This window comes from Anomaloglossus baeobatrachus, chromosome 1 (assembly GCF_048569485.1).
Source record: "Anomaloglossus baeobatrachus isolate aAnoBae1 chromosome 1, aAnoBae1.hap1, whole genome shotgun sequence".
Lineage (NCBI taxonomy): Eukaryota > Metazoa > Chordata > Amphibia > Anura > Aromobatidae > Anomaloglossus > Anomaloglossus baeobatrachus.
Genome location: NC_134353.1, coordinates 870601944 through 870674032, shown reverse-complemented (window position 1 = coordinate 870674032; position 72089 = coordinate 870601944).

Below are 72089 nucleotides of genomic sequence, written 5' to 3'. Positions count from 1 at the left end.
TGGTTATCATCCAAAAATACTAAACTAAATATTCCATCAGTGAAGTTGGGTCCTAACTACCTGTCTGTTCTGCCCTGCAACAATCTCTACTAGCTCACGGGGATCAAGGACCCCTTCTGTCAGTGACTCTCCTGCTTTTGTCTCGGACGAGTCCCGCTCCAGCAGCAGTCGAACCGCTCGATTTCAGGTGTCACTACTTGTGGTTCGAGGGTCTCCGGACCCAGGGGCTCGGGGTCACGCTGAAATATGATGGGGGTTATTTACAGAGGAGTTTAGATAGTTTGTGACGCCACTCGTGGTGTGCGGTAATAGGGAGTACTGCCACTGCCATTGGGAGTACCCGGGGTGATGGAGTGGGGCAGCTAGATGATGTTACCCTCCACGGGTAGGGAAAGGCCCCGGGACCCTGGATGGTGGGATGGATTGCAGGAGGAGCGCAGGCTCGCTGGTTGCAGGGGTTAATCAGGTACTCACTCAGAAGGAAAGCAGATGCTGACAACATGGTAAACCAAGTGTCTGGGTGCCGCTTCCCTCTTGGGGAGCTCGTCCGGGTCCCATCCCCTGCAGCACTGCCTGGTGATCTGTGGCCTGCCTCCATGCACAGTGTTTTAGAGTGTCCAGATGGCCCGTAAGCTTGGAGCTTTCCGGGCCCCGCTCCCTACTGTGAGTAGCAGAGGAGCTTGCTCTACTGAGCTCATGCTTGGGATTTCAGTGGGCTGCTTTGCTTTGAAAGCCCTATCCCTCTCGTTGCGCTAGTGCCCCTGATCTCTGAGTTTCGTGGGAACAGTCCATATAGGCCCTGTCCTCCGCAGGTTAATTGCTGGGCTGCTTGAAGATTCTCCCCAAAAGAATAGAGGAGCTGTGGATAAAAAGTGCAATAGGGTCTTAACCCAATATACACGGGGTTAAACACAAGTAGATTTTACTCATCAAATGGAGTTGTGAAAGTCATGAAATCCAGGCCACGGCAGCAATACCCCACAGGCTGATAACAGAGAGTAGTAGTAGAGAAGGGCTTTTCACACCGCGCCAATGACCACTGATGAAAATTGTAAGATTAATGTCACTTTACTTCATGCTCAGGTCTACGCGTTTCAGGAGTCTCTGCTCCCTTCCTCAGGACAAACAGGCACAAGGAACATCAAATCTACCAAAGTAGAAACAAACAAGACATATATACCACTGGCATGACATCATGGATCCACCTGGAGGTATTCGATTTGCCTGCCGAATACCTCCATTCTTCAGCGGAACGGAGCTGCTGAGTTTTTGCCTGGCACCCGCCTCTGGGGCTAATATAATTTAAATACAAATCCTTCCCTTTCTGTGTTGGGTATTAGGATTTCTGGGCCCGTTACCACTCACATAGATGGTGGTGTGGTGTGTTCCCCTCACACTATGTTCACACGACCTGACTAGTCCAGGGGTGTCACATTCCCCCTTGGTTAAACGTAGCTTGTCCCCGAGCTACAGGGCACCCAGAGGTTTATTTTGTTAACTAGAAAAGAGAAAGATAACAAGTTTAATCAACAATTTCATTTCCCTCACAGGGGAGGCACATTACTTAAACGTTATGTGCTGCCCCCACGTCAGTAGCAGCCGGGCTGCTCGGATCCGGATCCGCAGTGTGGATCGAGGGGTTCTCCGGACCCGGGGGTCACGCGAACACTCCAAATGAAAGGGGACGTATTTGTATGGGATTTGCCGTAGTCAGTCTGTAACGCCACCCACGGTGTGTGGTGAATTGTGGCACCACCGCTGCTGTTGTTTGGCACCCAGGGGCGATGGGATGGCAGCTTGTTATTAACCCCTCCGTGGGTAGGGATGGTTGCCCCGGGGCCGGTGACTTGGTGCAGGGGACGGTGATGGCAAGGGCCAGCGAGCCTGGTCAGACCAGGGAGTCCCAGTTTACTCATGATTAAATAAATCAGACAAGTCCAATGGTTAACCAAGGTGCTGGTGGCCGGCCGCCATGGCTGGGTGTACTCTGGTCTCTCACCCGGGGTGATGGTCTGTGTCACTTTCCTCTGCACTGTGTTGTGATATGGTGGACTTTCCGGTGTGGAACACGGGAGTCCGCTCCCGATACTTCGGTTGGGAGCCGTGCCCGCTGACGCTGACCCGTGGGATCTACTGGGCCCTGGCAGATGCCCTATCCCTCTCTGTGGGTGGTTGTCTGCTTTTGGGACTTTGGTTGGGACAGGACCTGTAATCCTGCCCTCAATTGGTTAATTAGCTAGGCCATTGGTTCCGGTCGTGGCTTCAGGGTCAAAGTACCCCCTGTGCACGGTTTCCAGGTCGGGTCTCCGGTGTCGGTACCAGCAGGCTCGAACCCTGCCCCGGTCCATCTCGGATCTCCGGTTGTTGTCTTCCCGTCTCCTGTCAGACACGGACCACTGTCTGCCACCTAGCCAATACACCGGGCTCCACCCCCGGCGCTTCTGCTTAGACTGCACTTTCTCCTCCTGCTCCTCTCCTCTCAGCTCCACTGAACTGTACTTAGACTTAAGGGGTCTTTACATGTTGCGATATCGTTAATGAATTATCGTCAGGGTCACGGTGTTTGTGACGCACATCCGGCGTCATTAACGATATCGCAGTGTGTGACAAGTACGAGCGACCTTAAACGATCGCAAAAGCGGTCAAAATCGTTTGCCGTGGAGAGATCGTCCTAAAACTAAAAATCGTTCTCAGCTTATTAGCGATGTTGTTCGTCGTTCCTGCGGCACCACACATCACTGTGTGTGACACCGTAGGAGCGACGAACATCTCCTTACCTGCCTCCACCGGCAATGCGGAAGGAAGGAGGTGAGCGGGATGTTACGTCCCGCTCATCTCCACCCCTCCGCTTCTATTGGATGACTGCTGTGTGACGTCGCTATGACGCCGAACGAAACGCCCCCTTAGAAAGGAGGCGGATCGCCGGCCAAAGTGATGTCGCAGGGTCTCCGTGCACAGTGTTTTAGAGTATCCAGATGGCCAGTAAGCTTGAAGCTTTCTGGGCCCCGCTCCCTACTATGAGTAGCAGAGGAGCTTGCTCAGGAGCTCACGCTTGGGATTTCAGTGAGCTGCTTTGCATGGAAAACCCTATCCCCCTCGTTGCGCTAGTGCCCCGATCTCTGAGCTTCGTGGGAACAGTCCATATAGGCCCTGTTCTCCGCAGGTTAATTGCCAGGTTGCTTGATGCTTCTCCCCGATCTACGGTCCATGTACCCCGACGTGCCTTCGGCCCCAACCTGGCTATTGAACTGCTGCTGATGGCTATCCTCCAAGACTAGCCAAGCACCCAGTCCCAATCTCCGACGTCCGGGTCCAGACCACCGTCCAGACCACCGTCTGCGACCTAATCTGCTTCTCCCCTGGGAGCTCCAACTCCCAGCTTCCCCGAGCTCCTCTCTGCTCGAGGGCTACCACTGAACTCTTTGCTCCACTGGAGCCGACTCCCTTGTCACCTCCCACCTCCCTGCCTGACCCCTAGGTGGGCGGCCCTATTCCAGCTTAGCAGCCCACTGGTGTGCCTGACAGGGTGTGGTGCAGGGTGTGACTAGGATTTGTAGATGCTGGTGGAGGCAGTGCTGCAAGTTGGGAACCCAGAAACATGGGGGTTGAGTCCTTCACAGGGTGATGAAGAGAATGCAGTACCCTGTGACGACCTGACTAGTCCAGGGGTGTCACACTTTCTGTGTCGTCACATTGACAGTGCAGCTCCTTTTCTTTCTCTTTGCTGTATCAATGGGGCATCACTGCCAACATCATGCTGATTCACGTCTGGTTCCCCCCCGCCTAACTGTGGGGAGCTGGATGACAATCAGCATGACGTCAGCACTCACACTACATCGACAGAGCAACCAGGATGAGAAAAAGCTGCTCTTTCTACGTGAGATCAAAGGAAAGAGAAGAATTGCCCCCTTAGCCGGGAGAGATTGTCGCATGGCAGAACAGGCAGATAGTTAGCAATTACATAACGGTAAGTTATGTAATACGAGATAGGCCCTTTAAAGTTTATTTATTTTTGGGTCTGCAAACCCTCTTAAGCAAAAGGTTTTTCACAAAAATCTAAACCATAATACTCGTCTTGCTTTCATCATCCTAAGACCCTGTGCGTACACTGCGTTTTTTGCCGCGATTTGCCACCGTTTTTGCTGCAGAAAAGGTGCGATTTTTGTTCATAAGCTTTCTGCAGTCCTTCCCCAGCAAAATCTATGGGAAAACCAAAATGCTCTGCGCACACTGCGTTTTTTTTTCCCTGTAGGTTTTTCTGCAGAATTTTTACAGCTTTTAGGCAGCAAAAAAGAAGTAGCATGGCACTTCTTTTCCGCAGCTACCTGTGTTTTTGCCATAGATAATGGTAAAATACAGTAGGGACCAACCCGCTGCAAAACCGCGGCAAACCGCGGGTGCATTTTTACCGCGGTTTTGCCGCTGAATTCTACCAGAGGGTGTGGATTTTTCTTAAGAAAAAGTTATTTCCCAGTGCACACAGGACCTTATACAGTAACAAAAAGGAGACAGTTGCAATCTGTAATGCTAAGATTTGTGGAACAATGAATACATGCACTACAGCTATGAAAAAAAAAACATGTAAAAATTGACTTACTTTGCACTCAAAATTGGCCAGTTTATGTGAGCTCAACAGCAAGCGGCAAGCCAATCTCATTTTGTTGGGTCCCTATCAGACTAATGCATCTCTTTGGGTTAAAAAACCTGCAAATTATTGGTGGACAGGAACCTGCAAATGGAGAATTAAAATTGCATGAGTCTGAAGAGCAGGAGTTCTCAATCAGAAGGCATGACCCTGTAATTTAAGAAAAAGACTGCTGGCACATCCTATCTTTCTAATGTGAACAGGTGCAAACTGAAAATGAAACACAGTAACAAAAATTAGACAGTTGCACTCTGTAGTGCTAAGATATGTGGAACAGTGAATATGGGAATAAAGACATGCATTACTGCTATGAAAAATCATAAAACTGAGATACTTAGCACACAAAACTGGTCAGTTTTATCTGAGCCCAACAGCCAGCAACAAGGCGACCTCAGTTTTGTTGGGTCTCTATCAAACTAATGCCACTCTTTGGGTTAAAAAAACCCTACAATTTATGGGCGGAAAGAAACCTGCAAATGGAAAATTAAAATTGCCTAAGGCTGAAGAGCAGAAGATATGAAGACAATGGGTAAGACAGATGCAGCTCTGTAAACCCCCATTATCCCACTTAGGTAAGAAGCCACTTTTGGCAGAGTTTGATTTGCATTCCGTATCATTATTATCCATATATTTTGTTTTTTAAAACTTGTTTTATTAAAGGATGTGCATAATACAAAAATACTTTGTTTCAGATAGAAAAGCATAGGATCATAACATTAAATTAACAATACCATCTGAGAGGATACATATCAGAACATATATATCTTAATATTCTCATACCAAGCAAAACTAGTCTGTTACAAACTCTACGAACAATACCACGGGTTCTGGTCAACCCAAGGGGAACATAAATAAAAACCCAGAAAGAAAACCCAAACAAAATACAGATCAGTATGGATCCCAAAAGACACTATCTATTGATAACCACAAGGGATTTATGGCGGAAATGCAATTACCATATCAGGGGCATGCCAGGTCTCTCATCTGTGACTTGAAGCCCGATATGTTCCCGTCGGTCAGTGGCGAGTTCATCCACCCTACCCATACCCTATCAAACTTCTGCGGGTAACCTCTATTTTTGTAAATAAAGTTCTCCAAGGACGACGTTGTATTAACAAGCCGTATCCAGTGGGACTTGCTAGGGGGGCGTCTGTCCATCCATCTCAAGACTATCCCCTTTCACACCTAGAATTATGTCTTTTTCAAAAAAATATTATTGTACCATGACCATTCCTCAGCATCGAGGATTCCAAATATGCACAGTAAAGGATGAAGAGGGACCTTGAGATCCAGAATCTCTGTTAAGAAGACCACCACCTCCCTCCAGTACTGTTGATATCATCTATATATTTAGTGATGTTTACGAAATTATTCACCACGCTATATGAATTTGTAGATATACGGAAGATACACTTAAAACCCAAATATTCATGTAATATCATTCATTACGGAAGAATACAAGAGGTGCGGCTTTATCTTCTGCATCATGCAGGTAATTAATGTTAGTCACCGGCATTGTATCATCCCTCTGCAATACAAAAGATTAAGGCTTGGGCACTGTCAGTTAATCTCAAGCATCAAAGGTTATAGGGGTGCTTCACACATAGCGAGATCGCTACCGAAATCGCTGCTACGGCACGGTTTTGGTGACGCAACAGTGACCTCATTAGCGATCTCGCTGTGTGTGACACTGAGCAGCGATCTGGCCCCTGCTGCGAGATCGCTGCTCGTTACACACAGCCCTGGTTCGTTTTCTTCAAAGGCGCTCTCCCGCTGTGACACACAGATCGCTGTGTGTGACAGCGAGAGAGCGACGAAATGAAGCGAGCAGGGAGCAGGAGCCGGCATCTGGCAGCTGCGGAAAGCTGTAACCAGGGTAAACATCGGGTAACCAAGGTGGTTACCCGATATTTACCTTAGTTACCAGCCTCCGCAGCTCTCACGCTGCCTGTGCTGCTGGCTCCGGCTATCTGCACATGTAGCTGCAGTACACATCGGGTTAATTAACCCGATGTGTACTGTAGCTAGGAGAGCAAGGAGCCAGCGCTAAGCAGTGTGCGCGGCTCCCTGCTCTCTGCACATGTAGCTGCAGTACACATCGGGTTAATTAACCCGATGTGTACTGTAGCTAGGAGAGCAAGGAGCCAGCGCTAAGCAGTGTGCGCGGCTCCCTGCTCTCGCGGTTATGATCGCTGCTTCGGCTGCTGTGTTTGACAGCTAAGCAGCGATCATAACAGCGACTTACAAGGTCGCTGTTACGTCACAGAAAATGGTGACGTAACAGCGACCTCGTTGTCACTGTCGCTTAGTGTGAACCAGCCCTTACCTAACCTGCAAGTCAATATTAATATTTTACATTTAACACTTAATTGTCCTGTCTTAAAATGTATCATAGCTAAACTAGTCCATTTCATATATACCTTGACATTTAAGGAGTTGTCTCATTAACACAACTTCTGCCCCTGTTATGGGTTATGAACATCATTGAGACTCTAATCTATTCCCTTTAATAGAGAGCCATGCAATCAACATCTTTCGCTTTGGTGATTTGGCCAATTCAACTTATACTACATTACCTTGGCTATAAATAAAAAACACAATTTTGCAATGAAAAATACATAATTTTATATAAATATATGTTATGAGTGCAAAAACATAAAAAACTGAATGTTTATATTTTTGAAAAATTATTTATATAAATCCTTAAGACACTTGCCGGTAATGATATCGCATGAGGGTCTGTGAGGCTTTTGCATCTATTTCTAATAACTGAAAGTGGTTGGTAATCCTCTCGGATAAGTGCTCTTGATTATACATAATTTTTTTTTTGTATATTAAAAAAAAGAAAATCATCTTGGGTTTTTAAATCATAGATACTATATTTTTTGTTATTGTTTGATTCTCCAGAATATAGTCATTAAATGCCTATGTTTTGTGCATACATTTTTGAAAACCAAAAATTACTTTATAAATGACTCTATATGAATTGCCAACACAGTTTATATTTTAACAAAAAAATAAAGAAAAAAAAACATAATAAAAAAATAACTAAGGCGTCGAATGCTTTACAACCAGTTTGTCATATACTGTACAACAATGTAAAATCATGAATACTTTTGCCTGGTACTGTAGTTATGCCATCCAGGGAAATGCCACGTAAGTTATGAGTGTTTTGGAGATAGGTTCCATAAAAGTGTGAACATTAAATAATTTACTAATCTTAGATGGTAGTACATGCTGCATATAACATGAGATGTAATTTGAAGCTTCGCAGCCAACACAACAGATGTTTCTGAGCACAACTCCCTGTCATCACAAGCTGACATACAATGAATTTATTCTGTATAAATGAAGCATCTAGTCAAATGGCTTCTCTGATCACATCATTGTGCAATTAGCATTGTATCTTACTGTGCCTTTCCTCTGCCTACATAGAGCTCTGACGTTCATTTATGAGGCAGTGGATACCGTAGATAGGGTCATAACAGTCAGCGTTGATTGCAACTTCGGGAACCCCTATTGCTAATGCATGGAAACTAATACATTTTGTTATAGCTTACATATTTGTGTCCGTGACTGTTGTACTGCTTGTATAGTTAGAAAAAAGTATTTACAAAAGTTTAAAAAAGATCTGCTTATGTATGCTACTAAATGCTGGTTCACACTAAACCTTAAGCGGGCTTTACACGCTACGACATCGCTAGCAATTGCTAGCGATATCGAGCGTGTAAGCACCCGCCCCCATCGTGTGCGCGATATCATGTGATCGCTGCCGTAGTGAACATTATCGCTACGGTAGCGTCACACGCACTTACCTGGTCGGCGGGGTCGCTGTGACTGCCGAACAATCCCTCCCTCAAGGGGGAGGGACGTTCGGCATCACAGCAACGTCACCGCGACATCACTAACATCACGTAACATCCCGCCCACCTCCTTCCTTCCGCATTGCGGCCGGCGGCAGGTAAGGAGAGGTTCCTCGCTCCTCTGGTGTCACACACAGCGATGTGTGCTGCCGCAGGAGCGACGAACAACATCGATAATCAACCGTTACCGATTTTTGGTTTTGGGACTACCTCTCCATGGTGAACAATTTTCACCATTTTTGAGGTCGCTTAAGGTCGCTGGTAAGTGTCACACGCTGCGATATCGTTAATGACGCCGGATGTGCGTCACTAACAATGTAACCCTGACAATAAAACATTAACGATATCGTAGCGTGTAAAGCTCCCTTTAATCTATTACCGCGATCAGCGTAGGGTGACTTAATTGAACCCAATTTGCCCAAAAGGCAATTAAAGGTACCGTAACTAAAGATCATTAAAAATTAACTTTTATTGTTATCCAAATTAAGTGACCAAATTTAAAAATGGCATATTGGATGAAGGATTAGATCATCTCAAAGGAAGTGAATCATTCAGCCGCGGACCGAAGCTCACTATAAGGCCTCTTTCACACATCAGTGATTCTGGTACGTGTGTGACAGTTTTTATACATACCAGAATCACAGACATACACAGACCCATTAAAATCAATGGATCTGCGTACACATCAGTGATTTTTCACTGACCATATTGCAGTGTAGCATACACACGTGTCCGTGTTCCGCATGGAGACAAGTCCATTTTTTTCTGGCATCACTGAGGTCCCACGGACCACACTATGGTGTTATCCATGAAACACGTACCAGAAAAAAAAATGTATCTTTGCAATAAAAAGCTTTTTATAGTCATCTTCTTCAGCGATGCTGTGTCCGGCCACTGCTACCTGCTGCTTCCAAGCTAATTACTCTCATGAATATGCACTGCACAATCGACCTGGAAGTAGCTGCAGACTGGAGACAGTGGCAGCCAGAGACAGCAGAGCCGTAGATTCAGCACCACGAAGAACAGAAGTCTGGACAAGCGACTTTTGAATACCTGATCTCCCTGTGTTATGACAGATCAAGGATAGCACATAAGGATCACACGTGTGCCGTGATTCATGGAGGGACATATGCATTTTTAACATGTCAGTGAAAAATATGTGTTTTTCACGGACATGTGAAACAGGCCTAAAGTAGACTAGTATCCTATTATAGCATATATTATATATCAATTTCACCCTACACTGCCTATGTAAAACCATTCAGCTGCTAGCCTCCCCAACCTGTCTCACCATGACTGGCTTCATCAGGGGGCTCAGCCCCCTGATGAAGCCAGTCATGGTGAAACACGTTGGGGAGGCTAGTAGCTGAATGGTTTTAAATAGGCAGTGTAGTGAGAAATTGATATATAATATATGCTATAATAGGATACTAGTCTACTTTATAGTGAGCTTCGGTCAGCAGCTAAATGGATCATCTCCTTTGAGATGATCCAATCTTTCATCCAATATGCCATTTTTAAATTTGGTCAATTTATTTGGATAATAATAAAGGTTAATTGTTAATGATCTTTAGTTAGGGTACCTTTAGTTGCTTTTTGGGCAAATTGTATTCTACTATATGCTGGGACTGTTAGAGAGGTATTCTAGATATGCAGTCACAAATTGCTAGTGGCTCTTGGTGCACTCGGGACCTGACAGGCTCCCTTTAACTGTGTTTTTATCTTTTAGGTGTCTATCTAAATGAACAGCTAGTGACATATGTACCTCCAGGGACCACGCACAAGGATTGAAAGCTATTATGTCCCTAATTTGACCTGTAAGTCCTCTTGCAGAAAAGACTCTGCAGGGCAGAGTCATTCCAGGTGTCTCTGTAGGGAGGTAGCCAGATTCCTGCCCCTGAAGGCACATGCCTATCACTGTATGTAATGTATAAAGTAGAAGTGTAAATGTAACATACAGGATGTTCAGACAATGTCGCCACCTAGTGGCTGGTGTAGATAGAATTTGTAATAATAGGTGATAAGGATAAGCAGGAATTAAATTGTGGATCAGCCACTTGAGGGTGGATATAGTCTTTAGGAATAGAGGGGGAAATTTCATTTTAGTTTAGTGGAGAATAGTTTTGTGAAAAGGGACAAGTCTGTAGAATACTGATGGCCACAGCTGGCAGGTGATTGTGGCAAGTACTTAATATCAAGTGGACAGAGAGAAGAGAGTTTCCGCGCAAGATTCAAAAAGTGAGGACATAAAGAGAATTAGCTCCTTCCCACCTTAATGTACTTCAGGCCCTGGACTCTAGAAAGACTCTTCTGTCATTGGGCTGTCTTCAATAACGTGAGTCCTCAGGAGATATTCAGCTTATACTTGGGAGTAGAGATGAGCGAACCGGTCCCGGTTCGGCTCGAGGTCGGTTCGCCGAACAGGGCTCCCGTTCGAGTTCGGTTTGTCGAACGTTCGACGAACCGAACTCGAACTGCATAGGAAACAATGGCAGGCAATCACAAACACATAAAAACACCTAGAAAACACCCTCAAAGGTGTCCAAAAGGTGATAAACAACTCACAACACAACACAAACACTTGGGAAAGTGACAAGGACATATACTCATGCGAAAACAAAAGAGCTGGACAAGGAAAAAGAGGAGGAGACACCGATATATGAGTATATCCAAGGAAACATCGATGCCATTACTGTGCAACTTGAGCCCTGCTCATTTTAAGCTTCCAATCTGGATAAATTGCCTGAGCTCGACACGTACGCCTTGGGGATCTTGTCGTGTCCTGCAGCCAGCGTTCTCTCGGAACCTGTCTTCAGTGCTGCTGGGGGTCTGCTGGCAGATAAGCACACGTGTCTGTCCACTGACAATGTGGACATGTCTCTCAGAGGACTTTTCTTCCCCTGGATCAGCCAGGGGAGGTGAAAGGCACGCGTATTTTTGAGAGTGCTTCATGCAAAGCATCTTTTTATTTTTCAAAAGGGGGGTCAACTGATGCCAGTCAAGTGGGGTGTGTGTGGCCCAGTTAGTGGAAACGAGGGAGACTGTGGTTGGAGTCCCCTCGCTGTGTTTCTAAAAGAACCAAGATGAACAAGTCATGGCTCTCAGAGGACTTTCTTCCCCTGGGTCAGCCAGGGGACGGGAAAGGCACGCGTATTTTTGAGAGTGCTTCATGCAAAGCATCTTTTTCATCTTGAAAATTGGGTTAACTGATGCCAGTCAAGTGGGGTGTGTGTGGCCCAGTTAGTGGAAACGTGGCAGACTGTGGTTGGAGTCCCCTCGCTGTGTTTCTAAAAGAACCAAGATGAACAAGTCATGGCTCTCAGAGGACTTTTCTTCCCCTGGGTCAGCCAGGGGACGGGAAAGGCACGCGTATTTTTGAGAGTGCTTCATGCAAAGCATCTTTTTCATCTTGAAAATTGGGTCAACTGATGCCAGTCAAGTGGGGTGTGTGTGGCCCAGTTAGTGGAAACGAGGGAGACTGTGGTTGGAGTCCCCTCGCTGTGTTTCTAAAAGAACCAAGATGAACAAGTCATGGCCTCAGAGGACTTTTCTTCCCCTGGGTCAGCCAGGGGACGGGAAAGGCACGCGTATTTTTGAGAGTGCTTCATGCAAAGCATCTTTTTCATCTTGAAAATTGGGTCAACTGATGCCAGTCAAGTGGGGTGTGTGTGGCCCAGTTAGTGGAAACGAGGGAGACTGTGGTTGGAGTCCCCTCGCTGTGTTTCTAAAAGAACCAAGATGAACAAGTCATGGCTCTCAGAGGACTTTTTTTCCCCTGGGTCAGCCAGGGGACGGGAAAGGCACGCGTATTTTTGAGAGTGCTTCATGCAAAGCATCTTTTTCTTTTTCAAAAGGGGGGTCAACTGATGCCAGTCAAGTGGGGTGTGTGTGGCCCAGTTAGTGGAAACGAGGGAGACTGTGGTTGGAGTCCCCTCGCTGTGTTTCTAAAAGAACCAAGATGAACAAGTCATGGCTCTCAGAGGACTTTTCTTCCCCTGGGTCAGCCAGGGGACGGGAAAGGCACGCGTATTTTTGATAGTGCTTCATGCAAAGCATCTTTGTAAGCTTGAAAATGGGAGTCAGCTGATGCCAGTCAAGTGGGGTGTGTGTGGCCCAATTAGTGGCAACGAGGGAGACTGTGGTTGGAGTCCCCTTACTGTGTTTTACATGCTTTTAGAAGGGCATGACATGGCTTAGAGGTTGACTTTCAGCATCTGGAAACTGTTGGCTACCAAAATGCTGCCTTTCCAACCTTTTTAACCGAGGATTTTCGAGACCTTATGCCCATCGCAGTGCCCCAAGAGCCGATGCCCAGGCGCCACTCCTTCTCCAACAAAGGCGTGCACGCGCTACACCAGCATGTCGCACTAAACATCACTGATTCCTTGAGAAACTCTGTGTGACAGGGTGCATTTCACCACAGATAATTGGCCCAGTAAGCATGGACAGGGGCGTTACATGTCGCTGACTGGGCAATGGGTTACTGTGGGGAGAGATGGAGAAGGGTCTGCTGTACAAGTCTTGCCGTCCCCATGAGTTGTGTAAATCCTTCTTCTGTATGTAGAAGTTAATACACTGCTTCTGCCTCTTCAACCTCGTGTGGGTCCTCCACCTTGGCGCAAACCCTGTGTGGTCAGGCCACCCTTCCTTGTAACTGCGCAAGGAAATACCACACACCTCCTTACTATGCTGGCAGCAGAGCTCAATGCCATCAGGCGGTCAAAGGTTTACTTTGAAATGTATGGGAAATGTGAGTCACACCGCTGAGAAGTTGTGGATGGTTAGCTCTGGAGACCGAGTTTCATCAATGGTTGTCTCCACTCAACCAGCAGCCAGGGAAGGCCGGGTGTGACAATGATGCAAACATGGGTGCGGCCCTTCGCTGTGACAATGTGACACACGTGCCTTGTGTGGTTCACATGTTGAACCTGGTTGTCCAGCAATTTTTAAAGCACTATCCTGGCCCACATGGCCTTCTGCAGAGAGCACGGTGTAACGCCTTCCTTGATCCACACACTCAGATGGGCTGTAAATGATAGGCTAGAGGGAAGCCACTCACCAAGCAGGATCCCTAGAACCCTGAAACCCTTTAACCTCTATACAGGGATTAGGAATTACACAGGGCCCAAGGTGATCAATACCTGTGGAAGGCTGCAGTTCCAGAGAATAGTAGTCAGGCAGGGTCAAAACATTAATTGAGGAACAGGAACAGAATGGGACGGCCAGGACTTAATCAGAAAACAAGCAGAGGTGAAATGCGGATCGGCCAACAAGGTACATAAACAGCAAGCAGGAAAAGTAGTCAGGTAACAAGCACACAAAATCATAAAACTGAACTGGGGGTAAAAGTAACCAGAGGTTCATAGCTATGTCTGGCAGTGGTCTGCAGACAGGATGGGCATAAAAAAGGGTGTGGTGTCTTCCCATTGGTTGTAGCTGAATGATGGTATTTCATCTGTGAGATACCCACCAGCTACATTCAGCCAGAGATTCTGCATCTGTCAAGGTAATGCAGCCCAGTGGGTGAGCATAACCTGTGTCCACCTGCGCCGCTGGCATCGACTCCTCTCCCATCATCAGCACTATGTATGAAAGGAACACGTTGTCACCTGGCGACCGGAGTACAAATTGACGGAGCGGACTCCGTTGGTGACTTAACAGCCGTGTGCGGCAATTATGCAAACCTGGCTGCGGGCCATCGTCAGGGCAATGTGACACACGTGCCTTGTATGGCTCACGTGTTGAACCTAATTCTCCAGCAATTTTTAAAACACCATCCCGGCCTACATGGCCTTGTGCAGCGGGCACGCTCGCTATGTGCTCACTTCCATCGTGCGCACACAGCAGCTCAACAACTTTCATCGCTACAGAAGTCTTTAGGTCTGGTGGTTAAACGCCTGAAATGCGATGTGCCGACATGCAGGAATTTGAATCTGCACATGTTGCAGCGTTTGTGGCAGCACCGCCGAACCCTGCTGCAATACGTTATGACATATAGCCTGGGATAACTTGATCCAGAGGTGGTGCAGATCACGCTGCTGGAGTGGTGTCAGATCAAGGACCTATGCACCCTGCTACACAGTTTACAAATGTCGACGAAGATGTTTAGCACTGGCAATGTCATTCTCAGCGTGACAATTCTGGTCATCTACATGATGGAGCACACTGTAATTATTATTCGGAGTCAGGTGTTGGGACAAGAGGAAGGGGAGGAAGTACAGGAGGAGTCATATGCGGAAGGGATAACAAGATCTACGAGGTCCAGATGGTCAGTGGCACCTAGGCGGCAGTCATGGTGAGGGAGAGGGATTAACAAGGGCGCATAGTATCAGCAAAAAGTGTTGAGGAAGGTGCAGGAGCCCATGAAGAAATGGAGGATGAACTGGCGATGGGCATGGAAGACTCAGCAGATGAGTGAGAGCTTGCTCACATTTCGGTTGTGCGAGGTTGTGGGGAGAGGGCAGAGGAAGGAGGCACGATTCTCACCTCTCTGCCACCAACACACCAAGGACTTGGTCCTCCTGGATGCACAAGACACATGAGCGCCTTCTTGCTGCACTACCTACAACATGACCCTCGGATTGTACGAATTGAAAGTAATCCTGACTACTGGGTTGCCACACTGTTAGATCCCCGGTACAAGACAAAATTTGGCGAAATAATTCCTGCCATAAAAATGGACGCACGTATACAGGAGTATCTGCAGAAGGTGGTACGCAATCTTAGATCTGCTTTTCCACTAAACACCAGTGCTGCACAGAGTGAATCTCAACGCTTTGTCATGGATAGGAGGAAATGGTCTTTTACTTGTCCACATCTGAGGGACCGAGGGCTGGCTGCTGTGCTGAGATGGTGTTGAGTACGGTGTCCCTGCAGAGTTGCACTTTTGGTCATATACCAAAATGAGTTGAAAAAGGACAGATGCTGGTGGAAAGGGGAACAGGTGTGTTGGAAAGGGGAAAAAAGTTTTGGTCCGTGGATTTGGTGGTTAAGCAACAGTAACATTTGCTGAAGAAACACCATCTGTTACAGTGGGACTGGCAGATTTGGATAAGGTGGTATATACTATGTTACCGCTATATAACGAAAATTAATAAGAAAAGAAAGAGAAAGGTATATATCCCCATCAGCAGTCAGTGTCCACCGTGCTCCCAGATGGAAAAGGAGAGGTTGGCAACTGGAAGGTTTGGTGGAGGATACAGAGCTGTGTGGCTATGAAACTAATAGTAGCCTGAACCGAGTTAGACGCCATTCGGATCTGGAGACTGGGAGCCCTGTTAGCATCACAGGGTCCACATGCCCACCCAGCCCAGGAACTCCCTGTTAACAACACAGGGGCCATTGAGTACGCTGACCGTGTGCGTAGGGGCCACACCTGTGGACAGCAGGCGCATCAGCAGCAGCAGGCCTGTTAATGCCACTGGGCTGCACAAGCAGGACTGGTAGGACAGGAGCTGGTCTTAACCGTTCTGCGTTACCAACTGTGGTGGTGGCCTGCATCGACACCCTATCCCTGCCTACCTCTGGCCTAAAGCCGCAATGGGTTCAACACATGGAGGTGTGCTCTTTCGGAGCATAATAGAAGACTGCGCACCTCCTTGTTGGCTCCAGCCCCTTTTATAACCTGGGTCCGCCCCAAACCAGGGTGAACCACAATGCACCTCCTGGAGACAAAAGCAGAGTGACACGTCATGAGTGGCATAACTAGCGTCCTATTTGGAACCGCAACTTCAATGATGACCTCATGGCTGCCATGACCCAAACACCTCACCAGTCATCGTCTGACCATCAATAATGCGGTGACAAGTCATAGGGGTGGGCCTCTGCAAGCCATTTGGGAGTGGCCTGGCCACATCCTCAGGACACCTGATGCCCTGTGGTCTATATGGGACCCCCACATCAGGGGCAGGGCCAAAGAGTTCATTACCGGACCTAGTCTCTGATGCAGTAAGTGCCTGAGCATGCTCAGTAGCATGAAATGCAGTCTCTGAAAAAAGACTATCAGCTTTAGCATGGTGTCTAGGCACAAAACAGGACTTAGACCCGGCACGGAATGCAAGTACCTGTGCAAAGAGGCTTTTCGCACTAAGTGTGGGAGCATGCGCTGTATCCCGAAATGAAGACTTAGCCTTAGCAATGGCACAGTCAGGCAGAGCATACTCACTAGGCGAAACACTGTAGTTAGGCTGCGGCTGGGGTAAATCGGCACACGCATGCGCACTAGCTGCCTCTCCACACTTAGACGTGGAGGAGAAAGTAGCCAGCTGGACAACCCAAGGCACAGCCCTAAATGGCAGCTGACGCCTGGGCGCAAATGAAACCGCAGCAGGCTTCAGGTTACAGGTTTTGTAACAACAAATACCATCCAAAAGAACAGGTGTACTTCTTCCCATGGATAATCTGATATGATCCTTTTTTTCACTGACACAACCATCGCTAACAAATGTAGATGAGGCCAAAACAGCAGCTGCTTCAATGGATCTCAAGTGCTCCATAAAGTGGCCTCTCCTCCACCCCAATTTCAAGATCCCAAATACTCCATTCCTCTGTGGTGTCAATCCAATCGCACTTGCTTCCTAACAGCTCTCAAGTTTCCACCAGCCCTGCTGAGTATGGGGTAACAGAGATGGTTGAGTTTGCATAGCTGTTCAGTCGCACTATAGCCTGGGAATCAGAGGTCTGCTCCAAAGCTGCAATGAGTACAGACAAGGAAGTTATTATTATTTTTATTATTATTGATTTATAGAGCACCATTGATTCCATGGTGCTGTACATGAGAAGGGGGTTACATACAGAATACATATACAAGTAACTATAGACAGACTGGTACAGAGGGAAGAGGGCCCTGCCCTTGCGGGATTACATTCTAAAGGATTTTTGGGAGGAGACAGTAGGAGTGGTTTAGGTTGAGCGTCAAGTACGTATGGTGGTGGTGTCATTGAAGGTTATAGTCATTTCTGAACAGATGAGTTTTCAGATTCAGTTTGAAGCTTGCGGGTGTAGCAGGTAATCTGACGTGTTGAGGTAGCGAGTTCCATGAGACAGGGGAAATGATCTGCGCAGATGGCCAGAAGCTTTGTGAGTGGGATCCAGGCCCCGATGAAGAAGGTGCTGAGCCTAATCTACACCCTCATTTCCAAAAAGTAAATCCTCCTGGTGGAGACAATGGGGAACATGATGAGGAGCACAGATACCTGATTGGAATGACAACTTTACTATTCGGTCAGGGCAGGAAGAGGTTGTCTCGGAGGACTCAGGACGAGGGGAAGAAAACACACAGGGTTATTGATGAGGTTGGAGACCACACTTACTGTCAAACCAAAGTCAGCCAGTCGATGAGGTCAGCAGAGGAGGTGGAGGAGGATGCTACTGACGACGAGGTTACGTTGCGTCTTCCTGGCCAGAGACAAAGTACTGGAAGCACGTCAACAACTGAATCCTGGACCACAACTTTGACTCTGAGCAGAAGTCGTGTTGGCTATGCAGGTCGCATGGGCTGTAAGCCTTGCCTAGCCTGTGAATTTTTGGACATCGCAAAGGATCACCCAAGTCATGGAATCTGTAAGATTTGTCAACAATCTGTAAGTAGAAGGCAAAAACTCACACCTTTGAGTAGTTCCTCCATGAAGTGTCACATGGATATGAATTGATAGCGTGAAGGTGTATTGCTCAGCTTTAGCCACTGTCAATGCAACATGCTAATTTGCCATTGCATGCATTGTTGCAGACTACACACAAGGGGCTGCTGTTATTTTGGATCTGCCTTTGTTTGGTCACTATAGCAATATCAAATTGCTCTTCGGGTGTGGACTTGGAGATGCTGTCTATGAACAGAAGGAAAAGCTAAAGGTGTGTGTTACAGCAAGGAGCCACCGCGGAAACACTTCGTTCAATTGTGAGGGGAGTCATGTTGTACTTTGATGATGAGCCCCGTAATGCCAGTGAGCAGCATCCTGTGCCACAGACCAACATTCTTACAGTGCTGTCTATACTGTTTACCGTGAGAGGAGCGTAAAGTCTGTATTTCTGGCAACTGGACATCAGAGTACCCGGGTACGGTAGGCTGTGCCCAGACAATAATGCGGGCACGCAACACTTTGTTTTATTAGCAAAACACATATCTGTTCTGGGTAGGCCGACTATTTATAGACAATAAGACTTGCTGCCTCTGCACTGTCAAATTGTCACATACAGTTTAAATCATAGAGGGACAGCAACACATGCTTGCATTGACTGTTGCTTTTCAAGATTTCCATGACTGTGTTGCAGAGCTGTGTGGTTTGCATTCACACTGTTATCATCTGCATTATCTGTGAGGCTTCAGCTAACAAGGGTATTCAGGGGGGTAATGTGTTTTGTCTATGTTTAGGTAGGTAACTTGGAAGCTCTTGTGATGCGCCACTGGTAAGTCGTGTTCGCACACACACACACACACACACACGCACAAACACACAATTACTGCTACACAGAGGGATTAGCAGGTAGTAGGCAACAGAATAGATTCTTCAATTATTTAAATTGTATGCATGGTTCTTATTGTTTGTTTTGGTAAAGTTAAGCAATCATTTATCAACCCAACTGCCTAGAGTCCTTTTCCTGTTGCCTGGTTTTGCTGCATACTGGGGAGCCCACCCTGTACACGACTTAAAATGAAGCATAAGTCGCAATGTGAATTTCACTGTGCTACAATGCAGCCTAGCGTCCCTGTGCAACCACCACCTGCCCCATCAAGTGCATCTGCGTGCTCTTCATCATCTGTGACTGTGGGGACAGCAGTCACACATGGTTTTTCACACTGAACTTCCACTCCTTTACCCGCAACAGGGAGTGTGATTGGCAGGTCATCACTTGTTTTGGAAGTGGAAACAGAAGGTATTGTTGAGCTGTCAGACATCGAGAGAACCAGCATTGGATGCAGGCTACATTATATCCACGCCTGCACCTTCGTCACAGATTGGCTGGACTACCTGCAGTTAATAATTGCATTCCAGAAATGGAAAGGAGTGTAGAATGCACATGTGTTGTACCTTGCTTGGCAGCAAAGGAACACTAACTTAGTATTCCAGACAATTTTAGGATGGCAGAAAAAGAGTCAGCTCTTTGGGCAAATTAAATAGCGTGGCAAAAGTGGACAGATGGGTACAGGGGCCGTGTTCTGTGGGTACCAGGACAGTAAAAGAAGCCTCACTTTCTATCCCTCCTAATGATCAAATGCAGCAAGGAATTCCCTGAGTTTGCTATAAAATTAGCATAGCTAAATGTGCATGAGGGTAGAATGCAGAGGTGCTTGAGATTGCTTGGCACAAGTGGCACAATAAAGGAGTCCAACAGCCAGTTCTATGATGCCACTAAATGGCAGTATTTTTTGCTATCATTATAGCTTATTAAAAACAGAGCAGGAGGGTGTCCTGCACAGGTGCTAGAAATAGCTTGGCACCAGTGGGGCACTAATGGAATACAACAGCCAGTTCTTGTATGCCACTAAATGGCAGTATTTTTTGCTATCATTATAGCTTATTAAAAACAGAGCAGGAGGGTGTCCTGCACAGGTGCTAGAAATAGCTTGGCACCAGTGGGGCACTAATGGAATACAACAGCCAGTTCTATGATGCCACTAAATGGCAGTATTTTTTGCTATCATTATAGCTTATTAAAAACAGAGCAGGAGGGTGTCCTGCACAGGTGCTAGAAATAGCTTGGCACCAGTGGGGCACTAATGGAATACAACAGCCAGTTCTATGATGCCACTAAATGGCAGTATTTTTTGCTATCATTATAGCTTATTAAAAACAGAGCAGGGGGGTGTCCTGCACAGGTGCTAGAAATAGCTTGGCACCAGTGGGGCACTAATGGAATACAACAGCCAGTTCTATGATGCCACTAAATGGCAGTATTTTTTGCTATCATTATAGCTTATTAAAAACAGAGCAGGAGGGTGTCCTGCACAGGTGCTGCATATAGATTTGCACCAGTGGGGCACTAATGGAGTACAACAGCCACTTCTTGTATGCCACTAAGTTTACTCAATTTTTGGTATTATAATGTCTTAGTAAGTAACAATGAGTTTGAGTGTGCAATGCAGGCAGACGTGCTGCAAATATCTTTGCACTAGTGGGACTAGACAAAAGTCCAATAGCCACGTTTAGGATGCCACTAGGTACACTGAGTGTTTGCTAGTATAATGGCTTAGTTATGAGTTGGAGTGTGCAATGCAGGCAGACGTGCTGCAAAAATCTTTGCACTAGTGTGACTAGACAAAAGTCCAATAGCCACGTTTAGGATGCCACTAGGTACACTGAGTGTTTGCTAGTATAATGGCTTAGTTATGAGTTGGAGTGTGCAATGCAGGCAGACGTGCTGCAAAAATCTTTGCACTAGTGGGACTAGACAAAAGTCCAATAGCCACGTTTAGGATGCCACTAGGTACACTGAGTGTTTGCTAGTATAATGGCTTAGTTATAATGAGTTGGAGTGTGCAATGCAGGCAGACGTGCTGCAAATATCTTTGCACTAGTGGGACTAGACAAAAGTCCAATAGCCACGTTTAGGATGCCACTAGGTACACTGAGTGTTTGCTAGTATAATGGCTTAGTTATAATGAGTTGGAGTGTGCAATGCAGGCAGACGTGCTGCAAATATCTTTGCACTAGTGGGACTAGACAAAAGTCCAATAGCCATGTTTAGGATGCCACTAGGTACACTGAGTGTTTGGTAGTATAATGGCTTAGTTATAATGAGTTGGAGTGTGCAGAGGACAGGAGGGTACAGTGCCAGGGTTGTGGGGCTCTGGGTAGAGGAAAGGAAGCCTGCTTTTCTATTCCCTCCTAATGGGGAAATGCAGCGACGAAATCCCTGACCTTAGCTACACAGACGCTGTCTCTGTTTTCAGGACCTGTCACCTATGGCTCTGACCCTGCCGGTACGAGCCCTTAAAAGGACTTATAGAAAGTGCTATCCCTAAGCTGTCCAGTGCTGTGTATGGAGCGCATACAGCAGTATCGGCGATAGGACAAAGGACGGAGCTGCGCCAGTGATGTCTGACACCAAGGACGCAGAAGGCAGATAATGGCGTGCTGGAGGAAAATGTCCGGTTTTATAATGCAGGGACATGTGACATGGACATCCTATCACACATGCCGTTGCTTCTCTGGCTAAAAGTCCACTTAGCTGTGTGTGTGTCTGGGATTGGCTGACATGCTGGCCCGCCCCACAAGACGCGCGCGCTTAGGGAAGGAAGACAAGGAAAAAAAAAAAATGGCCATTATCCATACAGCAGTGATCTGAATACGCTGTACCCGCACACTATACACTGAAATTTCATAATAGTGTGAGTCACAGAGTGACTTACACTATTACAGCGGAAAGCCAGCTAGGAATTAGCTGTTTTTTTGCTGCTAGAACCATTATCGAACGTTTCTAGAACTATCGAGCTTTTGCAAAAAGCTCGAGTTCTAGTTCGATCTAGAACAGGCCCCAAAATCACTCGAGCCTAGAACTGGAGAACCTAGAACCGCGCTCAACTCTACTTGGGAGATCAGGTCGATACAGTAGTTTTGTTAGTCTGGCTGAATAGTTGGTGTACTCTGGTTGACAGTCATATCATTAGTGAACAAGTCCCTGGGGGTGGGACGCCGTCATCAAGCTGACGGGGACTGAATGACTCTGAAGTGTGTAAGTCTGATGTTAAGCAGTGTAATGAAGAATGGGCCAGCAACTATCATGGTAACAAAGGTTATGGAGAAGCCCAAGGGAAAAGTATGCCTTTAAGTAAAGTAGGACTTAAAGAATGTATTCAAATATTGTGCATGCAGTACTGATGTGGTTAAAATACTGTGCGTAACGTTAAGACTGTGTGTCTGCTACTCCCCTGTGGACAGATTCTGGATGGCTAGATGACCTGAAACAAGGTATGACTTGTACCCTGAAAGACCACACACCCAGCCAGGACCACCACAAACATGAACACCCTTGCTCTGTGGGAATGGCTAGGGTACGTCCCCTCGCCCTTGGTTACCGCCCCGATCCACCCTTACATCTCTACTGCCCAACATCTAAATTGTGAGCAGTAGTCCTCAACTCTACAGCCTCCCTGACACAGCTTGCAGGTTTTGGGGATTCAGCTACTGCAACTTTATCAGGGTTGTCATAATTAGGCCAAGAGCCTAGAAAAACGCTTCCACAGAGGAAAATGCTCAAGCAAGGAAAATACCCAGGCCTGAGGATCCTCATCGAGCAAGGATGTCATGTGCATGAGGCTTTATGTTGTTAAAGAATCTATGGAATTTTCCACATAAAGGGAGCTTGCCACCTGATTCTAGCTGCCCAATCTACAGCATGAATCAGAGCCTTTCTGCACAATTGCAGGTATATTTTTCTCTGAAATGCTAAATATACTTTGAAGATCTGGTCGAGGACCATAATCAGAGACCATGCTAGTCCGGTACTACTCACATCTGACTTCCCAGTAGAGCTAAAGATAATGTGTACATAGCGAGAGACCTGCAATCACCTGCAGAGGTGGTGGGATGCTAGCTGTGGTCCCCAGTTGGATCTGCTAAGTATATTTTCCCTAAAACGCTGAAGTGTTTTGAGAAAAATATAATTTGCTGCAAGGTTCTGACTCATATTGGCCGCTGTTTGGGCAGCATGAATCAGAAGACAGGTTCTCTACAACAACTAAAATAAGGATTCCAAATGTGTCTAAGCACAGTAATAGTAAAGGCAGATTTATGAAAAGTATTGAAAAGAAAAATTGCCTTTGTTGCCCACACTAAGCAATCAGCTTTCATTTTTCAAAAGCATAATAAGAAATAAAAGCTGTTCTGTGATTATTTGCTACTGGCAACATAGGTAGTTTTTCCAATAGGCCTCCAAACTCTTAAGGGTACTTTATACACGACGATATCGCTAACGATATATCGTCGGGGTCACGGTGTTTGTGACGCACATCTGGCGCCATTAGCGATATCGTTGTGTGTGACTTAAAGGAGCGACGATCAACGATCGCAAAAACGTTAAAAATCGTTGATCGTTGACACGTCGCTCCTTTTCATAATATCGTTGGTGGTGCATGCCGCTGGTTGTTCGTCGTTCCTGTGGCACCACACATCGCTGTGTGTGACACCGCAGGAACGACGAACATCATCCTACCTGTGTCCACCGGAAAGGAGGAAGGAAGAAGGTGGGCGGCATGTTCCGGCCGCTCATCTCCTCCCCTACTCTTCTATTGGGCGGCTGTTTTGTGACGCCGCTGTGATGTCGCTGTGACGCCAAATGCACCACCCATTGAAGGAGGGATTGTTCGGCAACAACAGCGACGTCGCTGAAGAGGTATGTGCACATATCGCACGAACAACGGGGGCGGGTGCTATTGCTCGCGACATCGCTAGCAATCGCTAGCGATGTCGCAGCGTGTAAAGCACCATTTAGGCTTTGTGTGCATGCTGAAGATTAGATATAAAAAATTTCTGCACCAAAAAACGCACCTTGTGGTAAAAGAGAGCAACAAAAAAAAACACTTTTTTTGTGTTTTTGGTGCATTTTCGGTGCAGTTTTTTTTTGTTGCATTTTTTGTGAAAGGGCTAAAAATTGCAGGAAAAACATGTGTGGCGCCCCTGAGGCTTCCGTCGCCACACAGACATTGCACCTCAGTCAGAGGTGTGATGTCCCATCCTAGGTAAGGACAAGGGTACATGCTGTAGTCAGGGGGGCCGTAAGACCCATCTCTCCTCCCATGGGGTGGGGGCCTAGCAACAAGGAAAGTGGGAGGAGAAAACTGAAATTAATAGTAGAAACAAGAAGTTCAAGCAGTGTAGTCGGTGAGAGGGAGAAGGAGAGGGAGGTAGTTACCTCAGGAGAGTGAAGAGAAAGTGACAGAGAGAGAAGTTGGAGATCCTGGGTCCCAGCTAGGCCCAGGTGACACTACAGACAGAGAAGAGAGGATCCCAGGGCCACGGAAGGGCATATTTGCTCGTGGCCTGCTCCACAGGAAGATCGGGTGGAGGGATCTGGCTGCATCCGGGGACGGTCCCCAGACAGAGGTATGAAAGACATTTCCTCATAAAGTGACACCGAGGCCCAGGGTGGTTGCAAGCGCCCAGGGCCACAACCTGCTGTAGATCCCCTGGGAAGAGGGCAAGATTCCAGTCAGGCAAGCCCCCTTGACCACATTCTATGGTAGAGGCCAAGACAAGTTCATCTATCAAAGTCAAGGCTGTGAAACCAGTCGAGGAAAGAGACATAAAAGTGGTGCACCAGTATTAACCCTAAGAATTAACTGGGATTGGCGGAGGTCCCTGACAGTGGATCCCAGCATACCATTGGGCAACTGGTTTGTCGACACCTGGACTCAGAAACAGTGAGTAAAAGACCTTGAAACTGCAACTCCTGGTGTCGCTTCCCTTTTGTTCTACACCGCACCACCATTGCATAGACTTTCATAAGCACCAACAGTTGCCCCAGGGTATCGCTCCAGCTGTGGGGAGCAGAACCACCATAGCTGCCATTACATCAGCCCCGGAGACCCTATCCAGCAGCGGCAGCTCCATAGCCGCAATCCACAGGTGGCATCACGAATCTTCCATAAACTTAATTATAATCACCATCCCCACAGTCGCCATATTAGTTGACCCCGCCAGGGTCACGGAGCCAGGCCCTGCCACCGCTGACTACCCCCGGACTAGTCCGGCCCGGCACCGGGTGTCCCAGAGCCTTGGGGTGGGTGAGTCACATGCATCAACAATTGACATACTGCTGATTTTTTCTACATCCAAAACTGTAAGGGAAAAAGGAAGCAACGTGCGCACAGAACATCAGTATTCTCCTTGACTTTACTGGCATAAGGATAGACATACATATTAGGGCAACAAACTGCATCAAATCTGTAACTAAAATCTCATTGTGCACACATGGCCTTAAAACGGTGTCAGGCCACATGCACACATTGAGTATTTGGTGAGTTTTTTACCTCAGTATTTGAAGCCAAAACCAGGAGGGGGTAAAAAATTGAGAAAGCGATGCACAAGTTTCTATCATACATTTCCTCTCACTGTTCCATTTCTGTTTCGGTTTACAAATTCTGAGTTAAAAAACTCCTCAAAAACCCAGAGTGTGCACGTGGCCTAATAGAAAAATGTGCCTTCGTTGCCCATAGCGATCAATCACAGAGTAGCTTTCATATTTCAAAAGCAGAATATGAAATAAAAGCTGCACTGTGTTTGGATGTTATGAGTAACAAAGGCTGTTTTTCTGTTAGACAGTTTTATGAGTCTTAAAGGGAACCTGTCAGGTCCTGTATTCACCCAGAACTAAGAGCAGTTCTGAATGTATATTGCTAATTGCTGTCAAACTGTTCCTGTATTTAGTAGCATACATAAAGGATCTTTAGAACAAGTATTTCTAAAGATCCTTTATGATATGATAATGAGATCAGGGACTAGTCACAAGGGCGATAGTTCCCTTGGCTAGTCGGCATCCTTAGCATGAAAGCACACTTCTGTGGGTGTGCTAACATGCTAATGAATGTGTAGCTTCAGAGGTATGGTCACTCTCACCTTTCTGTTGAAATCGCGATAAACGCTGGATTACGGCTCAGTGCGCATGATCAGAAGTCCCGGTCCTCCGGTCATGTGCACTATGAAGTCGGGTGTACGTGTCCTAGCTTCAAACTGGTGTAGTGCACATGACGAAGTTTGGGGATGTTCTGACCATGCACACTGAGCTGAAAACCAGCGATGACAGCATAGAGGTGAGAGCGACCATCATCTGATGCTGCGCATGTTACAGGGGCGTGCTTACATGCTATAGGGACAACTAGCCAAGGGAAGTAATGCCATTGCGACTAGTTCCTGCCCTCATTAGCATATCATAAAGGATCTGTATAAATACCTTTTCTAAAGAGCTCTTTGTCTATGCTAGTGTATACAGGGACAGTTAGGCAGGGATTAAAAATGTGCACCCAGAATTGCTCATGGTTCTGGGTGCATATTGCACTTGACAGGCTCACTTTAATAGGATTATTCATATAGGCAGCCCATTAAAGCTATACTTTCATTTTTTTCCGTAATATATGTACCATATACACTTCAGTTTAGGAATTTCCAAGATTTGTCAGGACATGTTTATGGTCGCATGTCAGGGATTGCCAAGGGAACTAACAACCTTGCAACTAGCTCCTGGCCTCATTAGCATATGATAAAGGATCTTTAGAAATACTTTTTCTAAAGATCCCATTATCTATGCTACTATAGCCTGGGACTACTAGGCAGGGATTAGCAATATGCACCCAGAACTGCTCTTGGTTCTGGGTGCATATGTGACGCCCTGGACTAGCCAGGTAGTCACAGATAGACCCCCGCACTACACCTGTCCCCCAATAAGGTGTCATCAGCCAACCATTAAAACCTAGTCACCTCTCTCAGTGCTTGATGGACACACCAGGGGACCGAGCGAGGCGGTTGGCCACACCCACCAAGGAGTTCAGAGGGCCTGAGGCAGGAAAACACAGGGCAGATGAGTTTTAGTGTTGAGCAGTGGAGGAGGTCAGGCCTGTAGGACAGGCCTGTGACAGTCTGACAGGTGCCTGGGTTGGAGCCCGGGCACCTTTGGCTAGGAGGCAAATGGTGGCCTTAGCCTGCAGGAGCCGGGAAGACGGCTCGGTGGATCCGTGGTGGATCGGGACAGGGTAGTGGCCTGCCGGTACCGACCCGGGGAACCGACTCGGAAACCGGAGCACAAAGGGGGGTACTCAGACCCTGAAACGAGGTACAGAATCCACTGGACTGAGTTAATTAACTGATTGCGGTCTGGACTATAGGTCCTTTCCCACCCAAGTCCCGACTGAAGACAAAAGCCCACCGAGGGGGATAGAAAGCCACCGCACAGGCAGAGAGATCCCATGGGCCAGCGTCTGCGGGCAAAAGGGCTCTCCCGACATCTACCAAGCCGGGGAGCGGACTCCTGACGCTGCAAGCATCAACTTGGTTTACCAGAGACTTGTGTGTGTCAATAACCGTGAGTACAACAGTGCCATCCGGCCGCGCACCGTCCTGCACCGCCCAGCTATCCCCAACGGGTTCCGGGGCCATCATCCCTACCCACAGAGGGGTTAACATCTTGCTGCACTACCATCTCCCCTGGGTGCCCAGTAATCGCAGCGGTGGTGTCCAACTTCACCACAACCCGTGGGTGGCGTCACAAACTCAAACACGGCTCCGGTCATGCACCTACTTACCCCCCATCCAAAAGCACCAGCACCCCTTTCAGAGCGAAGTGACCCCGGGTCCGGAGGCGCTCGAGCCACCTACCAACGAGCCCGGATCCGAGCGGCTCGGCTGCAGCTGAGCACGGGGCAGTACACATCGACTCTTCTGACATCATGAACAGGATACTTACCTGTTCACTTACCTAGTGAAGTGCACCTTGAAGGGAAGTCAGCGGTGATCCATTGCGAAATTCTCAGAGTCCGCTATCTTGCCGCCATCTTTTGGCGTGAAGATTCCCGCCAGAGTTTTCTTCCCCGCAGAAAGGGCGCGAAAAACTGAAGCCCCACTCCCTGGGAACGCGGCCGTGCACCAAAGCAAGAGGTCAAAAAGCGAAACTGATCGGCCGAAGAAGGGAGTGCCGCGAAAAGACCAAGGGGGGCGGGTGAAGATTCAGCGACATGTGACCGAGCTGATAAAGGGCAGGTACTCCAGGACCCTGCCACACTTCTGGTTCCTGGACCCCGCGAGAGCGCAATGGCAGACCCATACCGCAAGCCCGCAGTACCGGAGCCCACGCCTGGAATAGCAGCGTGGGTGGAAGCCCGGACGACGCTGATGTGCCGCTGTCTGCAAGCCCAGGTGCACTTCCTGATGGAGAGGTGGGTGGCCAAGATGGAGGAGATAGCTGCGGCCGTGCGGGTACATAAAGTGGAGGCAATTTTGGGAGGAGCGGGTAAGCGACCCACGCCCCTGTGTCCCCAAGGGACCGGCCGACGTGACTGAGGGACCCGGTCTGCCCCTGCCCTCTATGTTGCCTCCCTCACCACCCTTACCGGTTGCCGCTGCTCCCCTGCTCGGTCCGCTGCCCCCGGCAGCGGAGCCCGTCCAATCCGTCCGCGAGGACCCGCCGATGGAGGCAGCCCGTGAACGGCCAGTCATCCGACCGGCGCCAATACCGCTTCCATGGAAGACCCATCTCCGGAGGATGCCCGCTCCCGGTGTGGACCCGACAGTCCCAGAAGTGACCGCGCCTCAAGAGATCCAGGCCCCGGCAGTCCGCCCGGCCAAGATGGAGGTGGCCGTTGTCCGAAAGCCAGCCCAGTAGATAAAGCTGGCCGTTCCCAAGCTACAAGCCTCGGCTGAGTCGTCGCGGGGTTGCCGCTGAGAGGCAGTAGTGCAGGCCACGACACAGCGGAGTTCACCAGAGCAGAGGGTGCCGGTCGTAGCCAGCACGAGGGAGCTCCGGCTGGGCCCGACCCCCGCTCACAGAGAGCCGGAGCAAGAGGACGCTCTGTATTGGGAGTGGCAGCAGCGCCAGCTGGGCCTGGAGATTGTGGCCCGAGAGAAGCAGAAGGCGGAGGTGCTGGCCCGGACAATCAGGGAGAAAGAAAATCTCCGCAGTGCTACCTATCGGGTACGGGGCCCGACCTACGAAGGCCAAGTCCGGCAGTTTGACCCCCGCCGTAGATGGAGGTTTATCTTTGAGCCCGGCCTGGAGGCGGAAGTGTTTGTGTCCCGCAGGGACGTGTACCCACACTTGCCCGTTGGTCACCCCGAGTGGGACGTGGAGCCAGGAGAGCTGGTGAGCTACACCCGGCATTGCGGGGAGAGGGGATGGTTCGCCCTCAATGTGAAAAGGAGGGTGAGCCGCAGTGCCCGGAGGCACACCCAGTCCCCTCCCCTGCCATACAGTTCAGAGGATGGAGAAGAATGTTAAAAGGTAGCGGTTCCCAGCTACCATACTGCCCGTCCCCATTGGGATTTTGTTGATTCCCACTGTTTAACCCCCATTACTGCCCGTTTAAATGAACATGGCTGAGAACTCGCAAGCCACCCAAAAACTTTTGGGCTTGTAAATAATCCCGGACCACCCTTTCAGGTCCTACAGTCTCGGGGAGGCTAGTTTGAGGAAGGGCCTGCGGCAGAGGAGGCCGAGGTCCCGTCACCATGCAAACCGGTGACTACCCTCCAGGTCAGGGGTCCCCTGGATGTGGGGCCTCTGAGAAACTGCCGGGTAAGGAACTTATTACCCGGCCCATATGGGCAATACCCGGACCTGAACCCGATTCCTGGACTGGGAAAAGGGGTGCTGACCTGGTTCCTAGAGGCAGCATCAGGGCTAGGTTTGCTTGGGTGGGCAAATGAAAGGACCCGGTCCCATCCCGTCCCGTTCCTGTTTAATAAAAATGTTTTATATGTTTGCAACGTTAAAGTATAGTGCCTCCTGTCTTGGGAAGAACCAAAATTAATCATACTTGTAAATATGTTATTATACTTGTTAATTGTTTTTATCTTTTTCAGTTACAAAAATAAATGGTGGTGGTTGGACAGCCGGCGGACGGTCTGTAGTTAACCAAGGGGGAGTGTGACGCCCTGGACTAGCCAGGTAGTCACAGATAGACCCCCGCACTACACCTGTCCCAAAATAAGGTGTCATCAGCCAACCATTAAAACCTAGTCACCTCTCTCAGTGCTTGATGGACACACCAGGGGGCAGAGCCAGGCGGTTGGCCACGCCCACCAAGGAGTTCAGAGGGCCTGAGGCAGGAAAATACAGGGCAGATGAGTTTTAGTGTTAAGCAGTGGAGGAGGTCAGGCCTGTAGGACAGGCCTGTGACAGTCTGACAGATGCCAGGGTTGGAGCCCGGGCACCTTTGGCTAGGAGGCAAACGGTGGCCTTAGCCTGCAGGAGCCGGAAAGACGGCTCGGTGGAACCGTGGTGGACCGGGACAGGGTAGTGGCCTGCCGGTACCGACCCAGGGAACTGACTTGGAAACCGGAGCACACGGGGGGTACTCACACCCTGAAACGAGGTACAGAATCCATTGGACTGAGTTAATTAACTGATTGCGGTCTGGACTATAGGTCCTTTCCCACCCAAGTCCTGACTGAAGACAACAGCCCACCGAGGGGGATAGAAAGCAACCGCACAGGCAGAGAGATCCCACGGGCCAGCGTCTGCGGGCAAAATGGCTCTCCCGACATCTACCAAGCCAGGGAGCGGACTCCTGACGCTGCAAGCGCAGGCAGCCCAAGTACACAACAGGAGAAAGGCTAAGACCACCGAACCAGGTGGGGGACCAGATGCAGCCGGCTGCGGGCACCGACCACCATCAACTTGGTTTACCAGAGACTTGTGTGTGTCAATAACCGTGAGTACAACAGTGCCATCCGGCCGCGCACCGCCCTACACCGCCCTGCACCGCCCAGCTATCCCCAACGGGTTCCAGGCCATTATCCCTACCCACGGAGGGGTTAACATCTTGCTGCACTACCATCTCCCCCGGGTGCCCAGTAATCGCAGCGGTGGTGTCCAACTTCACCACAACTCGCGGGTGGCGTCACCAACTCAAACACGGCTCCGGCCGTGCACCTCCTTACCCCCCATCCAAAAGCGCCAGCACCCCTTTCGGAGCGAAGTGACCCCGGGTCCGGAGGCGCTCGAGCCACCCACCAACAAGCCCGGATCCGAGCGGCTCGGCTGCAGCAGAGCACGGGGCGGTACACATACAGGACCTGACAGGTTCTCTTTAAGTCCTATGCAAATGAGACTGACTGCTGGTCAGTTGTTGAGAAACCCTATTTTACCTTAATAAAGTCAGCGTCATTATTTCCCGCTGCGGAGGCGATAGCAGTGAATCTTTTCTTGCTCATGCAACCCAGGCCTTCAAAATTATGATGGATAGCCCTCCAAATCCTATCATTCTGTATCGCTGAATTGTATTTAAACAATTCTTTTGGTTGAACTAGTTATAATAAAAGATTTGAGAACCCATTTGTTGAATCATCGAACTGCAGGCCTAGAATCATGAATCATTCTATGAGAACATATCAGATATTCAGTGTATATTCCCTTTTCACACTTTATCCTCAATACTTTTAGCACTGGTTAATAATGGATATTGTTTTTTAGACGACCTGGAAACCTGCCTTCCATTTGAAACGACAAAGAAAGCTATCAACAGGCAAGCCATTAATCTGGAGTCCCTGCAATGCAGATAATGCCTTCTATTACGACCGTATTTATTGAATATTATAACTTTGCATGAAATGACTTAAAAAGCAGCCTCGTCTTTGTACGGATGATTTATTGCCTTTCTGCTTTTAATTCAACATCTTCATTCAACATCATTTAACGGCACTGAAAATATACTTTTCTTTTGTACATATATTTAGTCATGATTGACATCACAGGCACCATAATAATTTGGCTCTTGAATTCCGGAAAAGTTCTATTTAGTTTCAAGTAAAGTAGAATATTATAAATCATGTACTGTATGTCACTAGTCAGCATGGCTTCAGAAAACTATGTTAAATTACTCTTTATGGAAATTATATGTACGGTATGTAGATTATAGAATTGTCATGGGGATATTCCAGATATCAAGATTTAAATGTAATGGATTATGTTAAGCTGCTGTATATTAACCAGAGCATACTGGATAGGTGGCTAGACATTTCATCAAAAATCCTTTTAGTTCTTACTTCAAATAAAAATCTGATATATCAGCCATTGTGTGAATCTATTCAATCCTTTTTTTTCAGTTTTAGGCTTTTTTACTTTTTGACGATAACTTTGTAAATATATTGGTGTACAATTTTGTATTTTAATTGTAAACTTTTTATAAATGTTTTTGTTGGTTTGATTCATAGCATTGCCTCCACAAATACATTAGTTTCACACCTAGGCCCCAATAGTGGCAGTGTTAGCTGTCACAATTCCTCTGTGCAGAGCATCTGTCGCTGGCGGAGGGGACGCGCTCGCCACGCTCGGGTCCGGGGCTTCTGCTGCTGCTGCTCGGTGGCTCGAGCGGTGGACCGGACCCGGGGACTCAAGCAGCGCTCCTCACCCGTGAGTGAAAAGGGGGGTGGTATGTTTAGGGACATTGTTCGTGACGCCACCCACGGGACGTAGGGGGGTTGGTGATCCCGGGGCCCAGTGGTGTAACGGGGAGGCCGGATGGCTGGGGTGCAGGGACGGCACGGTGCCGGACGGCACTGGTGTACTCACTCAGACAATCACTGACAGTGTTGTTAGTAAACCAAGAACGGCCGGATGGACGGGTCCCGCAGCCGGCTGCAGTGTTGTTGTTGTGCTCTCCCCGGACGGCTGATGGTGGCTGTCTTTCCCTGCACCTGTGAAGATGTTCTTGACTCCTGTGGTTGCCCACCGGTAGCCCGCTCCCCGGCGTATAGGTGCCGTAGGAGCCCGTTTTGCCCGCAGGCGCTGGCCCTTGGATCTCTAGCCTGTGGCGGTGGCTGTATATCCTCTCTGGGTGGACTGTTGCCTTCAATCGGGACTTGGTTGTTAGGAAACCCCTGGGGTTCCTGTCACATTCGGATTTGACTATTGACGGCGGCTCCAAGCCTGGTCGGGGTCCGATGGCCCTGCCTGTGTGCTTAGCTTCACTCCGTTCCCCGGTCCGGTACCGGCGGGCCGACGCCCGACCCCGGTCCTTACGGCTCTGCGGAGTTCCACCAACTCCTGCAGACGGCCACCACTGTCTGCCAACCTTGATGTCAGTGCCTGGGCTCCGACCCAGACACCTGAAGTGTTTACTCCTCTCACTTCCACATCCAACACTAAACTGTCACTTTTCCCGCCTCCAGGCCTGTGAACTCATCGGTGGGTGGGGCCAACCGCCTGGCTCCGCCCCACCTGGTGTGGACATCAGACCCTGGAGGGAGGCAACAAGGATTTTTGATTGACTGTTGTTGCTGCCTAGGGTGGGGAGTGTGTGTGTTGGTATGTATGTGACTACCTGGCTAGTCTAGGGCGTCACACATCTTGCACTGGAGATGCTTTGGTGTGTTTTCTGGACTGCTGAGCTGGAAGGTTGATTGACTGTGCAGGATTCCAATCTGGTTCTGGAGGGTGGGTGCTTAGGTGTTTCATCTTTCTGGTAATTGCCCTGTTTCTTTACTGAGCATTCTCACCGAGAACCTTGCCAGTCGTATAGTGCATTCTGGTTTGGTAGTTGTGCTGTTAACCTGTGTCTTTGCTTTGCTCTGATCTCTGTTTTCTTACCCAGGACTGTTGCTTGACTTCTCTTTGCCTGCTCCCTGTTCCTGTTGTGACTTCTTGACTTTTGACCCTGGACCATTATCTGACTATGTTTCAGTTTTATCCCTGAAGTTATTACGTGTCTTCCTGGAAAACTGACCCAAGATCGTGACCTGACTATGCCTGAATTCTCCCTGAGTCCATACGTATCCTCCTGTTACCAGACCCTGGATTTCTTGACTATTATTCCATCTGTACTACCTGTAATTAGTGGCTTGCATTACATTAGGTATTGCTGTACCGTAGTTTGGTCCAGTCTAATGAGGTAGATAGGTAGGTGTTAGTTCTTATGCAATGCAGACAGGTTGCATTGGTGCAACAATACCGACAGGTCGTTACACGCCATTTGGCTCTAAAATCGCCAAGTCTTATGGTGTCATAAGACACTGTTCAGACTACAGACACTGACATTCCTCACCTATGCTTTCTCTGGTGCTTCTGAGTTGCACAGGCAGGCTCAGGCGTTGACCAGCAGTGTGCTGATTAGTGACTGGATTAGCAGGAGTTAATTTCTGCTAGCCTGCTGTTTACCTTTTAGATCACATATTGCAGGAGACCTATTATATTTACTCCCCACTGTTTAAAGATGGAGGAATTGGTTTTCCCATGCCGACTATAACTTTTTGCTAAACCGGTTCATGTGCTGTTGTGCTTCAGTAAGTGGCGATTTATTGCGTGGTGCTTGGTGCGCTGTGGAATTCCTCCTGTCATCTCGTTATTTCCCTCCGGCTCATGGTTTTCCTCCATATCACTTGTTGTCTGATTACTCTGTGTGAGAATGCTGTGTGATAGAGTTTTGGTTTCCCCTGTTTGTCTATCACTATTATCACTGTTAAATTGCTTCTGCCTCACCACTCTCCCCAGGGTAGGTAAGGAGGGGGTATCAGTGATGGTCAGGAGTAAGGCCGAGCTGGCGGCTCAGACAAACTCACCATCAGAGGTAATTCTGAGATAAGGGATAGCCAAGTCTCCCCTAATCTAAGGGCCAGTCTAGGAGCCCCAATTCCCGCTCTCACATGATCACTGTGACATTGATTGGAAATATTGCACATGCGCACCGTTCATTTCAGCAGCATCAATGTGCCTCAGAAGCCGGATGTACAAATCCCGGCTTCAGAAAGGTGCACTGTGCAGGATTAGAAGAAAACCTTCTGCACCTGTGATTATGCTCGATGCTTGATTGAATATTCTGCTACTCTGTGTGACCAAAAACAACCACATACAAGAGTCAAATACCAACACCCCATGGCCAGACCACATAGTGACCAAATAATACTACAATAATGATCATGCATAAAAAACAAATTTGGAGATGTCAGAAGTTTTATAGAATAAAAGAATTTACATTTTACTCAAAAATATAAATAGAAAAATCAGAAAAACTGAACATTTTGCAGTGGTCTCTTAATTTTTGCAAGAACTGTGTATATAGAGCACACCACTAATAAATGACAATGAAAAAACTTTATTAAACACCACACATGTTACAAGTATACAAATAAAACCATTTAAAATCACGGGATATGAAACCCCCCAATAAAACCATCAGTCACTCAGCCACAATACAAACAATGTGAAAAACTGGAACCCCAGTAAAGTCAATAATGCAGCACAATAAACAATACGTGTGGGGTTAGCCCCCAGCCATTTTCTGTGGACCTTCACATTTTGCTGGTCTCCATGTACACTTTGAGGTATCATAGGGCATTTCATTCTCTGTGACCCTTGGTTATGTTAGTTAATATTCCATATCATGTGGATTTTGGGAGTAACAGAACTGATTTTGTAGTCATGATTATTTGTACGTGCCTTACGCACTATTGATGCCTTTATATTTGCATTGTTTATTGTGCAGCATTATTGACTTTTCTGGGGTTCCAGTTTTTCACATTGTTTATATTGTGGCTGGGTGACTGATGGTCTTATTGGGGTTGCATACCCCCTGGTTTTAAATGGTTCCATTTGTATACTTGTAACACGTGTGGTGTTTAATAAAGTTTTTTCATCGTCATTTATTAGTGGTGTGCTCTATATATACATATGCTGGTGCTTTTTTCTTTCCCGCCACCTGGTTATTCACCAGCATGAAGCACATCTTTTTTTTATTGCTTAGGTATTTTCAGCTGTTCATCACGTTTTTGTTTTTTTGTCATACATGCACACAGAGCGCAGTAAGGCCCACTCATAGACAAGCACTAATACACAGACACACAGGCACATACATGCACACAGAGCACAGTCAGGCCCACTCATACACAGGCTCATACATGCACACCTAGACTCGCACCCCAGTCCTATCCTGTACACAGAAATACATACACATATTAGAGGAGTTCTTACCTTCCCCTGGCTTGCCTCCCGTCCGTCCTGCAGGCTCCGTGGTAAAGTCTAAATTCCAGTGGGCTAAAAGACCTGTGCTGACATCATTCCCATGTGATCAGAAGGGACGGGGACAACATAGCTGATACCAGGAAGAAACTCCCCCTTGTACCATATAGTGGACGGGAGGAAACATGGCCATGCCCCCCAACTAAGCCGATCATGCCCACTAGGAAGTTCCTGCTAGCCACTGGGATGTAGCTACAACCCAGTCTCCAAAGCAGATCACAGATCCTCGGTAAGCATCAGCTCTGAGTGCAGGGTGCGCTGCGTGACGTCACAGTTGGCAGACGCGACCGCATCTGTTAACTGTGACATTGCCGACTCAGTACAGACCCGACCAACATAGAATCAGGCTGCCCCGCGGTTTCAGCACTACCGCTGGTGGTGTCGCCTGGGGCCCCCTGCTCTAGCCCAGCCTGTGGTTACCTGCCTGGGGCCCTATGTGAAGTACGGGGGGCCCACTAAGGCCCCGATGACTACTGGAGGATTCCCGTGACACCCCGGTGTCCCAGTCCAACCCTGCATCTAATGTAGTCATAGTCGACGAGGAAATATGGGGAGCAATGGCCAGGCTATTAAGGCTATGTTTTGATGTTGCATTTTTGCAGTGTTTTTTGGCAGTATTTTTAATGAGTTTAATGCAAATTAAAAGCTAATTTTACAGTCCCAGCAAAAGTGATGAGATTTCATAAAGCTAATGAACACGATTGTTTATTGTGACTTACTGAAATGGGAAACTGCTGTGTTTTTACAAGAATGCAATTTTTATGTGTTTTTTAGTGCAGCTTTGTCACAATAGTCGGAGCCGGTAAAGGAGAGGCAGAGACAGGGCTACGGTTCCAGCTCTTTTACTCACAAGTAATTCAGGCGCTGCCCCAGAGTACCGGTCTCCGTCACGATGGGCTACAGCCGATCCGTGAAAAGTCAAGTCCAATGTGTGTGTGTGTCAGCCTGTGAGCCCTTTCCTCCTTTGGTGCGCTAAGTATTGGACCCTCGTGGTGTGAAGCACTTGGGGATCCCGGTGTCAGTAAAGTGTCCTGTTCTGTATGCTGATAGTGTGATTCCATTGTGGAGCCGGTCCTCAACCCTGGATCCTATATGCTATTTCCTGCAGACTCAGTGGGACGGGTCCGGTGACTGTTCTAGCTGTTCCCCGCGACCCTTGCAGAGTTGGTAAATTACATAAAGTATATTTGCCTTAGGATTCTGTACCCCGACAGCGCCGGTCCCGTGGAAGCGTTTCACCCCAGCGACCGTGTTGAATGCCTTGGTCCACAGAGCTGCTCGCGGCACGTCCACTCTGCTCCGTGTCTGAAGCTGTTCTCTTTGTTTATTATAGTTGTGTTGTGTGTTCCAAGCTGTTGCCCCAGCCGCTGCTACCAGCTGGTTCACTAGTCTCACTAGGGCCACGTGCTCTTCCCACTGTGCTCCTAACTCCCCCTTGTGGTTGCTTCTCCCTGACCCTGAGTCCCCAGTTCCAGTGGATCGGGGAACCCCTGGTGCGGTGGCGTCCTGTAAACCCACCGCTGTAGTGACCCCCTACTGTGACCCGACCCTAGCCTGGTCCACATTGGGGAGGACAACCCAATTTTACTGCATGTATGTGTAAGTGGAAAGCGGTACTGATCTTCCTTGGACCCAGGATACGTACTACACTCTAATGGAGGTGCAGTACCCTGTGGCGCCTGAAGCCTCAGGGGCGCCACATGAGGGGGCCTGGAAATCACTGAAACAGATGCAAACACCACTAAATTGGAATGAGAACAGCATGGGGAAGATGCCTTGACACATCTCCGACTCCCATGTCGCTGCTGAAAACAATTTTTTCAGAGTATTGTGCACCATTACCAGACCCGGGATACTACAATGTCATTGGTCCATGACATTGACACTCTCTCTCTCTCTCTCTCTCTCTCTCTCTCTCTCTCTCTATCTCAAATATCTTTTGACATTAAAAAAAAAAATTTGTACAACAAATCCATTTTTTCACATCAGTTTTTATCACAATCTGCGACGGATCCGTTTCATCAGTCACAAAACAGATTGTGACTGATGTCAAAAAACGGATGTGTGAAAGAGGCCTTAGTCACAGTTCACCTGTTGAAATTGTACATTGTGTGTGTTATAAATCCATTAATTATCACTTTTGCCTTATATAAGAGTGTGCTACAATTACTATTTTTAGTATAGATATGGGTTTGGTACCCCGTGTTGCACGCACCTCATTTAATATAAGTGTGCATGCCATTTTCTACATTTCATACAGGCCTCTAATACACTATCGATCATGAAAACAGTGAGGGGGGACACATTAAGAGAAATCCAACATGTTTCAGCTAGTAGAGCCTTATTCAAGGATTGCACTTACATGTCTAATGTGCACACAGATATACTGAAAAGTTTCACTTGGAATGGAAAGGAACCTGGAAACAATTTCCAGTAATTGCTAGTAGAAAAGTCTCTATAGCAGGCACCTGAAAAAATGCATGTGTGAAACACCCAAGTAAAGTGACCAGGTGCATATAGGTGCATGCACACATAGACAAGAAAAAAGATATATATAAGATAAAAAATACCAAAAGTTAGTACAGATAAAAAAGAAACATATATATAATACAATACAAAAAATACATTCAGTTATATTGCAAAATGAGATCCTGCCGAACATTAAGACCTAGGGGTTGGCGTGTAGCTAGTTTAAAAATCCAGTAAGATTCACGATTTAGTATAGTTCTATGATAATCTCCACCTCTGGCTGATTTGAAAACTCTTTCAATACCTTGAAATTTAAAGGCAGAAATATCACCCCTGTGTACATTAATGAAATGTCTTGATACTGCTGATACATTAACAGCTTGCAGATTACAGGCATCAGATAAATGCCTTCTGATGCGCTGTTTTAGTGGACAAATAGTACAACCTACATATTGAATGTTACATTGTATACATTGTAAATGACTCCTGCAGTGTTACAATTAATGTAACTTTTCATAGAAAAACTCTCTTGTGTTACAGAGGAATGAAATGTTTTAGATTTGATCACATATTTACAAGAGAGACATATACTGTGTCCACAATTAAAAAAACCTATGCAATTGAGCCATGTAGGTCTTTTGGGAGAAATTTCATTTACCATGCTTGGTGCTAGTAAATTGGATAGTGTAACTGCATTTTTGGCCACACATTTAATTGTATGAGTTTGTAAAATTTGATTCAGTTTATTGTCTTGCTGTAATAAAGGTATGTATTTATTAATAATACCGGTTATGAATTTGTATTGTGGAGAATATGCAGTGGAGAAAACAATATTATGTGTAGTAGATGTATACTTGGATTTATCCAGTAAAAGAGTTGGTCTATCTATTTTGTCAGTAATTGCTATAGCCCTGTTCAGACTCCACTCAGGATATTTTCTTTTTCGGAGTCTATTTTTGATGTTATATGTCTCTTTAATGAAATGTGTTGCATCAGAGCAGTTTCGTTTTTCCCTAATTATCTCTCCTACTGGAATATTTCTTACTACATGGGGAGGATGACAAGATGTAGCCTCTAAAATTGAATTAGCATCAGTATTTTTTCTATAAGTTGTTACCTCTATTTTCCCTTTATTGGCTGTAAAATTAATATCCAAAAAATTAATTTGGGTATTATGACTAGTGTGTGTGAACTGTAGATTGGATACATTATTATTTAGATGATTAACAAATGCTTCTGCTTCTAGGACAGTGCCTTTCCAAATAAAGATACAGTCATCAATATAACGCCCAAAAAAAATTATTTTATCTTGAAAAATGTTCTGAGAATGAAAAGTAAAATTCTCTTCAAATACTGCAACCACAATGTTAGCTAGGGAGGGCGAAAATTTACCTCCCATACTGACTCCTTTTCTCTGTAGGTAAAATGAATTATTGAAGCAAAAATAGTTGTGTGTTAGCAAGTAGTGTACGGAAGAAATCAAAAAATTGCATAAATCCGAAGAATATGTGCTGTACCTGTGTAAAAAATATTTTAGGGATTCCAAAGCAACATGATGCGGTATGGAGGGATACAGGCTAATAATATCGCAGGTAAGCCAACTGTAGTCATTTTCCCATTTGATCTCTGTAATGTCTTTAATCAGAGCTTTGGAATCTCTAATATAGCCAGGAATTTGTTTAACAAGTGGTTGCAGTAAATGATCCACCCAGGCTCCTAAACGTTCATGTAAAGAGCCCATACCTGATATAATCGGTCAAAATGGGGGAGGAAAAATACATTTGTGGATTTTGGGCATAGCATGGTAAATTGGGATGATCGGTGTTTCCACTAGTAAATAATCAAAAATCTTTTTACTGAAAAAACCTGCTGTTAGCCCCTCTTGTAAATGTTCAAACAGTTTTTTCTTATAGAATGGTGTGGGATCTCCTTTAAGCAATAAGTAAGTATCCTGATCTTGTAGGATTTTAAGATTCTCCCTGAAATATAAACCTGAATCCAAAACAACTACTCCCCCCCCTTATCAGCCTGTCTGATAATCAGATCCTTATTGTCCTGTAGACATTTTAATGCTGCTTTTTCATCTTTATTTAGATTATTTTTATAGGGAGGACAATGTCTATCTAACTGCATAAGATCATTTTCTATTTTGTCCTGAAAAATGTCCAGGACTGAGGGTCTTGATTGTAGAGGGTAAAAATATACATTTTTAGTATTAAAATTATCCATGGAAAGTGGTTCTGTATTATCGGATTCTGCTGCTAATTGTCTGAGTTGTACAATATTATTTAATTCATGAAAAGTAGGAATTTTATTAGTGGGTGTACATATGGGAGCAGTAATATCTTGGTCCATATTTTCAGAGTCTATATAATGACACTTCAATGTCAAATTCCTAGCAAGTTTGTTCACATCTAATAGTGTATTGAAGACATTAAATTTTTTGGTGGGATAATATCCGAGACCCTTGGATAAAACATTGGTTTGTGTCTCTGTAAGGATTTTTCCAGATAGGTTCCATACTGGGCAGTCTAATAATAGTTCCTCTTCTGTCGCGGGGGATTTCTTCTTTTGCCTGTGTTTCCTCCCCGCCCGCCTCGTGCGTTTTTTGAAAAAAACAATTTTTGCTGAGAAATCACATTGTGTGAACTGCCATTGGTATCTTCATTGGATCCATCCGTTGAAGCACCAAGACTGAAAGTAGATGTGTTGGCTGTTTGCTCAGAATCTGAGTCAAAAAAACTTACTCTGGAACTTCGTCTCTCATTATTTCTCAAAATAGAATTCCTAGAGCTGGATCTATGCCAGTCATAGACTTTATTATTTTGAAAATCATGGAGATCCCTGCTGAATTTGGATTTTTTTCTTTCAGCTATCTTGTGCTCCAAAGTATCCAAATTTTTATTCATTTTGTCCAAAAAAACTTTATATTGATTTGCATTTTTAAAATGTTCTAAGTCCTTTTCAGTTTTTTTCAATATTTTCTTTAACTTTATTTAATTCACTTTGTTCATGCTCTATAATTAGTTCAATAAGTTGCACTGAACAGGCAGATAGAATACAGTTCCACTTATCAAGGAAAGTGTCTGGATAATGTGGGTCTTTTATTCATTCTTAATCCTCTTGGAATGAGGTTTTTGTCCTTATAACTTATTAAAGATGTGGAATCCCACCAAAGCTTCATTTCTTTCATTTTCAATTTCTCTAAGTTCATAAGAAGATTGTTCATATACATATTGTCACCCTCCATCACTGTATCATTATTAGTAGTTATATTAAAAATCTGATCAAATTTATTTTTCCTTAAACTCCACCGATCCTCTCTTCTCTAGCAGCTTGCCCTTCACTAATTGCAGACTAAGAACTGTATTATTATAGAATAGATTTGATTTTTTAGGTAGGAGCAGCATGGTCTATAAGGCTAGACTCCCTGCCTGCAGCACTCTAGTACACTATCTCTACTCCAGAAGCTGGCGCTACACTAAATGCTGCTAAGAGCTGCATTATTAGAGAATAGATTATTTTACATAGCAGCAGCAAGGTCTGTAAGGCTAGAATATCTGCCTTCAGGTCTCTAATACTCTATCCCTACTCCAGAAGCTCACCCAACACTATTTGCAGCCTAAAAGCTGTATTATTAGAAAAGAGAATGTATTTAAATTATCCCTGAAACTTACTGTTGGTTGTACATGGCCGGACCAAGGACTGAAACGCAATGAAACCTGCCTAAATTCCTTTCATAAACTATCCCTTTGCCAGAAGCTGACCCTAGACTTAAGGCCCTGTCACACACAGAGATAAATATTTGGCAGATCTGTAGTTGCAGTGAAATCATGGACATATTGTTCCATTTGTACACAGCCACAAACCTGGCACTGATTGTCCACAATTTCACTGCAACCACAGATCTGCTGCAGATTTATCTCTGTGTGTGACAGGGCCTTAAGAGCAGTATTATAATAAAATAGAATAGAGTTTTTAGGCAGCAGCACAGTCTGTAAAGCTATAATCCGTGCCTACAGGCATCTAATACACTATCCCTACTCCAGCAGCTTGCCCTATACTAAACGCAGCCGAGAGCAGTATTATTAGAGAATAATAATTTTATTTAGCAGCAGCAACAAGGTCTTTAAGGTTAAAATCTCTGCCTACAGTCCTCAAATACGCTATCTCTACTCCAGAAGCTTAACCAACACTAATTGCAGATTAAGAGCTATATTATTAGAGAATAGAATGTATTTATATTTGCCATGAAAAGAACTGTTGGTTGTACATAGCAGCACCAAGGCCTGGAACACAAATGCCTCTAATATGCTACCTCTACTCTAGAAGCTGACCCGACACTAATTGCAGACTAGGAGCGGTATTATAAGAGAATAGCATAGATTTTTTTTAGGTAGCAGCAGCACAGTCTGTAAGGCTATGTCCGCACGTTGCTTTTTACCTGCTTTTTTGCTGCTTTTTCAACTGCAGCGTTTAATGCCAAAATGGTTGTGTTCTGCTTTTCAAGCAAAGTCTATGGGAATTTGGGTTTCTTGTCCGCACTATGCAGTTCAAACTGCAGCCTTTTTGTTGCAGAACTTTGGTCAAAAACTTAGCTTTGCAGTGCAAAACCCAAATGGCAAAAACAATTGACATGTCAATTGTTTTTGCCATTTGGGTTTTGCACTGCAAAGCTGAGTTTTTGACCAAAGTTCTGCAACAAAAAGGCTGCAGTTTGAACTGCATAGTGCGGACAAGAAACCCAAATTCCCATAGACTTTGCTTGAAAAGCAGAACACAACCATTTTGGCATTAAACGCTGCAGTTGAAAAAGCAGCAAAAAAGCAGGTAAAAAGCAACGTGCGGACATAGCCTAAGGCTAGAATCCCTGCCTTCAGACCTCTAATACACTATCTCTTCTCCAGCAGCTTGCCCTACACTAATTGCAGTTAAGAACGATATTATTAGAGAATAGATTTTTTTACGTAGCAGCACAGTCTGTAAGATTTGAATCCCTGCCTTCATGCCTTCAATACACTATCTCTACTACAGAAGGTCACCCTACATTAATTGCAGACTAAGAGCAGTATTATTAGAGAATAGAATACATTTCAATTAGTCCTGAGAAGGTCTGTTGGTTAAAAGTTGCACCAACCGGTACTGTAACGATATAACACACTATGCCTTCTCAGGCAGAAATTTTCCCTACTTAAATTTCAGGTACAGTGTGGCAAGCATGGCGTCACTATAGACCTGATGACGCTATGCAGCCTGCCAATCACAGTAATGCCAGTAGCCAACATCGCCATGGCATTACTATGATTGTCTGGCAATCTCCCCATGTTTACTGACTGAAACTAAGCTGTGAAATATGCAGGGTGGGGACACGAGTATGGCACCAAAGTAGCAAGATACTTGATTAAGTATCGAGCGTCTCAAGCCTCCCAATGCTTAATCGAGTGCCTAGTATGCTCACCCATCATTACTTAACACCTTCTTCTTTACATGTTGTAACGCCTCACTCAAAGACCTCCCTGATCTAGACCAAATTTTTCTGCTGAAAATATATTCCCTAATGTCTTTAGTATAATCTCCCTCTTTTTAACACCTCAGTGACATGTACTGAAATTGCATCTTATTTTTTTTTTCATATGGAACTTAAAATAAAAAAAAATGTATGAAAAAAAATGTCTCTGCAACATAACCCATGCAAACCAGCTGCAGAAACAGCATCTTGGCAGATAAACACAAACTGATGTGTGGTATCTAAAATGCCAGATGTGATTTTAATTCATTTACAGCTGACTGCAAATAGTTATGTGCGCTCTACTGCATTTGTCTTAGTAGGGCAACAGTTAAATGCACAGTAAGAAAGAAGTGGCCATATGCAACACACATCTTTCACGGATGTCTCTGACCTAGGATTGGATGAGTCATGTTAAATATATATATATATACTAGAAGGTGGCCCGATTCTACGTATCGGGTATTCTAGAATTTACGTATTGTGTAGTTCATGTATGATTTTTGTTATATATATAGATGTTGTTGTGTGTACTTACCAAGTGTTTGTGTAGGGCGCTGTACATGTTCTGGGTGTTGTCTGGGTGTGGCGGGGGGTGAGAGCGGTGTTGTATGTGTGTTGCGTTGTTTGTGGAGCGCTGTGTGTCTGTAGCGTTGTGTGTGTGTGTGTGTGTGTTGCGCAGTTTGTGTGTGGTGTGTTTTGGGGGAGGTATGTTTTGTGCAATGTGTGTGTTGTGCAGTATGTGCGTATATTTATGTATGCCGCGGTGTTTGTGTGTTGGGTGTTGTGTGTGTGCAGCGTTGTCTGTGTGTGTGGGTGTCTGTGTAGGGCGGTGTTTGTGGTTCCCAGTGTGTGTGTGTGTTGTGCAGTGCGTGTGTGTGTGTGTGTGTTGGGGGGAGGTGTGCACCTGCCATCGTGCTACATCCCCCATGCTGCGCACCCCCCATCGTGCTCCATCCCCCATGCTGCGCACTCCCCATCGTGCTCCATCCGCGGTCCATCCGCCATGCTGCGCACTCCCAAACGTGCTCCATCCCCCATACTGCGCACTCCCCATCGTGCTCCATCTCCCATGCTGCGCACCCCCCATCGTGCTCCATCCCCCATGCTGCACCAGCATCAGCCTCTCTGCCCGCAGCATCAGCCTCTCTGCCCGCAGCATCAGCCTCTCTGCCCGCAGCATCAGCCTCTCTCCTCCCAGCATCAGCCTTTTCTGTCCCTAGCATCAGCCTCTCTCCTCCCAGCCTACCCCAGCCTCAGCCTCCCCCAGCATCAGCCTCTCTTCTCTCAGCCTCCCCCTCCCAGCCTTCCCCAGGATCAGCCTCTCTCCTCCCAGCATCAGCCTCTCTCCTCCCAGCATCAGCCTCTCTCCTCCCAGCATCAGCCTTTTCTGTCCCCAGCATCAGCCTGTCTCCTCCCAGCATCAGCCTCTCTGCCCCCAGCATCAGCCTCTCTCCTCCCAGCATCAGCCTCTCTCCTCCCAGCATCAGCCTTTTCTGTCCCCAGCATCAGCCTCTCTCCTCCCAGCCTACCCCAGCCTCAGCCTCCCCCAGTATCAGCCTCTCTTCTCTCAGCCTCCCCCTCCCAGCCTTCCCCAGGATCAGCCTCTCTCCTCCCAGCTTCCTCCAGCACGCCGTGCTCCTCTGCCGACACAGATCCGATCGCATACACACACACACACCCCCGATCGCATACACTCACACACACCCGATCGCATACACTCACACACACCCGATCGCATACACTCACACACACCCGATCGCATACACTCACACACACCCGATCGCATACACTCACGCACACACACATTGACGATACTGCACATATACGCTCACACTCACAACATCCGGAGATACCACATGCTTCTGGCCATGTGATCCTCCGGCAGGTCCTGGAAGTTCACTGCACAGTATCGCCGCCGAGAAGCAAGCGATATCCCAGGATGTTGTGAGTGTGTGGATGCGATGTGATGTGTGTGTGAGGTGTGTGTGAGAGTGAGTGTGATCTGATGTGTGTGTGTGTGTGTTGTTATGTGTGTGCGTGCGTGTGTGTATGTTCCGCCGCTGCAGGACCTTGATGCGCTGGTAACTATGCTACCATGGTTACCAGCGTATCCCGTCCCCCGCTCGCACGGGAGCCCACACCAGCATACGGCGGCAACCCTAGCAATGCGAGGGTATGTGTCGGCTGGGTTGGCGGCGTACGCTGATGTGGGCTCCCGGGGGTACAGTACTCACCTGGGAGTCGTGGCTCCGTGTCGGTCGGTTCGGGGAATGCGTGCGGGGGGCGGGGCCAGAGCGAGCGTGCATTGCGTGAGGGGGGCGTGGCATGGGCGAGTTGCCTGGGCGAGCGGCCAATCCGTGCGGGGGGGTGGGGCCATGGCGAGCCCAGCGGCCAATCAGCTTTGTGTCACCGTAAGGACACAATTTTGGAGCAAGACAGACAGACAAACAGACAGACAGACAGAATAAGGCAATTATATATATATATATATATATATATATATATATATATACATCTGTGGCAAAAATTAAAAGACCACTGCAAATTTTTCAATTTTTCTGATTTCTTTATTTATAGGTATATTTTTGAGTAAATAGTATATTGTTCTTTTATTCTATAAACTACTGATAACGTCTCCGAATTTCCAAGCAAAAAAATTTGTATTTATTTTCTGAAGATGAGAAATGATCAAAATAACAAAAAAATGCATTGCTTTCAGACTTCAAATTATGCAATGTAAAATGTAAATTGTTCTTTTATTCTATAAACTACCAACAACATGTCTCTGAATTTACAAGAAATAAATTTTGTAATTATTTTCTGAAAATGAGAAATCGTCAAAATAACAAAAAAATGCATTGCTTTCAGACCTCAAAAAATGCAAAGAAAACAAGTTCATAATCATTTAGAAACAACAATACTAATGTTTTAACTCAGGAAGAGTTCAGAAATCGATATTTTGCAGAATAACCATGATTTTTTAATGACAGCTTTCATGCATCTTGGCATGCTTTCCACTAGTCTTTCACACTGCTTTTGGATGACGTTATGCCACTCCTGGTGCAAACATTTAAGCAGTTCTTCTTTGTTTGATGACTTGTGATTATCCATCTTCTTCTTGATTACATTCCAGAGGTTTTTAATGGGGTTCAGGTCTAGAGATTGGGCTGGCCATGACACGGTTTTGATGTGGTGGTCTTTTCTCCACACATTGATTGAACTAGCTGTGTGGCATGGCACATTTTTCTGCTGGAGAAACCAGTCCTCAGAGTTGGCGAACATTGCCTGAGCAGAAGGAAGCAACTGTTTTTCCAGGATAACCTTATATGTGGCTTAAGTCATACATCCTTGCCAAAGTTTAATCTGCCCAATTCCAGCCTTGTGGAAGCATCCCCAAATCTTCACTGATCCTCCACCAAATTTCACAGTGGGTGCAAGATACTGTGGCTTGGATGCCTCTCCAGGTCTCCGTCTAACCGTTAGACGACCAGGTGTTGGGCAAAGCTGAACATTAGACTCATCAGAGAAGATTACCTTACTCCAGTCTTCTATGGTCCAATCCTTAATGCCCAGCTACACGCAGCGACGTATCTAACAATATATCGACGGGGTCATGGATTCCGTGACGCACATCCGGCATTGTTAGTGATGTCGTTGCGTGTGACAACAAGGAACGACCGTTAACGATGGAAAATACTCACCTTATCATCCATCGTTGACACGTCACTCATTTTCAAAAAATTGTTGATTGTTGATCTCGCAGGTTGTTCGTCGTTCCCGAGGCAGCACACATCGCTACGTGTGACACCTCAGCAACGACGAAGTACAGCTTACCTGCAGCCGCCGGCAATGTGGAAGGAAGGAGGTGGGCGAGATGTTAGGTCCCGCTCATCTCCGCCCCTCCGCTTCTATTGGGCGGCCGCTTAGTGATGCCGCTGTGATGCCGCACAAGCCGCCTCCTTAGAAAGCAGGCGGTCCACCGGCAACAGCAACGTTGCTAGGCATGTAAGTCCGTGTGATGGCTCCTAACAATTTTGTGCGCCACGGGCAGCGATTTGCCCGTGACGCACAAACGACGGGGGTGGGTGCTTTCACCAGCGATATCACTAGCGATATTGCTGCGTGTAACACCCCCTTTATGGTCTTTGGCAAACTTCGACCTGGCTCTCCTTTGATTCTCATTAATGAAAGGCATTTTTTCTAGCTTTACATGACTTTAGCCCTGCCTCTAGGAGCCTGTTACGAACTGTTCTTGGCATGCACTTCACCCCAGCTGTCATCTGCCATTTTTTTTGTAGGTCACTGTCATGGCCAGCCCAATCTCCAGACCTGAACCCCATTGAAAATCTCTGAAATGTAATCAAGTGGAACATGAATAGTCACAAGCCATCAAACAAGGAAGAACTGCTTAAATTTTTGCACCAAGAGTGGCATAAGGTCACCCAAAAGCAGTGTCAAAGATTGGTGGAAAGCATGCCAAGACGCATGAAAGCTGTGATTAAAAATCATGGTTATTCCACAAAATATTGATTTCTGAACTCTTTCCGAGTTGAAGAATTATTAGTATTGTTGTTTCCAAATGATTATGAACTTGTTTTCTTTGCATTTTTTGAGGTCTGAAAGCAATGCATTTTTTTGTTATTTTGACGATTTCTCATTTTCAGAAAATAATTACAAAATTTATTTCTTGTAAATTCAGAGACATGTTGTTGGTAGTTTAAAGAATAAAAGAACAATTTACATTTTACTCAAAAATATATTTATAAAGAGAAAAATCAGAAAAACTGAAAATTTTGCAGTGGTCTCTTAATTTTTACCAGAGCATATATACTGTATATCTATTTTTTTTCAGATTATTCCCAATAAATGAAAAATGTTCCTAAAGATCAACATTTTTAAAGGGAAGATCTTTTAGATCCCACTTACTAGCACAGCTGTGTTGGATATTGTCTCTGAACAGCCATGTCCATGTACTTGTGGCTGTTTTTAACTACTCGAGTTCAGCAGCTTTCAGTGATCATAACTTGATGGACTGAGACATATGCAAATAGAAGCTAGTGTGTTTAGTACTGCAGATGATTAGCTGCAGCGATATAGAATTTATTAGAATGGAATATAATTCTACTTGAACTTTTCAAAACTCCATTTATCCAGCTCAGGATACTAGTCTGTACAGGAACTAGTAAGGTGTGGGTGCGGCTGCAGTTTGATAGGCTTTATTCCCCCTTGACTCGCGTTGGAATACATGCATTCATAAGAAGCATGCTGGGGTGTGATGAAGGAAATGAGACTAGTTGTGGTAGAAACAAATAAACTTTGAGAAATAAATAGGCTGTATTGGAAAATGCTCCGTGTTGCAATGGAAATATTTGTGCAGCTATGCACGCACTATCCGTTGTACAAAGTTTCCACCAAGTGGCTCTTTAGTAAAAGACTGTTTATTTTAGATTGGTGGTTTCTCTCATTGAACTTTCCAACATTTGGTAATGGTCAACGACCGTCATCCGTAGCATGCGGCCTACAAAGGTTTAGTGGCCTTTAATACGAAGTCCACACACCAAGGCAGAACACCCACCTTCATGTAACCTGCCGGGGCATAAGGGGTGAGTGCCTGAACACGGCTGCCGCCCTGCACCATATTACATTTGGCGTAGTTGGCAGGATGGAGTCTTACACCTGAAAGAGCAAATGGATGTTGGGAAGACTTAAGTTGCATGGAGGATATCAACCATTGAGCAATCTTAGATGGCGCCAAGTACGAACTTCAAAATGAAGGTTAACGGTGCAGCGGTACCAAAAGGTCCCACCCATCATTGGTGTGTAGTTGGAAGTGCCAGCCCACAGCAGAGAGTGCCCATCTCAGTAAAGTAAAATGAAAGGAAAAGGCCTGTCAAGTGGGTGTGTGACCCAGGAAAAAGGATGGAAGTGTTGACCAATTTAGATGATGAGCAAAAGAGAACCCAAACCTGTGTAAGGCCCCTTTCACACGTCAGTGATTCTGGTACGTTTGTGCTTTTTTTTAAACGTACCAGAATCACTGACATACGCAGACCCATTATAATGAATGGGTCTGCTCACACATCAGTGATTTTTCACTGCACGTGTCTCCGTGCGGCGTACCCGCGTGTCCGTGATTGCCGCACGGAGACATGTCCCTTTTTTTCTGGCATCACTGATGTCCCACGGACCACGCAGTGGTGTGGTCCGTGAAACACGTGCCAGAAAAAAACGTGCTTCTAAAATAAAAAGCATTTTAACTCACCCGGCTCCAGCGACGCTCTGTGCAGCCCGTTCTCCCTGCTGCTTCTGAGCCGGCTCATTACTGTTGCGCATATTCATGATGCACGACACAGCCGACCCGGAAGCAGCTGCTGCGGGGGTCAGCGCCAGCCGGATGCTGCATCGCGGGAGCGATCAGCACCATGGAGAGCGGGAGCACGCACAGGTGAGTTAATCTCTAAGTGCAATCACGGGCCACGGAGAACGGAGCCCGGATTGCATTTAGACAACCTACGTGTGCCGTGATTCACGGCACACGGAGGGACATGTGCGTGTTTTACACGCCAGTGAAAAACGTCAGTGTTTTTCACTGACGTGTGAAACGGGCCTAAGGTAGAGCGATAGAGCAGTGATGTAGGACACCAAGTTACAAGAAGGTCGGAGCCATTAGTCTGCTAGGAGTTGAGAAAAGAACAGTGATACATAATGGTGAAGTATGAATTTATGATGGCGAGAGGAGGCCTTGAGCTCAATGAGTTGTTTGATAGGAAAATAAGACATGGTCTTATAGAGGAAGATGTAAGGCTGGATGGTGTGGCAGAGGAGGTTTCCAGGTCCCCTGAAGTAACAAAAAAAAAAAATCTAATACAAAAATGATTTAGATTAGTTGATAAGGCTAGATTAGGACAGAAAAAATATACTGTGGTAATTAGCTTATACTACAGTATTTTTTACTAAAATATAATCCCAATTAGCGTCAGATAGTTGCAGGCGCCCAATACATTATATTTTTACTGACATTTAGCAATTGTAGTTTCAGAATTTTAGTGAAAAATTATTGTGGCACTTATACTGCATCTTTTTCTACTAATACATAAAATCAGAATTAGCATCAGATAGTTTCAGGCGATCATTGATTTTTTTAAACCGACGTCTATTTAGTGATTATAGTTTCAGAATTTTATTGGAAAGTTATTTTAGTTCTTATACTAGGTTTTTTTCTACCAAAATATAGAATCATAATTAGCGTCAGATAGTTATGGGCGCTCAGTAATTGTTTTTTTCCGATGTCCATTTAGTAATTGTAGTTTTAGAATTTTAGTAGAAAATTGATGTAGCACCTGCACAACAGTTTTTCTCAACTAATATATAGAATCAGCATTGGCGTCAGAAAACGTTTAACCCTTCTAACTTTCTAAAAAAAAAAAAAAAATAAATCATTTTTCAACAATAAATTCTATGGTTTAAGAGAATAAAAGTTAAAAGTTTGAAAATTTTCAAACTTTTTTTAAAAAAAATTGCCAAATGTCTAATATTTTCACAAATTAATGCAAAGAATATTGGACTAAATTTACTATTAACATACTGTAAAGAGCCATGTTTTTAAAAAAAAAAAAAAAATCTCAGAATCACTGGGATCTGTTGAAGTGTTTAAGAGTTATTACCTCATAAAGTCGATGTAAATACTTTTATGCCCAAAAATTACAACAATTTTCTAGGAGTGATTCATTTATTAGCAAGCTCCAAAAATATATTTGCAAGCTTTCAGAGCACAAAGGCTCCTTCATCAGTCAGGTTTACAAATGAATTTCATAGACCAAAGCACAATGTCATGAACAGCTGGGGGAGTCACACAAGACCCACCCACTTACCAATTTGTAATCAGACTGCTCCCTAGTGCCCCCTTGTCGGCATGTCAATTTTGGTACTGCCGGACAATAAGTAAAAAGGTTACTGAGCTACTAATATACCAAATATTTAATATTAATATATTATATATAATAAGTTCTCACAGCATGAGTAATGTATATATCCCCGATTCCTGCTTCCCACACATTATGGTCATCATAGCCCCTCATATAGTATGATGTTTTCCACAGGTCTTCATACAGTTTAATATCCCACCATCCGACTTCCAGTCCCAATAATATAAAAAATAATAATAATATAAAAAATGAAATTATCCTTATCCTCACCTAATCATGGTTCACGGGGGCTTCGGATTCCATCTCTTTTACTATCTTGTCTTGCAGGGGGCCGTCTTGGGCATCGCAATGTAGTTATGTCACCTTGCTGCCGGATGTCCCCTGGGTGGTGCCAGCCTCCAACAGGCTGCAGGCTGTATGACGCCTGCATTGTGCTGGAGTAAGTGACAGAGCAGGGAGCCAGTGGATCTGAGCTCCGCCACAGTTGTTATTGTTATAGTATCGCTTTCTGAAGTTTTGAGAAAAGTGTTGGAATCAATTAAGCTCATGTCAGGAGTTGCCCAACAGCCAGTCCAGCCCTAGGTGCAAGTTATTATGGGGAAGAACCACCTGGTCATGTCTGAAGTCATGAAAACCTTCTACAGTATGAATAGTGCAAACATCTAAATATTGCAGAAAATGTATCGCAAATTATTAAAATCCGCCAGGTTTTGAAAAATTCAACACACATTAGATTTGCATTGAATCTATTCATTAGTCTCTAATATTGAGCCATGTTATCTTTGGAAGACCATTAAAGATGATTTTGTACTTGCTTAAAAAAAATGAGTTAAATAACTTTCTAAACTCCCTCTGCACCTCTGATTCTGTTTCTCTTTTCCATTTTTCGCTGCGACTCACCATTACAAAGATATTCATATTTATTTCTTCTGGAGCATAGTATGTGAAATCTCTGCTTTCCAGTCAAACTGGATGTTTATTTATGATTTTTCACCTCTCTCAACCATACTCTGGGAAATAGGGAAATACGGCAGAATTAGGGGAGCTCTGGGATTTTTAGGAAGGTATTTTGTTTTTTGAGCAAGTGACAGGTACTTTTTAAGCTGTTTATTGAGATTGGTTCTAGTGAGGAGAGAGTACTACCATGCTCGGTACTCGTTAAGAGCAGTTAGGCGGGCTTTGCACACTACGACATCGCAGGTGCGATGTCGGTGGGGTCAAATTGAAAGTGACGCACATCAGGCATCGCATGCGACATCGTAGTGTGTAAAGCCTAGATGATACGATTAACGAGCGCAAAATCGTTGTAATCGTATCATCGGTGCAGCATCGGCGTAATCCATAATTACGCTGACGCGACGGTCCGATGTTGTTCCTCGCTCCTGCGGCAGCACATATCGCTGTGTGTGAAGCCGCAGGAGCAAGGAACATCTCCTACCGGCGTCACTGCGGCTTCCATAGGATATGCGGAAGGAAGGAGGTGAGCGAGATGTTTATATCCTGCTCATCTCCGCCCCTCCGCCGCTATTGGCCGCCTGCCGTGTGACGTCGCTATGACTCCGCACGACCCATTCCCTTAGGAAGGAGGCGGGTCGCCGGCCAGAGCGACGGTCGCAGGGCAGGTGAGTGCATGTGAAGCTGGCGTAGCGATAATTTTCGCTATGCCAGCTATCACACGATATCGCACCTGCGACGGGGGCGGGGACTATTGCGTGCGACATCGCAGAATCGGCTTGCGATGTCGCAACGTACAAAGCCGCCCTTAGACGCACAGATAGGTGCGAATTGAGCACCCATGTATAAAGGAAGTGTCATGGGAGTGTTACGGTTGACAGACAACCCTGTGGTGTCCGGTTGTAGAAGGTTACGCAAACTGCTCTTTGAAATGCATTTTTTCCTTGGTGTGAAAGTAGTTGTATGTATCTTCTCTGTTAGGGTTAACTCTTTCCCTTTTGGACCCTGCTGATATCTTGGCAGTGCAGCTGCAAATCTTTTTCTCCACTCCGTGTCTAAATATACCTGCATTTCCCTTTGGTTGTTGCCGGTGACAGAGTTTACTCCTATGCGGTCCAGATTGCAAGCAGTCGGCTTGAAATCTCCTGTCATAACACATTGTTGTATGTTGCTGTTATTTTCCTAAAGTTATCTTGCAGATAAGTTGTCCGTTTGCATTCCCGTTTGCTTTCCATGTGTGTTCTTTAGGCCTCTTTCACACGTCCCTGAAAATCATGCACGTTTTTCACGGACTTGTCAGAGGTGTGTATTGCCGTCGGTGTGCTGTGTGCATGGCCTACGTGTGTTCTCCGTGTGTTATCCGTGATAACACACGGAGAACGGGAACTTTCTACTCACCTGTCCCTAGCTTCGCTGTCCGTGGTGCTGAACTTCGGTCTCCAGTCCTGCCGACTCCCGCTGCTGCTGCTTCCGGCCGCAGTGAAGTGAATAATCAATTAGTATAATGAGTGGCGGTCGGCAGCAAGTGACAGCAGTGGCAGAGACAGGAGGGCAGGAGAAGGTGAGTAATGTTTTGTTTTTTTTTCTCGCAGACACATGTCTTTTCACCGGTGCGTGTCACACGGAACACATCCGTTCCGCCGGAAAGCGAGGTGCTGCGTGATGGAGGTGAATATGAACGCTCCATCACTCAGCACTTGTTCTGCATTGAGGATGCAGTGCCGAAGCCATGGTACTGTATCCTCAATGCAGAATGCCCGCACCATATCCGCAGGACATTCCGCAATAAAACCGCAGCATGTAAACAGACAAAGTTGTGCTGCGGTTTTCTGGGAGCTCCTGCGGAATGTCCTGCGGATATATCCGCAGGACACTGTCCCCGTGGGCACATAGCCGTAAGCTGTATATGCAGGCATCCCTGTAAAATTATGCCCCCCTTGACACTGTATTTTGAATAGGTTCATATTCAGTATAACACCACATACTGTCCATAACAGTCCATAACTGTGTCCATAACATTCCCATCTGGTCACTACCTAGGGTCTATTTCAGGGTCAGCCAGGGCCTAGGTATCCTGAGTATGGGTACAGAACCTATCTACTGATGTCAGGGAGTCAGGAGCCAGCGGTAGGTTTTACCAGGGGTGATCATCTTCTCCCTTCCCTAGAGACAGGGTTTCTCTCTTTCCCATCTGCCTCCCCCTTTCGCCGTTCGTCTGGTATTTCCCCATACCAAGCGTGACAGGAAGTCACTGGGGGATTCAAGGATTTTTCTGGGAAATCTATAGGAAAAATGTTTGAATCCCCCATTGACTTCCATTTTACTCAGGGGCTCGAGTTGTGCCCATCAATGCATCCAACTGCTCGTAATGAGCTCACTCGCTCATCACTAATTATTTTCTTATTTAGTTTCTCGCGTTATGGTATTGCTGTGTTCTCCTACAGTTTCTATTGAAGTATGGACTGTGGTACATTTTTATATCTTTTTGAGAGACAATCCTTTCAGAGATTATACATTTGAGCCCCTCTAATAGTATACTTCTTTATACAGTGAGGTTGAATAGCAAAGCTATTTACTACAAAGGTCTATTGGAAGACAGTTGCATACATGTGGGGGTTATACAATGAGTCATTGTAATACTGGTCTAGTTGACTTACCGGACGATTGAATGCTTTTATTTACTAGTTGAAATGCAGAATTCTTTACATCCTCTCTGGAGGCTTCTTGTGCTTTATCACCTACGTTTGGATGTTGAATGACATGAATCTTTGGTGTCATCACCAATATAAAACACATAGCATATTTTTGTGTTTCTAAAGGAAGCTGATGGCAATAAATTCTCTCCTGAAATGTAATAAGACACAGCATGAGTGCGATAAAGAGACATTCATTTCATTGTCACTGCTTGTGTCTGTAGACATATTATTGATATTGCTTTGAGTACTGTTCTCCCAGCTTTCCATTGCTATCTTTTATTGTTTTCATATGTCAAACCACATATATTTAAGGAGATTAAAGGAGTAAGCATAGTCTCAATGCATTACTCTTCCAGGCAGTGCTATAGTTATGGCCCATGGCTCACAGTATCAAAGGCAGCTGGTAAATGTGAATGAATCAGCAGACAGGGATGACCCCGGACATTCAGCCACAGAACACTATGAGTGGGGGAAGACAAGTGTGGATATTCCAGGAAAGTGATTGACAGAAGCATGACAAGATCATTCTTAGATGTAGAAATAGCAACTTAGCACAATAGAGACGTAGATGCCATGCCGACCTAAAGGCATAAGAATTGTAACTATTTGTAGGATTAATGATTTTTACTGATATGAACTAGAAATGGTTGATTTTTCTTTCCACTACGGTAAAATAAAAAGCACAGACAGAGAAATAAGGACATTTAAAAAAAATAAATAAATAAATAAATTCCAAGTTAATTCCATTATTAACAGTCTACAGATCAAAAAGACAATGGTATTTATCAGCCAAAGTCAAAGCAACAAATACACAGACAGGATGCAGCAGTCACCCTAATAAAGGACGTAAGGCAGGTGTAGAATACTGACAAAACAACCACTCTCAACCTACCACTTCATGGAGGGGGTGATTTACCAGTATTAGAATTGTGCACAGACAGGGCTGGCTCCAAGTTTTTGCGGGCCCTGAGTGAAACAATCCCAGTAGGATCCCTTAACACCTACCACGATGCATGATTAGAGTAGAGAGGTTGCAAGGCTTTTTTTTTATATATATATATATATATATATATATATATATATATATATATATATATATATAAAGCTGAGTGTATGTGTGTATGTGTATGTATGAGTGTGTATGTGTGTATGTCCGCTAAAGGAATCGTCGCATTTACGATCACGAAAAGAGACAGACCTGGAAAGAGACAGCCGGGCAAAGAGACATCCTAGCAAAGAGACAGCCGGGCAAAGAGACAGATGGGCAAAGAAACAGACGGGCAAAGAGAGAGCCCTGGAAAGAGACAGCCCTGGAAAGAGACAGCCGGGCAAAGAGACAACCGGGCAAAGAGACAACCGGGCAAAGAGACAGCCGGGCAAAGAGACAGCCGGGCAAAGAGACAGACTGGGAAAGAGACAGAAGGGGAAAGAGACAGACGGGGAAAGAAACAGACCTGGAAAGAGACAGCCCTGGAAAGAGACAGCCCTGGAAAGAGACAGCAGGGCAAAGAGACAGACCTGGAAAGAGACAGCCCTGGAAAGAGACAGCCCTGGAAAGAGACAGACGAGCAAAGAGACTGACCTGGAAAGACACAGACAGGGAAAGAGACAGACGGGGAAAGAGACAGACAGACAGATAGAGAGAGACAGACACAGACAGACAGAGAGAAAGAGAGAGACACAGAGATAGAGACACAGAGATAGAGAGAGACAGACAGAGAGACTGATACAGAGACAGACAAAGAAACTAATAATGACAGAGACAGACATGCAGAGACAGACAGGCAGAGACAGACAGAAACTCGATGGCGGATGGTAATAGCAGCAGAGATGATTTCGCTCCCCACAGGTGGAGCGGGCCCCGGGGAGGATGATGAGGGGAGTAGTGATGGTGAAGGTCTTTGGCACTGAGGCGCCGGTGCCGGTAATAAGAGTCCGAGTCAGTTGCTGCGGTTCCAGGTGTCTTTACTCACTCTTTGTGCTGCTCTCCTGGGTAGTACTAGTCACCCGCTGTGATGTGCCCCATCAACCTCGGATAAGTTAGAAGCAGTCACTGGTGTTTAAAAGAAGAAATTCCTTTGACAGAGTTGCCCTTCCAGCCGTGGAGAACTCGGCTGAGCGCTCCACTCCAAGCCGCAGGCCCGAGAAGAGAAGAAAGAGGTGGTGTCGTGTCCCAGAACTGGTGTCCTGGGTAGACTGACTGAAGATTGTGTGAGTTTGCTCCTACTACTACCCCAAGTGGAACCCACCCCCAGGTGGCTGACTTCAGTGCCCGGGGAAGTCCCAGGCCTCGTGATGAACACCCCCCTGCCTATCCTGAGCCATCCCCCCCTGTGAGAAGGCTCCTAAGCTGTATGTAAAGTGTGAATGTGGAACACTGGTGATTAATCCCCTCCTTACCCGAGGAGAATATTGCACCTTATATAAGGTGCAATACGCTGTCATGACTGGAGCCTCAGGGGCGCCCATGGTCTCTCCCCTTGTGCTCTCTTTCTCTCCCCTATGCAGTCTCTCCTCTGTGCACTCTCTTCTCCCCCTGCGCTTCTCTCCCCTGTGCAGTCTCTCCCCTGTGCAGTCTCTCCCCCGTGCTGTCTCTTCTCTCCCTGTGCGGTCACTCCCCATGCTCTCTCTTGTCTCCTATGCTCTCTCTTCTTCCTTGTGCAGTTTCTCCCCTGTATTCTCTCTTCTTCCCCTGTCCGGTCTCTCCCCCATGATCTCTCTGCTCCCCCTGTCCAGTCTCTCCCCCGTGATCTCTCTTCCCCCCTGTGCAGTTTCTCCCCATGCTCTCTTCTCCCCCCGTGCTCTCTCTTCTCCCTTGTGCAGTCTCTCCCCTGTGTTCTCTCTTGTACCCCTGTGCGGTCTCTCCCCTGTGCTTTCTCTTCTCACCCTGTGAGGTCTTTCCTCTGTGTTCTCTCCTCCCCCTTGCAGTCTCTCTCCTCCATGCTCTCTCTTCTCCCCAAATGCAGTCTCTCCCTGTGCTCTCTCTTCTCCCCCTGTGCGGTTTCTTCCCATGCTCTCTTCTCCCACCATGCTCTCTCTTCTCCCTTGTGTAGTCTCTCCCCTGTGTTCTCTCTTGTACCCCTGTGCGGTCTCTCCCCTGTGCTTTCTCTTCTCACCCTGTGAGGTCTTTCCTCTGGGTTCTCTCTTCTCCCCCTTGCAGTCTCTCTCCTCCGTGCTCTCTCTTCTCCCCATATGCAGTCTCTCCCTGTGCTCTCTCTTATTCCCTTGTGTGGCCTCTCCCCGTGCTCTCTTTTCTCCCCTTGTGTAGTCTCTCTCCAGGGTCTCTCTTCTCCACTGATGCAGTCGCTCCCCCATGCTCTCTCTTCTCCCCCTGTGCGGTCTCTCCCCCATGCTCTCTCTTCTTTCCTGTGCGGTCTCTCCCCGTGCAGTCTCTTATTCTCCTGTGTGGTCTTTCCCTCATGCTCTCTCTTCTTTCGCGTGCTTTGTCTGATGAGCACACGGCGCAACGTCCTTACGGCTGTTCGGTGTCCCAGCGATGCAGGAGATCACTGCTGACTGCAGATGTCATGTGACGTCATTGGTCTCTGCTTCCGGCTTATTAGGATTCATAAGCTAGGAGCAGTCAGGACACTGCACTCATAACATAATGCAGGGAGAAGAGAGTGCACGGGGGAGGGAAGAGACAGTGCCCAGCCAATAGCTTATTACACAACTCTATTATTCGATTAGGCAGGCTGCCTGGCCCTCTATAAGAGCACCACAGAGGTACATGCCCCTAGTTTACATGGTCACCATTGATGGGTCTCGCTGCATGATGTAAAAATATATAAAACTAGCAATTGAAAATGTTCTACTCCCGGGTATCGATGATTTAGCATTGGAGTGGGACTTTGTGGGTCGAACTTTTTTTAATCTACTGCTCTCCTGGCTGCTTTCCTCTTCTTTACTTACATTTTGCACCATGGTTGCTGCCATCATTCCTATGGCCATTGCATGTACAGTTCTATGTTCACTTTGAAGTATTCTTGACTATAATGGAGCTGGAGTCAGCGCTTGCGCATATTGCCAACTCCATTTTTATCATCTGAAACAAACTGGTGACTGTTGATATTCACAGAAGCAAGAAGCAGGCTGACAGGGAGGGGATAATTGCACTTGCGTCTCGCATCACCCCGCATGAACTGATTTTAGGACAGGAGCGCTTCAGCTGCATGCAAATACATGCAGCCGACCGCTCCTGTGGGTAGATTGTGCGCCGTGATGCGACACTCGCACAGTGACAATGAAAGTTCAGTTACCAGGACCTTCGATGACGTCATAGTCATGTGACTAGTCTGTAAGACAATCAACATTCACACCAGACGGTCACATGCTATGACGTCATTGAGGGTCCTGTAAATCTAAAAATAAGGAGCGCTAATAGTATAACACCAGATGGACAAGTGCAGTATATATGAGATATACACTCACCTAGTATGGTTGTGAAAGTCACAACTACTAACAAGCATGAGATAATGGCATCTGCTGCAGCCCCACGTGGATGAGCGTTCAAAGAGAAGTGTAGAAGGGGTTAACGCCGCGCATCAGCCAAAATTAAACTGCAGAGGAGATGATGAATAATATATTTCTTTTTATTTCATCCGTCTACGCGTTTCGAGGTCAAAAACCTCTTCCTCAGGACCAGTACATCAACAAAATGTACTGGTCCTGAGGAAGAGGTTTTTGACCTCGAAACGCGTAGACCGATGAAATAAAAAGAAAGATATTATTCATCAACTCCTCTACAGTTTCATTTTGGCTGATGCGCGGCGTTAACCCCTTCTACACTTCTCTTTGAACAGTCATTGAAGGTCCTGTAAGTCACTGCTGGTTACCGGCGGCACAGCAATAATCGAACTCAGAAGCAGGAGCTGACGAAAGTCTGCAGGAAATGTCGCGGGACTTGTAAATATAATGACAATGGTTTTTAATAACATGCTTTATTTTTTTTTTTACATCCCCTGGACCCAATCTGGACCCGATCTGTAACACGAGCTTCCCAAGAAAGCTCGTGGTCGGGATCGTGTACATGATCACTATGTCTTTACAGATCAGGATCGCCCATCCCTAGGAACAATGTTTTGAACACATGACTTTCAGGCTTCATATCTCACCAATCACTACAGCTTTGAGTGTGAGACTACCTTCATTTTGTAGACAACACTTTAGCTATCCCATACATACCTTTGACTTGCAACTATTAAAGGCCCCATTACACGCAACGACATCGCTAATGAGATGTCGTTGGGGTCATGGAATTCGTGACGCACATCCGGCCTCGTTAGCTACGTCGTTGCATGTGACACCTACGAGCGACCGCTAACGATGCAAAATACTCATCAAATCGTTGATTGTTGACACATTGTTCATTTTCCAAATATCGTTGCTCATGCTGGACCCAGGTTATTCGTCGTTTTTGAGGAAGCACACATCGGTACGTGTGACACCCCAGGAACGACGAACAACACCGTACCTGCGTCCTCCGGGAACGAGGTGGGCGTTACTTTTATGCGGCTGCTCTCCACCCCTCCGCTTCTATTGGACGCCTGCCGTGTGACGTCGCTGTGAGGCCGCACAAACTGCCCCCTTAGAAAAGAGACTGTTCGCCGGCCACAGCGACGTCGTTAGGAAGGTAAGTATGTGTGACGGGTACTAGCAATTTTGTCTGCCACGGGCAGCGATTTGCCTGTGACGCACAAACGACAGGGGCGGGTGCTTTCGCTGCATGTAAATCACCCTTTAGCCTATGATTAATTATGCGCAGATTCTTGTCATGTCACTGCATTGTTACTGTTTTGCTCCTGGTGGTGGAACAATCTTTTTCTTCCTGTATTCCTCAAATTACAACCTGTTCTCACATTCCCTAATAGCTCAGTGTTTATTAGGTTGAATCCCAAGAGAAAAATCACTGGTTTGAAACCAGGAGCAGCCATGAAGAATATTTCCCAAGTAAAGAAAAGAGAAACAGCTCATGGGTAGCGGCCTCTCAGCCATAAAAATTGCCAAACTAACATCATGTGAGTGCTATGAAAGTCGGAAGAATACAAAATCAAGTCTGTCCTTCCATTCAAAACCCAAGAGGTGGACATCCAGACAAAATATCGGAATCAACATGTTGGCTCGCTACAAGGTCTATCAGTTCTGGTGGAACAAACATGGCAGTGGAGGCAGCTTATATGCATTATAATAGTGAGATCACAGCCATCTATGCTGCAAATCACATTACACAAATCTGGACAGACACGTGTGTTTATCTGCCAGCAGACCCCCAGCAGCACTGAAGACAGGTTCCGAGAGAACGCTGGCTGCAGGACACGACAAGATCCCCAAGGCGTACGTGGCAAGCTCAGGCAATTTATCCAGATTGGAAGCCTAAAATGAGCAGGGCTCAAGTTGCACAGTAATGGCATCGACGTTTCCTTGCATATACTCATATATCTGTGTGTCCTCCTCTTTTTCCTTGTCCTGCTCTTTTGTTTTCGCATGAGTATATGTCCTTGTCACTTTCCCATGTGTTTGTGTTGTGTTGTGAGTTGTTTGTCACCTTTTGGACACCTTTGAGGGTGTTTTCTAGGTGTTTTTATGTGTTTGTGATTGCCTGCCATTGTTTCCTATGCGGTTCGAGTTCGGTTTGTCGAACGTTCGACGAACTGAACTCGAACGAGACCTCCGTTCGACGAACTGAACTCGAGCCGAACCACGACCGGTTCGCTCATCTCTACTCATAAGGCGACCTAGCATTACAACTGATCTTCATGTTTCATGTGAATATGAGAAAATACAATTTGTTTTGCTCTTATAGAAACCATCTTGTCTTATAACTGAATGACGGCATAAGGCTCAGCTAACACTGATGAGCATTGAAGTTTCACATTTCTACACACACCCCTGCTCTTATTGGTACATAGTTATTTCTTTGTTTGGGATACTATATAAACTGGTCACATGATGTAATGAAGAAAAGATTTTCAGTACAGCACAGAGTGTGTGTGCTGCATTGATTTCTCAAGCCCTTGTTAAACAAATCTTGTTAATTTGGAGTTCCTATGGCACAGGTTGAGTGTACTTCACTCACATGAGCATCTTATCACCCTATTGTTTAAAATTTAAAAATATCAAAACTTTTAAAATATTTTTTCATATTTTATGCCATTAAAAAATTACCTATGTGAAAAAAATGATTAAAACATTAATACTTTTCATTTTTTTAATTGGTTTTCTTTTTGGGGGATGATAATTTCCCCTTAACAGAAACACAGGAAAGAAGGATCCCTTTATATGATGAACAAAAAAATAAAGTAAGAAATTCAACAACTGGAAAATGACAACAGATTAGAAAAAAAAGAATCACTATCTAGTTTTAATTTTTGATATATAATATTAATTAGTTGCTACATTCCCCTTATTGTGTCCCAGGATCAGTTGTAATATTATCTTTACTTATATACACAGTATAGTATACACACGCAGTAGACATTTTTCCAATTGGCAATTTTGATATTGTTTAGCTATCTGGAAAATACCTCAATCACGCTGAGTACCAAAGGCCATAGCTAAAGCTTTTAACGGTATCTATATGGACTGATGTGATAATTAACTCATATTAAAATGATAGATTTGAAATGAATTAGTCCCTTCTTCATTAATTATACATTTATCATGTAATAAACTGAATGTAAAGGAATCTTGCATGAGGATTCTTTCTATGCCTATGCGTTAGATGAAATCCATCTTTACTGAATTAATGAAAAGGAAATTACAAATGAATATACAACTAGATGTTTCCTTTTGCGAATATTAATGTATTAGCAAATTGAGCAAATCAAAATTGCAATTAAAAATACAATTACAGATCAGTCTTGCATTAATGAGGAAAAACCATGTGTTAGTATAATAAAAATGACCTGAGTGAGAATATTCTGTAGTAGATTATCAATGAGCTAGGAAAAGAGGCAGTGTTTGTTGTAGGTGGGATACTGGTCATACAAGTGCATCTCAATAAATTAGAATATCATCAAAAAGTTAATTTATTTCATTAGAGTTATTACACACAGAGGGATCTATTTCAAGTGTTTATTTCTGTTAATGTTGATGATTATGGCTTACAGCCAATGAAAACCGAAAAGTCATTATCTCAGAAAATTTGAATATTATATAAGACCATCTAAAAAATGATTTTTCAGGTATTTAGTTTATATAAACTAAAGCCAATGCTATACTGGTGTTATCATGCTGATTCTATACATACCTTTAGTTGTGAGATTGGATGTATACTTTCTGAAATACAGGCAAGTAAAGTTACTGAAATGTACAGGTATATGATTGGCAGCAGCTGCCAAATAGCCAATATGTGGGTGGGATTTTGCTATCTATTCACGCCCCTGTCTGCTGCCTGGCCCCTGAGGATGCTAGACTGTATGGGCTCCTTCCAGGTACAAGTCATAGGAGCGTGTTAGAAATGCAGCCCATGCAATCTAGCATCTACTGAGGCTAGGCAGCAGACAGGGACATGAATAGATAGGAAAATATGACCCACATATTAGCTATTCGGCAGCTGCTGCCAATCAAACAGCTGTAAATTTCTGTAACTTTACTTGCCTGTATTTCAGAAAGTATACATCCAAGCTCACAATTAAAGGTATGTATAGAATCAGCAATATATCGCCAGCATAGCACTGGTTTTAGTTTATATTGGAAAATCCTGGTGATTGGTTCGCTTTAAGGATTTGCACTTTTTTGCAATTTCAACGCACTTGGATTTTTTTTCCCCATTTTCCAGTGCACTGTATGGTAAAATGAATGGAGACATCTAAAAATAGAACTCGTCCGGCAAAAACCAAGCCCTAATATGGCAAAAATGATAGAAAAATAAAGTTCTTATGGCTTTTGGATGAAGAGGAGGAAAAAACAGAAATGAAAAAAAACAAACTGAAAATCGCCCAGAGGTGAAGGGGCTGAAATGGAAAAAAATTAGATAATAGATTTCATGAAATAATTTTGAGCTTTTTTTGATATATAGATTTGTTTTGGGAGGCTGCTGAGCCGGTATATGCTGTGTCTCTAAAGTTCAAAACATCTCATCTAGCCACATTAATTTCCTGTTTTCAGGTTTTTCAGTGTCATAGGGTAAATTGAATTCTTCAGCTATGATTGTGCTCCGGTATGTAACCTCATGGATCTCTCCATAGCGGCAGCATGGTTCACTTCACTGTTGAGCATCTGGGGCATATGCTGATGTCTGTCACCAATGCAAGTAAATAAAAACGATAGTTTAACTGGGTTAGGGAAATCAATAATATATGAAGCATTAGGAAATTCTGATACATTATGCCCTCATTACCAATAGTTTATCAGTAGTTTGCACATATACTGTATGGTTGAAAATGTTTTGTTTTAATATTTTAATAGAATAAACAAATTTGACCACACATTGATTTTTAATTCCATCAAGAGTGGGGATAAAAATACCAAAAAAACTCCTTTCTATAAAAAAAATCAACAACTGCTTAATACAGTATGTCATTCACATGAAAGCGATGAAAGCAGGAATCCACCACTCCCAACAGATTAGAAAAGAGATAACTGATAATAATCAAATTAATGGCACATTTTTTTGAAACTCTGACGTGTCTGTGAGTAAGAACAATTTGTAATTCGATTAGTGCAAATGACAAAAAATGCTAGCATTTTATACATTTCAATAGAATGCATCAGCCATAGAAGGCTTACATGAACTAAGGTGCAGCTGTGTGGACTTAGATGCTAGAGTCTCCACTCTTTTACTTGCCCTGAAACAGCCCTTGTGTGGCTCCCCTGAGGCGTCAGTCGCCACAGGGTACTGCATCTCACTTAAGGTGCAGTACTTATCCCGGGTAATGAAGAGGTTAATCGCTGGTGTTTAGCACTTATACAACATTCACACAAACACCCAGCTAGTAAGCCAGTCAGTTACACAACTCAAGAAGTCAGCCAGCCTGGGAAATTCCCATTTACCAGGGCAACCATCTGGGAGTTGGGGCAGCACTGGAGAAGTTACAGAACACACACAGGTTTTACCTCAGAATAGTCTGGGATACAGAACAACATGGTCGCTGGAGAGAGTGCTTAAGAGCGTCTCCAGCTAAGCTCTCCGGCCCAACTGGAAGAGGCAGGAGACGACTGGGTGAGCTGAAGAGACAGAGGAGAAACACGGTTGCTGAGGGGAGAACTTCATTGCTCCCTCGGAACTGGCACAGTGCAGCGTGCAGATCCCTAGGGTGGAACATACTCTACATTGGACCACCAGAATCTGCAGGACAGGGGGATTGTACATCCCTCTGGCCACCACAATCTCCCGCAGCACAGTGGCACATAGGGCCCGGGTCGGGATTACGGTCAGGCCCCTCAGCAGACCCGTATCACCTGCATATGGGACGGTAGCTGAGTTACAAGAACACCGGAGTCCCCAAGTAGCTTTAGGCCACGGACATCCAACACCAAGCGCAAGGAGGAAGGTCTCTCAGCTCACAACACCGGCGTTGACCTTGGACTTACCCGGGATCGACTGGGGCCCATCACAGTGGTGACCGGTACCCTGAGAGTGGCTTCCTATAAACTGTGAGTAAAAAGACCTTGACCCACACCTGATGCCTCAGTCTATCATTTCCGGCGCCGGCGCCTCACGCTCCGGCGCCAATGGCTGACTTTCATCCCCATCATCCTCCCTAGGGTCCACTTCACCTCTGGGGAGCAGAACCACCCTTGCTGCGATACCACCAGCCCCGGAGGACAGCACCCGCAGCGGCAGCTAATCCCTAGCCGCATACCACAGGTGGCGTCATGAGACAAACTTTCATTCCATCATCCAATTCCAATCCCCCTTTTATTGTACGCCTCGGGGCCACAAAGCTAGGCAGGGCCAGCGGTGACATCCCCAGACCTGACATCACTGGCCCGGCGACGAGTAAAGTTAACCCCTTGCCCCGTGGGTGCTACACCTGGCCACCACAGTCCCCATCATCCGCGTGCAGCAGACATCAACCTCTGCTTCGTCATCCTGGCCACCACAATTCCTATCATCCTCGTACAGCGAGCATCGCCTAGCAACTTCTGTCCAAAAGTTCCCCCCCAGTCAAAGTAACGGTTAGTTCCTATCAACTCCCCATTCCAAAAAATAAATCTCTCTCTTTTCTGTAATAGGGCCTTGAGTGGAAATAACCGCACAGAATGGAGGTTGCCATGCGATGCCTTCTGCCTGCTGCAAGCAGATGATGGAGACTGTGGTGGCCAGGGCAGGTAACTGCCCACGTCTTCTTTAAAAGTATGCTCGAATCATTGACTACTATTGTTTACAGTACTTAAGTTTAGCATTTTCATGCCTCTGACATGTGAATACCAAGTACCCAAGCACTTTTGAGTTCGATCATCACTAGTGAGTACCTTTCCGGAAGTAGCAGAAGTTATTTACTGCCCCCAACCTCTCACTTATTGGATCTGAGAAGCCAAATAATAAATTCACACATTAGGAATTGCCAGTGTCCCACAGGACTTTCCAAATTTGAGAGAGAGAGAGAGAAAGAGAGAGAGAAAGAGAGAGAGAGGGAAAAAAAAAACAAAAAAAAAAACGAATCCGGATCGTGCAGCCGGATTCCAGGATCCAGGTCGGACCTGGATCGGACGCTGAAACCGTGCGGATCCGGATTTTTACAGTTACGGGTCCGCTCAACACTATCTAGCTTTATTCTTGCTTATTTTGTCTTTTTTTTTTTCCAGAGGAGTGATCTAAACAATCAATGGATTTTATGAAAGTTTTACATTAGTATATAGATCGTGGTATTTTGAATTATATACGGAATCATCTTAGTTAGGTTGCCCCTACCAATAACTGATGCGGGTAAATTAAACCAAGCATTAATCTTTATAAAACAAATTTGTCCATAAAGGGATTAAGACATAAGGGCCATTTACACGCTGCGACATCGCTAACGATATATCGTCGGGGTCATGGTGTTTGTGACGCACATCCGGCGCCGTTAGTGACATCGCAGCATGTGACAGGCAGGAGCGACCTTAAACGATCGCAAAAGAGACAAAAATCGTTGGTATATGAGAGGTTGTTCATTTACCAAAAATCGTTGTCTCGTACGTAGTGAGGTTGTTCCTCGTTCCTGCGGCATCACACATCACTATGTGTGACACCGCAGGAGCGACGATCATCTCCTTACCTCCGTCCACCAGCAATGAGGAAGGAAGGAAGTGGGCGGCATGTTCCGGCCACTCATCTCCGCCCCTCCTTTGCTATTGGATGGCCGTGTTGTGACATCGCTGTGACGCTGAACGCCCCTCCCACTTGAAGGAGGGATTGTTCGGCGGGCACAGCGACGTCGCAGAACAGGCATGTGCGTGTGAGGCTTCCGTAGCGATAATGTTCACTACAGCAGTGATCACCACATATCGCAGCAATGACGGGGCGGGTGCTAACGCTCGCGACATCGCTAGCAATCATTAGCGATGTCGCAGTGTGTAAAGCACCTTAAGTTTAACATAGTGTTCTGGTCTGGCTCTTACCCTTATACCTAAGTATTTAAATTCCTGAAACACTTTTAACTGTGTATTTATCATGAAAAATATATCCTCAATTCTATCCACTGGTAATAACACTGATTTTTCCCAGTTAATAAGCAATCTGGACAATTTCTCAAATTCTGCAATACTAATCATCACCGGAATGATATAGTGCTGGGTGTCCCCAAGATAAACTAAAAGATTACACTGGCCAACACAAAAAAAATCATCAGCAAAGGTACCGTATTTTTCGGACTATAAGACGCACCGGACTATAAGACGCACCCTTGTTTTCGAGGAGGAAAAAGTAGAAAAAAAAATAAAATTAAAGTAAAAGAATGTGGTCATGACACACTGTTATTTTACTGCTGACAGTGTTATTGAGGTAATAATATCCCCAAATTCTGTCCTCATATCCCCCATTCTGGGTACCTTCCAGGTATATATGGCCCCCATCATGGAATATGTATGTCCCCCATCATTATATGTGTGATCCTCCAATCTGGTGTGTGTGTGTGTATATAGTTATATTGTGTGTGTGTGTGTATAGTTATATTGTGTGTGTGTATATAGTTATATACTGTGTGTGTGTGTATAGATAGTTATATACTGTGTGTTTGTCTATATATATATATATATATATATATATATATATATATATATATATATATATATAGTTATATACTGTGTGTGTGTGTGTGTGTGTGTGTATATATATATATATATATATAGAGTTATATACTGTGTGTGTGTGTGTGTGTGTGTATATATATAGTTATATACTGTGTGTTTGTCTATATATATATAGTTATATACTGTGTGTGTGTGTGTGTGTGTGTGTGTGTGTATATATATATATATAGAGTTATATACTGTGTGTGTGTGTGTGTGTGTGTGTATATATATATATATAGAGTTATATACTGTGTGTGTGTGTGTGTGTGTGTGTGTGTGTGTGTATATATATAGTTATATACTGTGTGTTTGTCTATATATATATATAGTTATATACTGTGTGTGTGTGTATATATATATGATCCAACCCCATGCAGGTGTACAGTAATGCCTTTATATACTATATTATTTATTGCCTTACTTGCACTGATGTGCTGCTCACCATGCTTCAGTTTGATCCTGGCATTACAAAGTCTCCCATATCTCAAGGACCTGCAGTGATGTAATGAAGAGGCGGCACTGTGCTGCTCTGGCCACCCCTCTTCATTACATCATTGCAGGTCCTGCTGTTACGAGAGACTTCGTTTCTAGAGCAGAGGCAGGAACAAAGTGAAAGTAATTTGAGCCCTCAGCACAGAGACTGCGGCTGTGCTGTGGAGGTATGCCGATCTGCACTTCCCCCGGGCCAGACATAACTGCAGCGGCTCCCTGCTCCTGCCTCCTTCATAGCGGACACAGTCTCCCCAGCCGCTGCAGGAAGCCGGCGTCTGGAGCTCCCACGTGTGACCGCTGTTTACATTAAACAAGTATTCATTAGCTGCTCCTCACACCCGCTGAATGCAGAGAGAGGTGGGCGGGGAGCAGCTAATGAATATTCGTTTACTTTAAGCAGCGGGCACACGTGGTTTCTCCAGCCGCCGGCTTCCTGCAGCAGCGACCCTCCCTGCCTCCTGTGATCCCACTGCATAGCGCTGACTCCCCACAGCTCCCTACCCCGCAGCTTCAGACCATAAAACGCACCCCACACTTTCCTCCCAAATTTGGATGAAAAAAAGTGCGTCTTATGGTCCGAAAAATATGGTATGTATAAATATGTCTGTTTTATGAAGTTTGATGTGCTGATTCCAAAAAATGTGCTTAGTTTTGCTCTATCTCAAAGTTTATGACAGTATTTTTGTTAATACGTTATATGTGCATTTTTAATATATGTGGTTTTTCCTATGTTATTCCCATTTCTTTGCTTCTCTTACATAATTGTGAATTTTCTTACAGGGACAACATCAGTACAGGTTTCAGTGACTTTTATGAGAAGGAGTATTGACTAGAGATGAGCCACCCCCTAGCGTTCGAGTTCGGTTCGTCGAACGGAGGCTCCGTTCGACGAACGTTCGACGAACCACTCGAACCCCATTGAAAACAATGGGAGGCAAACACAAACACATAAAAACACATTATACATGTACACATACAGTTAATAAACATTGCCATAACACTTACAGGTCCCCACGATGCGTCCTGCACTCTGTCTCCCGCCACTTTTCCTTCCGATAATCACTGCATCCTCCCGGTAACCAGCACTGATGATAGGACCTATCGTGAAGTCAAAATAGCATGTGACCAGTCACATGTCTATTATCTCATTGGCTACAGACTGGTCACATGGCTAGACGTCATGCTAGGTCCTGTCAGTGCATCTCTCCGTTACGCGGTGATCGTTCCAGCATCTCCGTGTACCGGCGAAATGCTCTGGCACATGGTCGGCTTCCCCATTCCTTCATGTGTGCGCTCTTTACAGAGTCCGCCCACATGCAAGGACTGGTTGCCACAGCCGGTGAATAACGGAGATCACCATTACTATTGCAACCCGCCTGTCAGCGGGGACATCACCGCTTACAGCCGCAGCTTCTGCTCACTCACTGAGTGAATAGACTGCACGGGAGCAGCAGCGTTCTTCCTCCCATGCTGTGCTGTCTGATGTAGCAGAGCTGCATGGGTTGAAGGAGAAAGAAGACAGAAGACCATGGATCTTGGAGGGATGACAGGGAGTAATAAACATGGAGTCTCTAAGTGTGTCTGTGTATTTATTTCTATTAAAGTATTTTTTCTCTGTGTGGTGTCTTTTTTTTAAACCCTTTATTGGAGATTCTTAATGGCCGGGTCAAACTTGCCTGACATTAAGAATCTCTGGCTTAATACTAGCTAGTAAAACAAAGCTAGTATTAACTCATAATTACCCAGCAAGCCACCCGGCTTCAGGGCTGCTGGAAGAGTTGGATACAGCGCCAGATGATGGCTCTTCCATGAAAACACCATTTTCTGGGGCGGCTGCGGACTGCAATTCACAGCAGAGGGGCCCAGAAAGCTCGGGCAAACCTGTGCTGCGGATTCCAATCCACAGCTGCCTAGTTGTACCTGGCTGGACACAAAAATGGGGTGAAGCTCATGTTGATTTTTTTTTAATTATTTCATGAAATTCATGAAATAATAAAAAAAAGGGCTTCCATATTTTTTTAGTTCCCAGCCGGGTACAAATAGGCAGCTGGGGGTTGGGGGCAGCCGTACCTGCCTGCTGTACCTGGCTAGCATACAAAAATATGGCGAAGGCCACGTCATTTTTTTGGTGGGCAAAAAACTCCTGCATACAGTCCTGAATGGAGTATGCTGAGCCTTCTAGTTCTGCAGCTGCTGTCTGCTCTCCTGCATACACTAGTGAATGGAGCATGCTGAGCCTTGTAGCTCTGCAGCTGCTGTCTGCTCTCCTCCATACAGACAGGCAGCAGACAGCAGCTGCAGAACTACAAGGCTCAGCATACTCCATCCAGGACTGTATGCAGGAGTTTTTTGCCCCCCCAAAAAAAATTACGTGGGCTTCGCCATGTTTTTGTATGCTAGCCAGGTGCAGCAGGCAGCTAAGGGCTGCCCACAACCCTCAGCTGCCTATTTGTACCCGGCTAGGAACCAAAAATATAGGGAAGCCCTTTTTTTTTTTAATTATTTCATGAATTTTATGAAATAAATAAAGAAAAAAATGACGTGGGCTTCGCCCAATTTTTGTGTCCAGCCAGATACAAGGCAGCTGGTGATTGGAATCCTCAGCTCAGGGTGCACAAGCTTTCTGGGCACCCCTGCTGCGAATTGCAGTCCACAGCCGCCCCA